Source organism: Sardina pilchardus, chromosome 3, assembly GCF_963854185.1.
Source record: "Sardina pilchardus chromosome 3, fSarPil1.1, whole genome shotgun sequence".
Lineage (NCBI taxonomy): Eukaryota > Metazoa > Chordata > Actinopteri > Clupeiformes > Clupeidae > Sardina > Sardina pilchardus.
The window spans coordinates 34,045,175-34,117,263 of NC_084996.1; the positions used below are offsets into that span (position 1 = coordinate 34,045,175).

The window sequence follows — 72,089 nt, forward strand, 5'->3', positions numbered from 1 at the left end:
TGAAGCTGTGCCATCTGCAAGCATCTTGACTAGAGATGGCCTTGTTCCTAATGGCAGTGATGGCTGATATTGTTATTGTATGATACTTATCACTCAGTCATTAAACAATGGCATTCTCATGACTGCACGTTACGTCAGAATGAGCCAATCTGACTTCCAAGGCATTTGAAGATCAAAGTCAAGCTCCCCCCACCCCCACCCCCACACACAGCCCAAAATCATCATTTGATTTGGAGAAGTGAGAGCTAAAGACTTACGTAAGACCAGCCCAGCTGTGTCTCTGCAGTCTAAAAGGCACAAGTCACCACTAAGTCAGTCCAAAGGAGCCGACCTGGATCCCAAAGCCTGATGGGTTTGTCCTGGCAGGTGGGGCCGGGTGGCTTAAGGGGCTGCCTCTCCCTCTCAGTAGCACTGCTGGGTTTCTTCTTTATCCCTGTCACTGAGGATCAAAGGATAACATCACCTACAAAGTCAGAGCATGAGGGAAGAGATTTGAACAGAGGAGAAGGAGACAGTCAGAAAAAAGTCGGAGAGTCAGAAAAAAGTCACAGAGAAACTCTTTTGCATATGTGTTGTTTATTATTTTTTTAAAGGGGTGGGGGGTATTATTGATTGAGAACTTATTGACGTTATAATTTATACGTTATAGTTATAATTTCCCTTGTCAGGGTATAAGGAGTGGCGTTATTCATTTTGTTGTGTGCTGTCAGTGTGTGTGTGTTCCAAATCTATCTATCTATCTAAATAGAATGTCCAATGCACAGTAAGAGACAGGAGCGGTGTCGCCCAGTGTCACAGGATGTACGTAAAACCAGTAGAATCAATAACTCGATTGCTGAGACTCACAGTGTGTGTTCATAACCTTGAGGTCTGAGATTGCTGTTTGCTTTGAGTCGTAACCTTGGGGATTGGGAAATGGGTCTTTGCTGGACATTCATTTTTCAAAGAAAAAAACACCAGGACAGGTTTGCATGCTTTTGTCATCTGATATCTTTCAGAGGGCTTTGTGATGGGGAAGCACATCAGTTCTCCCCCACCCTCTCTCTTTCTTCCTTTCTTCCTCTCTCTCTCTCTCTCTCTCGCTCTCTCTCTCTCTCTCTCACACACACACACACACACACACTCCCTCCTGTATCTATCTTTTTTATCTCCTTCCCTCTGTCCTCCATGTATGTCTGTGGCCCTAAAAGCTCCCTGTATAAATCATCCGTTCTCACACATTTCTGTCTGTGAGAGAGGACTTGTCCTAGGAACGCATCAAAGAAACTGTGATCAGAAAAGAGGTATTCATGGCAAGCGAGCTTTTCAAAGAAAATTGTTGCCATGTTCCTTTTCTTTGCGGAGGCATTTTTTTCCTTTGCCTATCAATATTTTCATATGGTCCTCACGAATTAGAACACTGACGTCAATAAGTTCTAAATCACTGCTGGATGACTAAAAGTGAAAAATTGACTCAATCATGCAGTCATTTAGGAATCTATTTTTATCAGTAGCATACAGTACGGTAGACTCACAATTGCGTCTCTATTTTTTATTGTCACTGACTTGATTTTTGCATCCTGAGGTTATTTTTCAGCTAGTGATCTAAATATAGATGTTGAAATAGGGAAACAATACACTGAGAATATTGTGTCATTTCAGATTAATTGCTTTAGAACAAAGACAGGATACCCAAGACTCCATCACTTTGGAAAAGGTATGGCGTTTCTATGTTCTTAATTGGGTCTGTGTTTTCTTTCATACCATTTTTTAACATCTTTATTATCACCCTGTTATGAAATTCTATTGGGATACTCTGTAATAGTCTTTCCAAAACCACGTTGCCTTGGATAAAATAGTGTATTATTATGCAAAGTCCCTTCAAACACCTGTTACAGCAGATACTGTATGATATGCTACTGTAAGTGTCATTGAATTGTAGATTCAATTAGTTCAGCCCAATTAAGCAACAAGAGATGTTTTACCCCCCCCCCCCCCCCCCCCCCATCCCATACTCATCCATCTCCCTTCGCTCACTTCAGACATGATAACCCACTGTGAGTCATAAATAAACCAATTAGTGCTGTCCGCTTTTTGATGCAACCATCAATTAAGTCTTTTGATATTTTAGCACACCCATGTTTAGCCAACATATCTTTTTTTGCCCAAGCTTATCGTTGATTTTTTTTTTTTCAAGGATTCAAGGATAAAAGCAAAAATGTTCCTGCGAGTTGTCTTGCACTTCAGAGGGCTTATTTACTGAAGTGTTCTTCCCTGACCGTAGTTTTCAATCAATTGTAAGAGGACCTCTTCCAGGAAATGATTTCCCTGTTACTCACGCAGGAGCCTAGCCTAGGTACATCACAATGGCTGATCCCGAGGACTTTGGCAAGACGGCGGGCTACTGGAACTCGTCCGACAGCTACCAGCTCAACCCGGCGAGCGTGATCGTGTCGGTGGTGTTCTCGCTCATCTTCCTGCTGGGCATCGTGGGCAACAGCCTGGTGCTGGCCGTGCTGCTGCGGAGCGGCCAGGTGGGCTACAACACCACCAACCTCTTCATCCTCAACCTGAGCGTGGCCGACTTCTTCTTCATCATCTTCTGCGTGCCCTTCCAGGCCACCATCTACTCGCTGGAGGGCTGGGTGTTCGGCTCCTTCATGTGCAAGGTGGTGCACTTCATCATCAACCTCACCATGTACGCCAGCAGCTTCACCCTGGCTGCCGTCTCTGTGGACAGGTGAGTAACCACGAGGCTACTGTACACAACACAGCACATGTATCTATACTGTAGGTCCTACCCACAGATATACAGTATATGTATACAGTATATTTCACATTTCAAACTGCTAACTACATAGGAGGATTAAAGCGCACTGGTTTACCTTAAGTAGCTCTACATCAGTGATGGTTGAAAATAACTGAAAGGATTAATGATCTAGCAGAGGGTGGGATTGTGGCTTAAGGAATAAAAAAGTCACATCTCACATTAGATCTGTATTATGGGGAGACATGTGATACAGCACAGTCTGAAATAACTCTGAAATGGTAGAATATGCTGAGAGCATGAGCAAGAAAAAATAGGGGAGAAGGTTTATTTGGCCTGCTGCCACTAATGACTAAGGTTTACTATGGAGAGAAATCACAATAATAGCAATAGCAATTATTTCTGTGCTGCTTCAAATAAACACAACTATTTTCATTAATACAGAAAGCAAAACTAATCTTTGGTTACCCCAATCCCTCAAGGAATTTTTATACAATCCAAAATATAATTCTTGTATTATTCCACCCTAGAGATAATGGGGCATGTTCTTGAATAACTATAGAAGTAAAATGACATCAATATCCTATGCTGTTTGCAGGTACCTTGCCATCCGTTACCCGCTGCGCTCTAGGGAACTGCGCACGCCATGTAATGCAGGCCTGGCCATGGTGGTCATCTGGGGACTGTCTCTGGTCTTCGCTGGCCCATACCTGAGCTACTACGACCTGGTCAACTACGAGAACGGCAACATGTGCATTCCGGGCTGGGAGGAGTGCAATCGGAAGGTGCTGGACACCTGCACCTTTGTGTTCGGCTTCGTGATCCCTGTTCTCATCGTCACCCTGTCGTACACCCGCACCATCAAGTACCTGTGGACGGCCGTGGACCCGCTGGACGGCATGTCCGAGTCCAAGCGGGCCAAGCGCAAGGTCACCAAGATGATCATCATCGTCACGGTGCTCTTCTGCATCTGCTGGCTGCCGCACCACGTGGTCATCCTGTGCTACCTGTACGGCGACTTCCCCTTCACCAAGACCACGTACGCCTTCCGGCTGCTCTCGCACTGCATGGCGTACGCCAACTCCTGCCTCAACCCCATCGTCTACGCGCTGGTCTCCAAGCACTTCCGCAAGGGCTTCAAGAAGGTGTTCAGCTGCATCCTGAGCAAGAGCGGCCGCAACAAGGTGCACGTGGTGCACGTGGCCAACACCGTGCCGGGCTTCGAGGCCGCCTCCACCGAGGTGTCGCAGATGCACGAGGAGAACGCTCGACCGGCCAACGAGCGCGAGATGGAGAGCAGGCCACTGGCATCAGGATCAGCAGCACCTCCGGACGGAGCCGTGGCGGCCATTTCGCTACCTTTTCAGAGTCAGCCTTGAGCACCCAGACGGAAGTGTGATTTCCACTCTGATGGAACGCCGTCACAGAAAAAGGGCATGCACTGGAGCTGTAGGAGATAAGTGGATTCTGAGCTGTTCCAAGGACTTTGATGCTCGACTGCCAGTGAAAGCATCCATAACTAAGGCAGTCACTGGGGTGTTGTTTCAAGCCTCTTGCCAGCCTACTTCACTTAAAAAAGATACTGAAGGTTCAGTATGGCTAAACCTGTTGGGTTCCATTTGGACCTGGAGATAAATGGACCTTGTTTCACTGGTAAATACATGTGCCAAAATTAACTTAAAAATGATTTTAGTATCAGCTTTATATAAATATACTGTATATATCTGTAAATGTATAAATATATATACATATATGTTTCACTTCAAAGCTATTTCTACGAGTTTTGTTGTAACCGATGTAAGCTTTCTAAATGTGGCTTTGTGATGTTTCTTGTTTCAAACTCATTGACATGAAAAGTCTGCGGCGCTCCTAACACTGACTGCACTTTAACTCTTGGTCTTGTAGCCTTTCATCAGTATTTTCAACTTGAAGCTGTGATTTCTTATACTCTCAATCCTGTTGCCTTCAGTGACTGCATTCTCACTGGATATATAAAAAACAGTGTTTATCATATCTTGTATGTACATGCTCTTTACTGCCTCTTTTCTCTCAGAGATTAAAGGTTGATTGCTTCTGCTTTATGAGACGATTGTAATGAAATGTAATGAACAGAATGTGCGGAGCAGTAAAAGCTGTTTGTAAATTTTGCACTTTTCAAAGTATTTATGTTTACTCATTTGGATGAAACTGTCGACTTTATTATACACCTTCTGGTTATTTAATACTTATCTAAATTGTTTTCATGTCAACATGAAAATGACTGAATTTCTGTTGTCAAATGTTACACATTGTGAAATGTTAATATGAACATTGTTGTAAATTAGACTTAAATAAATTATCTCAAAGAGATGGAATTAACACTTGCAACTTAATCAATACCAGATGACAAATCAGTAAAACTCACACTACATATTCCTAATATGCAAAAGAAACATTTAGACTTTTTTGTTTGGAGATATCAAATCAAACAGATGCTTATCTACTCCCTTAATAAGGCTGCAGCATCATCATGACTGGGATGCATTTTTAATGCCCTTTTCCTTCCCTTTTCTATGCTCCGGAGAAAGTGCAGCTCGATGATGCCAGAATGAGAGTGGATGCACTTAATGTGAAGCAAACCCTCGTGGAGCGAGTGGCCATAAACAGATGAGGACAGTCACACAGGCCATTCTCTCGGATGATTAGTGGCCGGCCGCCTGCCTGGCATTTCATATCATTCCCCTGCTGCCTCTCTCCGTATTGTTCCCAATCACAATCACCTCCAGATGGAATTAACACTCATGGGTTGATTAGTGAGAAAAAGGAGGCCGCTTCTGCAACCACCTTTAGCACTACTTGGAAAACGAAATACCTCAAACAGCGTGGGGGTGGGGGGAAGGTTCAGAAACATTTTCATAGAGCATTTTGAGCCATTGTAGTTTTTAACTTCCTCCTATCCGCATTGCATCAGCAATCCACTGGCCCCAGATAAAAGCAAGAATAAAATTACCCTCACCAAAGAAAGAAAAAAAAACATTCTCGTCTGTAGTTCAGAGAGCAATCATTCTGATGCAAATGGAAAACACAAGTACTTCTGTGATGAAAAAAAGCGTGGGATTCAATTAACTCATTTCTGCCATTCTCCGTTAATGAGTAGTGACAGATCTAAAAGCACAAATTACACAAACATCCACGCTGTTCATGGTCTCTCCTGGTTGCTCTCATGAGGGTAAATATGATGCTTTCTGTATAAAAAGTATGCAATTCTAAAAAGCATCTACAGTCCAGTATCAACCATGTAGTATAACATGCTCTTTACATCCACAGATAAATAGAAAGAACCCTAAAGCATTTGTAGTATAGTATAGTATGGATCACAACAGATAGTAGTTGCATGTTTTGGCAGAATAGTATGGTGTGTTAATGGTGGAGGTGTCTGAGGAACAGTACCATTGACCACATCAATCTTCTACAATATTGATCACTTGTGAAGATGGCAAGATTGATGTGTATTTTCCCTATATGCAATTGGGTCATTTAAATTGTTATGAGGCTTTCTAAGGAGCATTCCTCTCACTGGATTGTTTCCCTCCCTTGATGCACTTCTCCCCACACTTTTATGGTTTCATTCATTGCATGTGTTGAGTGAAGTTGATGTTTGCAGATGTCTGTAGATGCTCTGTGTGGATCATGGCCAGGGCTACACCACATCATTAGAGTGCACTCATAACAGCACAGAAAAACACACAGACTCTGGCTCTCTGGCGCATGTTACTGTTTCCATATCTGATTTTCACCAAACATTACAGTAATATGCAATACTTTGTTGCATACAAGAGCACAGAAACAGCAGAAGCAGCAAACACTGTGATTGATGATACTGCTCTCTCTTTATTCATCTACTCTCTATCCCTCTTTCTCTTACTTTCTCCCCCTCTTTCTCTTCCTCCCATCTCTCTCTCCCTGTGATTGCCTTGAGAACTCTGTGCAGGGGAATGGAAATGAGCATGGCATGTGGTGATGGCCTCCTGAGACCCTGCTCCTCTGGTTTGCTTCCGAAATTTGCATACAGCCTGTCTCTCTCTCTCTCTCTCTCTCTCTCTCTCTCTCTCTCTCTGGGTAAATATGTGCTGTTCAATTAAAGAACCGGAGTTGGATATTTCGCATCTTGGCTAAAAAAGTAATTATCCCACCAAGATGTTGATGGTACGAACCTGCTGACGTACACGGTGTCCAGTAAATAAATGTGACAGCCAGTGTAAACAACACAATCATGAGTCATAATTGTGCGTGATTATCTGTGTTGGTGAGAATATGAGCCGACAGGGAGACCTCCAACAGTGCACTAAAGCAAATCACTAGAATGCCAAGTAGATATACCTACAGAGCCCCTACTGTAAATAACCTGTGTGTTAGTGTGTGTGTGTTTGTGTGTGTGTGTGTGTGTGTGTGTGTGTGTGTGTGTGTGTGTGTGTGTGTGTGTGTGTGTGTGTGTGTGTGTGTGTGTGTGTTTGACCCAACAAGACTACCAATTGATCTGATTCAGTCAATAAGTCAATAATAAATAACTTGAATGCTGAACAATAGACTAAATAGAAGAAAAACTAATTAAACAAATGAATAATCATTACTATGCCTATTCCAGAATATATATACACATTGTGATATACTGTATATAGATAGATAGATGGATAGATAGATAGATATGAGAGTCACCAATCAAGCAAAAAATGAAATACAATGAACATACTGTATACATGCAGAAATGAAGTCATGGTTAATCAATTGAATTATTCACTCACAGCAGCTTTTTGCAGTGTTTGTCTGAAAAGTAATTACATTTCCCTTCATAGCAGGGTGGTGTAAGGCAAGGCAACATTTCTAGCTCAGGTTTTGCAGACTCGATTAGTTTGATAACTGCCTTTAATTGTGTCCTTTGATACAGTGATACATTAAGTGAATACATCCATTCATAATAGTGAATTTCATTGAGTGTAACAACATCTGATTTTGCACGTTTAGAGGTAATGCAGGTATATTTGTAGATTTAATGATCGTTTTGCAAATTGGTGGAAGACAAAGAGACTGACCAGAACTGTCCATGTGTTTTAACTGGCGTGCTTTGTAGTGTCTTTGCCAGGGCATTTAAATCCATTCATTACTGAACAAAAAGTCATTTGGTCGCTCTTCACTGGGTCGATACTTCTCCTCATTTTCTTTTTAATTGAAAAATGCATCACTGCTTGCGAATGGGTGACAATTGAATAGCCTGTCCTATCAATGCGGTGTAACAACAGTGAGACATTTTTCACTCTGAATTAAAGTGACTATTCAGATTACTTTTGTCTCTTGGCCACAGGAATTGTGGTCTTTAATGAAGAACTTGTCCCAAATTGAAAGCAGCTTCTATAATGAAGGATAGAGTAAAACAGCATGGACTGATCTCTTAAATGAACCATTGAAAACAGAAAAAAGACCTTCAGACAGGTTTTCTAATAAAAGACCCTAATAATCACCATGAAGCGAAACTTTGAGTTAGTTCAAGATCTGTCAGCATAATCACTGAGAGACTATGAGCCCAGAATGGAAGTACCAACTAAAGTATTAGAGTGACCAACTAAAGAGCTAAAATGTTGTTCATGTGGGGATGAAAGGTCTACGGATGTATACAGGTCTCATTATCAGCACCCACTGTACATAATCAGTACTACTGACATCTACCTACATTTTGGTTTTACTATTTCATGTATAGAATATTCTCATCACATACAGTATATCACATAAGAGTATAGCGGTCATTTTCAACCTGCATTAGGATTGTTTGATATCCAAAGTTGATTTCACCCAATTATTCCAGTGGCTCTCTGAATAAAATGATGTCATCTCCTTCAAAAGCCAGATTGTATGGAGGAGTGATTTCAACTGGTCCTCCATTTTATCTCAGCAGGGCGGCCACTGACTTGAATACACTAACTAAAGAACCTTTCCACAAGGCTTTGCCACAAGGATGAGCTCTGAAGTAAGTTAACGTGACATGGCTTGAGGATCTGCTTGGATGCTATTGTGCTGGCTTCCAGCAAAATTGCATACTTGATTTTGCAGCTCAGTTGCCTGCGGCAGTCCCCTCATGGTGCTTTAAACAGACGGTTTGGGATGCAGCTTCCTACAAAAGGGGTTGTAAGTAGCTTCTGGTGTCAAAAACTAAAGCTGACTTCAAATAGTTTATTCAAGATGAAATAAAATCCCAGTATTGCTCTCAGGCCTTATTTTGTTTGATATATTAGGCTAACATTACTGTTAAAAACAAACAAACAACAAATCAGAATACATGACATTCTAAAAAATGTTCCTTCATAAATTTGTTATTGTGTTGTGTTTTAACAGTGTATTTCTTGATGTTTGAAAAAGCCATTTATTGTGCAGCCTTGTTTAATGTGATGATTTTGCAGAGTATTTAATAAAGACTGATTAATGAGGACGCAAACACATGAAATGAACAACCCCTTGGGACAAAATGAATTACATTTCCTAACACAGCTTGATCAGTATGTTACTTTACATACTTTTTCCCTTCCTCTAGAAAAACCTTTGGTAGTGGCTATTAAGTAGGCTTTTAGGCCAATAAAAAAATTACATTAATCCCTCTAATGAATGAGTGCTATGCTCACAGCTGTTCTGTTGACAGCTCTTCAGGCATGTATGATTTAAGCAAGAGGCTCAATCCATCCAGAGCTCAAGAGCATTGTTCTGTGTGCTTCAAAATGACAGCTGTGCCACTTCTGAAGTATTCAGGAAAGCAATGGGCCTCAAGTATTGACGTTTAACATTCAACAAATCAGACCAACAATCCGGGTGCGCCTGGTGGATACAGGGTGAAATCTAAACGCCGGCAGATTGGGCTGGGTTTACCCAGTCTAGCTTTTGGCATCAGGACTGCTAGTGCATAGGGTCAAATATGTTGTGCTATGCCCCTGGTTATAACATACTGTAAATATAATGGATATTTATACAAAGCATAATTATAATTGTTTATAATTATAGTGGGCCTATATATTTGTTTTGAGACTTCAAAGCTTAACTGACATGACATATCCCATAAAACCATAAATCCATAAAATCATAACTGACATGACATGTTCCATGAAATGGGCTGCCACATGGGGATGCATGAATACCCCATAAAGCATCTACATGTGAAACATGTAAATAAACATGGTAATTATTGAAACCCAACACATTTTATTGTGCTGCTCTAATCCATGAATGTAACCATTAGCGGTCGCCTCTACACCCATACTAACCCGAGGTCGCTCACAGCCACATCATCTGCAAATGATCTAATGGTCTGATGGTGGAGCAGGACGTGGGGTCACCAACCCTCCACCCAATCCTACAGTTGCGCTGAATATACTGGAGCATGCTTTGATAACTCATCCATGTAGAAGTAAGAAGTGAGTGTCCTGTAGAGAAATATTGAGACTTTATCTGTATTTTTCCTGGCTACAAACGCATGGTTAGGAACATAACGTTGGTTCTCTGAAGGGGAATACGAGACATTGACCAATGGGAAGTCATTCTCAGATGATGCCATCGATCTGATTTTCAAATACCTGGCCACTGTCTATATAAAGGTGCACCGCAGAAAACTCTGAGCGTCCCCAGAACTTCCTCACTTTTAAAGATTATTTTTTTGGGCTTTTTATGCCTTTAATTGGATAGGACAGTAGAGAGTATGACAGGAAGCGAGAGGGAGAGAGAACTGGGGTGGGATCCGGAAAGGACCACGGGGCGGGAATCGAACCCGGGTCGCCGGTGTGCGGTGCAGGTGCCCCAGCCAGTTGCGCCACGGCTGGGGCCTAGAACTTCCTCACTTGATCTGGGTATGACGTTAACTTGGAGGTGGCCTTGTGGGCAAGATTTAGGACAACACAAAGGGGCTATCAGTCAGATAATATTTTGTATCATTATTATTCAGGCAGCATGAAGCCCTGGCCATTATCACATCTTATCCCAGCTTAGCCTATGCAGCAGTGAGAAGACCTAGCAGCCTCTGGTAGTAGTGCGTAAGAGTCCACCTCCCACCTCTCTCCTCCCTCCTCGGTCTTGCCTCCTCTGATTGCAATCAGATGAATGGGATGTCCTCGATGGTGTTTGACTCTGAATGATTTCCGGGGCACGAGCTGGAGGACCGAGGAGAGGGGCCGTATGCAAATAGAGGGTTGAGAAGAGCCCAGTGTGTTCCAGGTGCACAGCACTACATAAGCATGGACAGGTCTGCTTGGCTATCAGTGAATGCTATAGCCTCTGAGGTGGCTGAGGGTTGCTGTTAGGTGATGCTGCAGGATCACTAGAGAGCTGGCCATCACCATTCATATCCAAAACATTTAGAGTGTGAATGCCGTCAAGGCCAGTGCTGCGTGAGCCCTGACAAAGCAGGTCTCAGCCACAGCTGGTGCTACCAGCCAGGGGATGTGTAGCATTTCAGTGGAGCAGTCCAGCACATGCGAGTCAGCCTGGGGCCTGTCACCAGCACTGGGGCCGGCCACAGCTTCCTCCTCTTGTGCAAGGGGGGAAATGTGAACTAGTGCACCAGCGCTTCCAGAGGGCAGAACTCCAGACAAGTGTACAGTATGGGTGAAGAACGACGCCCCACTACACGTCACATGGCGCACTAGTGAGTAAAACCACCTCAAGGAGGACGTAGCTTTCCGATGTGGTCTCACACAATGTGGTGCGAAGTGCAGAGTTTGGGCTCCATCTTGGCACAGTGGGGGCATAAGGTGGGTGAGCATGGAGCCACCTGGGCACACGCCTGAGGCATGCTGGTCTGATGCAGGGATAGCCAGGCTGTCTGGAGCTAAGCAGTCACAGCAATCTGACTGCTGCCATACTTACTTCTGATATTTCAAACATGTTGTGCCTTTAGAAAGGCTTGATGTGTTAACCTTGACGGAGGCTCTTTGTTGGTTTTGCTTTGGACCAAGATGGGGAGAAGCTGGAGAGGCTCGGGCAGGGAAGGGTGGAGTTTGGTTTGTTTGGTGCGCTGGAACTCACTGGCAGGTTGGCGTCTTCAAGTGTAGGTCCAAGATTTCATGATCGCTGAGTAACAGCAAGACTGAAAGAGAACAGCACTTTATCACTGAGGCACCTCCATGTGTTCTGTTCGCTGTCGTTCACTTGCATTCAATATAAGACAGTTGAGGGACTATTGGAAATGAGGTGATAATTGCATGCTATCACACGTACCCTGTTTCTTTGCCATGCTTATACTGTCTGGTTGCCTTACTGGCGACTGAAACAACAATGGCCTCCATCAGATCACTGATATGGATAATTGAATGGCAGCCATTCAGGCATAACAGTTCTATTGAAGGGCATTAGACAGGGAGCACATCAATTAATTGACAGCCCTTACCTTGGATCACCCTACCTGACTCTGAGCACCTCTGAGTCACTGCATTTTTCCTCTTATGCCTTCCCCTCGGCTGCAAATGCTTTGCTAGAAAAAAGCAATATAACCACTTTATAATTTTATAAGAACTATTAAGCAACCTTGTTCTTATTTACTATAAACAGTTAGGCCTATCAATCACTACAAACAGTAAGTATTTCTAGTCTTAATTTGAACCACATATCTGAAAAATTATGTTTTTTCTAAAAATATATATATATACATTTTATAATTGTGTGTTGTTGTGCAAGTTCCTCTTTCAAACAAGCACACTTGTTCTCGATGTTGTCTTCCTCTGGTTGAAAACAAGGAGAGTCCGTAACGATTCTGCAGCCACCGAGTTCATTTCTCGGCCCCTTGGATTGATTAGCTCTCTGCGTGCACCTCCAACAACTATTGGAGGGCTGCTAATTCATCATCCAGGCCAATAATGAAGGCAAACCCCAGAGGAAGGAGCCAGTGCTGTTCATTTTGCCCATACTGATGGAGTCCTCTTTTAAACTTGATAATAAGAGCACAGGAGCAACAATAATGTGAATAAACACATGCATGGTAATTAAGACCACTTAAACACTGATCAGCGTAATGCATAACAGTGCTGTTGTCATGGCAACATAGAGACTTTTGACATCTAGGGCATAAAATGTGCTGAAATTACCTCATAAATGTACGCAAAATATACTCATCAAGCACAGTTAAACAAGGTGTGTTCATAACATTAAAGAGCTTAAGTGGGGTTATAGCTTTGCTTGTGTTGTAACCTAAAGCAAAAAATTCAATTCACAATGCATTGGAAATCCAGGAATGGCGGCTGATCCTGCGACTAGTTCATATTCTGTTCAGGCATGTTCAAGCCTGCCCGGCAACCACACACACAGAGTCGGATGGACTCAACTCAAGCAGCACATGCAGCAGGTGCTGAGTCTCATTTGTTCTCGTCACATTGATACTAAGCCTCCAGGCAGAGGGGGGAAACTGTTTGTTTATGAGTGTGTGTGTGTGTGTGTGTGTGTGTGTGTGTGTGTGTGTGTGTGTGTGTGTGTGTGTGTGTGTGTGTGTGTGTGTGTGTGTGTGTGTGTGTGTGTGTGTGTGTGTGTGTGTGTGTGTGTGTGTGTGGTGTGTGTGTGTTGGTGTGTGTGTGTTGGTGTGGGTGGGTGGGTGTGGGGGGTGTGTGAAGCATGATGTGGTCTTGTGTTTTACCTTTGCCTCTTGAGAAACAATGCTGTGGCATCAATATTTCAGAGAGAAGGAATTGTGATGTTAGAAGATGTTTTCATGGGTCCATATCAGACTTGGGGGTATGTGAGTATCGTTGCATTTCTGTGTGTGTGTGCGTGTGCGTACGTGTGTGCGTGTGTGTGTGTGTGTGTGCGTGTGCGTGTGCGTGTGCGTGTGCGTGTGTGTGTGTGTGTGTGCGTGTGTGTATGCTGGGTTTCCAGGAGAAGCAAGGGAAATGGCTCAAGAAAACAATAATAGCACAACACAGATGTACAGCAGGAGCTACAACTTGTTTGCTTCTATGCCATCCTGAGTATCGGACAAGGAGAAAACTGTGTGTGTGTGTGTGTGTGTGTGTGTGTGTGTGTGTGTGTGTGTGTGTGTGTGTTGAAGTGTGAAGCATGATCAAATATTGACATGGTGATTGCTAACAACAGCAGCAACAGTGGCGGCGCGGCTATCTCGCACACGATTATTCTAACAGCATTGATTCCTTCCAGGCCAGAGATGTGGCCCCCTGACCTCCCTGCTGGAGCAGCAGCACCGGGGCATCAATATTGCATGGGCTGTGGAGAGAGGCCCTGATGAAGGCCCAGTTAAGGCCACACGTGATTGACAGGACGTGGATGTTTTCATGCCATGGGGGTGTATATGTTTGTGTACAGTATGTGTCAGTTTGTTGTGTGTGAGTATTTGTGTTTGTGTTTTTGTGTGTGTGTGTGTGTGTGTGTGTGTGTGTGTGTGTGTGTGTGTGTGTGTGTGTGTGTGTGTGTGTGTGTGTGTGTGTGTGTGTGTGTGTTGTGGGGTGGGGGGTGGGGGGTCGATTGGGGTGCATCACTAAGAAACAAGGGAAGGAAGGAAACGGCTCAAGAAAACAACCATGATTCACACTCGGTAATTATTTTCCGTATTAGAATGTCTGTTGTTTTTAAGTAACAAGATGTTAATTAGCAAGATGCCAATGGCTGATTTATCTTAGAGGAGTTGAACGTTATTGAATTATTCATGTTGGAGTGCAATGAAAACATGTCACGAATGGAGGCAGTGTGTGTGTGTGTGTGTGTGTGTGTGTGTGTGTGTGTGTGTGTGTGCTATGTGTGTAGAGCTGCTGCTGTGTTGCCAGTGGGAGATCAAGATGCTACGAACCTTCGAGCGAGATCGACCCCAACAAGACGGAGCAGGGCAGTGCTTTGAGGTCTGTGTGGTCACATTACTCAGTGTCAGTGAGGTCACTCTTTGATTTTGGTGAAAGGCTATTGGTATGCGTGCGTCATATTCAAACCCCTCCAATCCATGCTTCTGAGGCAGTGTGTTAATTGTTTATGCCTTGATCTGAGCCAACATGTTGGTTTCAGTTTTACAGAGCCATGACTGGGTATGAAGTCCAGAGGGGTTTTTGGAGTGGACTCACAGTACAAACAGTAAAGAGCACGGAATATGACCAAAAAGTGTTGGAAAGGAACTGCAGACCAGAACTACCAACACATCCCAATGCTGTACACTTGCTGAACTAACTCAACTGTAACATTTGACAATGTGAAGCTGAGTTCAGGGAGGCAAGAGGGGCTGTTGTTCTAACCTTATTGCAGTTCCAGGCCCTCTATGGGTGGGGAAGAGAGCCAAACACAACACAGCACTCCAGGCCAGAAAAAGAGATGATCTGTCACTTCACAGGCCCAAATGAAGAGGCATGGGGGTTCTGTGAGGAGGGCCAGACCCAAGATAGAGTAAAGCCATGACGCGCGTGTCACTGCGCAGTATTGTCTGTGCTGTATAGAGCAGGGCGGTGAGACTGAGCCAGGCGGAGAGCGGCCCACAGATGAGAATGGAGGAAGGGGACAGAAGGGCATCCTCATTGGCTGTGGAACAAAGCCATGCTTCCTCATCAGACAGCCAGACTCTTCATGAGTGCACTCCCAGAGACGGATGGGGAGAGATGGAAATTCAAATGAGCTGTGCTCCTCAAATAGGAAACTCTCAGGTGGGGGAAATGGAATTCAATTGTTACGTGACGTGATTATAGACACTAGGGCCAGCTGAGATATCCGGACAGAATTGCACGCTACAAGCTCAAAGCTGACTTGAGCTCAGCAGGAATGGAACTAGGCAAGGCCGTCAAAGAGCACTCGTACACCTGCGACTTCAGAATGTGATAATGCAAAGATAGCAATGAGCCTTGACTGCAGATGACTAACACTCAGAGACCTGGGCTATTTTAAGGCAGGTACATACAGTACACGCTTTGTGTTACTTTCTATCCAGGAGTTTTATATTAGTCTGGGTATTAAGGAAAACATTAATTAAATAGCTACACTCAAGGAAAACCTTGACTCTAGTTTATGACATAGAAATGAGTATGTGAATGGCCTTTTCAAACTAAAACCTTCAGTGCTCAAATGAAAAAAGAAATCCTTTTCAAAACAACATGTACATTACTGATGCAGTCAATTTTCAATTTTCAAAGGAATAAAAGAGCGCCATTAAAATGGGGGAAAACATTTGGGGACTGCATTTATGTTGTCTTTACTTGTACTCTGCACAATGACAAAAAGTTTAATCTAAACAGTCGGTAATTGCACAGCCTTGAATTTTAGCAACGCTACTTAATTAGATATGACAAAATAGATTTTTTAAATGGCTATAGGCAGGTTTTCAAATGGTTTGTAGGGGACCATCTTTGGGTCATTTGGATCTTGGTTGAAAACAATACTAAAACAATGTAGTTGGAACAGGACAGTGCCTATAAAAAGTATTCACCCCTCTTAGATATTTCCCCTTTATTGGTTTTTAGAGTCTTGGTCAATTTAATTTGGCCTTTTCACAATCATTTACAAAAATACATTCTTTAATGTGAAAGTGAAAGTAGATGTCAACAGAGTACTGTAATGTTGATTAATTAAAAATATATAACGCAAAATAAGCACTTTTGACCCGCAATTAAAGCGAGGCCGCATGGATCTCAGTTAGGCTTGCATATCTGCTGCCATTTTTCTCAATTTTGATTTGCAAAATTGCTCAAACTCTGTCAGGGGGATCAGGTGTGAACAGCTCTTTTCAAGTCCAGCCACAGATGTTCAGAATCACAGGATTGAGGTCTGGGTTTGGACTTGGCCACCTTAACCATATCTATAGTTTTCGCTGTATGCTTTGGCTCATTGTCTTGCTGGAATGTAAATCTTCTCCCAAATCATAGTTCTCTTCCAGACTAAATCCGATTGTTCCCTATTCTATATATTTTGCTCAAATCATTTTTGCTTTACCTTTACAACCCTTTAGGACCTATTATCGCCACGGCATGATGTTACCACCACCATGCTTGAAATTAGGGATGATGTGTTTGCCTTTGTGTGATGTGCAGTGCCTGGTGTCCAATACCAGGAAACAGATACCTTTGTTTAACAAGATAGGCCAAAACTAATCTGAATCCAATTGTAAAAATATAATTCCCACATCATAACAGCCTGATCATTTTTTTAAAATATTCATTAGGTCATTCATTCAGTAGTTTCAAAGTGATCATTTTCAGTGAAGGGTGTTTTTTGGCTGAAGCATTTCCAATGGGTTTTAATCAAGCTTCACCACTGAACTGAACTGAGCTTTTGATCAACAGATGCTCATCTGGACCATTCAGTCTCTTCATCCGCGTTTGTTAAGCTCATCTCATTATTCATTATTGATACATGCCAGCGTCTAGCACAGCAGGAGATGCACTTGTGGGACTTGTGTGCTACATTTTCTGACAATTTGTTTTGCTGTAAGGGCCAACAAACAGAGATCCCAAATGTCATCATTTAAGAGACAGTAAATCAGTGTGGCTGATTGCTTGTTCTTGTCTGGCTGAGTACTGTGGGAACACATGCAAATACTGTGGCGGCTACCCTGGCATCGTCTTCTCATGGGCATCGTCTGGCAGATGGCAGTGGGATTTCATTGGTTTTAATTTGTACATTCCTAGTTGGAGTTGCGTTTGACAGGGGTGCTTACATTGTCGGTTAAAGGAACAATAAAGGAATATGACTCCCCTATACAGAATGGCCAATTTGATCTAACACAAAAAGAAGCACTTTGGCATCCTTTTTTGTCTCCCTAGTGAAATGATGTATTGTGCATGTTACATGTAAGCAGTTCAATTTAGCATTTTCTGTTAGACTAGTACCTGGATATAAGTTCATATGTAGATTTGGCTAGCATGCCTGTCTATTATATTAATCCCTGGATTCATCTGAAAATAAATCCCTACAGCTTCTGGCAGGCAGCATCACATGGACTTGTTCCTCCAGTTGGTTTTGTCTCACAGAAAGACCCCCCTGAAGCAACCTTGAAAATGGAACAGCCTGACTGAGAGGAGTATTTTCTTAACAGGAGGTTACAATACTCTTCACACCTCCTCCAGTAGGCCTACCAAAAGTGATGATGGGAGATGTTTTTTTCTCGAACTAAAAGCCCCGCTGGCCTTTTTCCGACAGACAGCACTTGTGTAGTGTGGAGGTGAGTCATGGCCTCACCTTTGACACTCTCCCCATGTGTGTGTACATACTGTACTGCACTGTGCCGCTGAGTGGGCTCCCAGGCTGTGGCGTGGACAATAGGTCACATAAGTGCTGTAGGCTCATGGATTAAAGTTTTCCGTCATATGACGGATTTCCGTCAACCGGAGGCGCTAGAGGTCAATCATGAGATTGATGCAGATCCGGGGAGAACTGCGTTGATGAACATTAGGCTACTACTAGGCTACTACCACTATTAGGCTGCTACTACTAATAATCATCATCATCATCATAATGATACAATAATAAACGAGAGAAAGGCCAATTGAAACAGATGAAAGAACAGTCTTGATTTATAGCCTAGGCTACTTTGGAGCCGCATGCTTAACAGCCTATTAGGCTTTTGTAGGTTAAACAAGCTTTGCAGAAGTTCAGGAAAGCTGTCGTTTTTTCGGTTTAATTAGTCTATGATTTGGGCTAATTATTCTTCATAAAAATAAAATGAAAATAAACAGTAGTTTCGCCAGTTGTAATAGTAGGCTAAGCTATAGAATAGCTTCAGGACAGACATCCACGCACTAGCTGCGCAAAGTTCTGCGTTGTTTGCGATGACTTCTTGTCCGCACTTGCTAGTTCCCCGATCTCATCAAATTAGACTACTTAGAGGTCGGCAGTGTTGGGGAGCTTAAAGATGAATAGTCAAAAAGAACATGGATATAGCCTACTTTCGGTCATTATTAATAGAGTCGGGTGCGCCCGAAACGCAGAGACAGACAACGGAAAAGTGTGTGTCTGCGCCGCGCCACGCCACTATTAGGCTATCCTACTGTTTAGTTTAACTGCTAATTTCTCTAAAAATAATTATAATAAGCCAACAAGGTTAATTTATACAATTCAAAAGGATCCAGTAGCTTAGGCTATGTCTATACTGTTATGCCTATACTATGCCTAATTTGTTTTCTTCAAAGGGAAAGTCGTAGGTCCGCTTCCAATAAACGAAACTTATATAATAGGAGTCCTATGACTGACGCGTGTTCTTATAAAAACGTCTTGTCTTCCAGTTAATATTCTTGAATGTTTATTGTAACAAACAGCACAGTTCTCATACAATTGACACGACCAACACGGTCAGAAATACCGTGGAATTCCTAACATTTCTGCCGTGCATCACGTTCTCACCCAACAACTAAAACGTCTTAAAGTGACATGCACCTTTAATTAAACAACATGTCACCTAATCACACTAAGTAAAGTTACACCAAATTATATCCTGACATCAGAAAACATCAGAATTCTTTAGCATATTACATTTCAAATCAATTATTCCAAATCTTCAATAACAGAGGCCTATCTGACGGTTAACCTATGGCTGTGAGTTTTAATTGTTTTCATGCATGTCTGATAACAGATGAGGAATGTTTTGGAGACATACATGCATTTTAGGCATAATGCTGGCCCTAATCTCTGACTGAAAGTGCACAGAATTTATGCATTTACATAACAGTATTTAATAAATATTCTCGGGGGTGACAGTGACACCCCCCAACCCCCTATTTTTTTTGGGGGGGGGGGGGGGGGGGGCGGCCAACAGGCTATGGCCGGCCCTCGGAGCACTCTTAATAAGCAACAGTATTGAATAGCTAGGCCTACTTTAAAATGTGTTACTTGTAAACAGAGGGTACAATTAGTCTGTATGGCCCTATTTTATGTAGGTCTACGCTAAGGCCCTTTGATTTGCCTCACTTGCGTGTGTCAAATTTTTTTTGGACAAAAATTTTTCAGTCAGATGAGTTTTTTTCACTTTAATCCATGGCTGTAGGACGTTTCACACACAGCATGCGCGTTGTGGACCTCAGAGCTGTGAGATTCGGCCCTTGGTGCTGGTCTCAAATGATCTGATCTGCTCTCTGTCGTGTGTAATTGAACTGTCAGACAGACAACAGGTATTTGATGGATTCCCACCTAAAAGAAGAAGAAGAAAAATCAACACATATAAACAGTGGACATGGATAAACAGTATGTCTGTCACCCAAGATGACCATACATGCTATCTGCTATTGACATGCCAGTGGCAGCTTAAATGTGTCATTTGCCTTCTCTGGTTATTTACAGTGGGTAAATGTAACTATGTCAGAAGTTTGTTTCTGGCTTTTATCCAGACTAAGCTGAGATTATTTCTGACATTTATCTACATCAAACGCCAGAACCAGTGGGGAAAAAAACTGACTGGTTACCATAGCAATTGACTTCATAAACATTGAATCTGTTGCCAGAGTACAATGCAGTGGCCTACCTCCTGATTGTGGATTGCTATAGCTTTCAAGGTAACACATTGCGTGCAGAGAATGCAGTTGGAGGCATCAGAATAAACGGGCAGACGTGTGGCAAAGAACATGGCAGCGTCTTATGTGTGTGAACAGGAAGAGCTGAAACGAGCCGCATGAGAGATCACAGAGCATGGACCAAAATCACTGGCAAATGATGCTGTAGAAAAGAAGCAAAACCTATAAAGACATCTTGCTAAGACGCTTTAAGACTAGCCTAAGAGGCGGGTGTGATAAGTGGCGAGAGTCAGTCTGCACTATCTGCAGTGACGACGACCAATTTGGCTATGCAAATAAATCACGAATGAACCGATCGTCATGGTTGTTCAATTATTATTTTGTCTGTAATTCATTCAGATGACAATTTTATCCAAAAGAAGCCACAAGCGAGAGATAACATATAAATGTGTCAGCACTGATAGAAGATAGAAGATAGAGCATATTTTATGGATTCACCATCTCTGATCTGGCTGGCTCTTAAATGCCCAATGGTGAGCTGCTGCAAGACAAGACTACAAATCATCACCTGGATCTGGGCTAGGCCTACTCACCCACTGGGCTACTCATGTATGTTATGTTAAGGACAGGTGTGTGTGTGTGTGTGTGTGTGTGTGTGTGTGTGTGTGTGTGTGTGTGTCTGCGTGTGTCACTGGGTGTGAGAGTGATACAGAGAGAGAGAGAGAGAGTGGGGAGTATGTGTGCCATTCCTTCTGGAACCTTTTGGAACAAGCTGACATTTTGCAAGGTTTTCTGGGAATAACAAAACTTGTACACCTTGTCACCTATTATTCTGTTTTCGTGCCTTCACAAAAGAATTTCAACAAAAAAGGTGATGCTATTTGTTACAGAACACTGCAAAAACAAGACCAATGAGAGGAGAATACAATATGACCACCATGATGATTGTAGATTTGGGCACCTAAAGAGCATAATGTACAGCTATACATCTAGGTTCAGTCAACACTGGAAGGACTTGAGACTTTCATTACTCTACCTCAAACTGAAGTCCAAACATCTGGAGAAAGAGTAGTGTTCCAGAGACATGAAGCTTGTGAAGCAATTCTAAATAGTGGCTTGAGGATGTATAGTATGAAAGGTCAAAGTAACAAAAAAATAAATAAAAAGTAAAATCATATATATGTCATATCACCAAGTATCAAATTTAGATCTATCAACGATCATAAAATGTAATCTAATTTGAAGTTTAAATCAATGTCATTTATTTTTGTTACTTTGACCTTGTATAGTGGTGATTGAGTTTATTCTGTCCACTAAGACTTTAAACTAAAGGATAATTGCTGTTGAGATATTTCCCTCTGTTGAAGATAATGAAGTTGTTGGAAGATCTACACAAAATATAATTTATGCTGATTTCACAGGATCTATTCAGGAGAAGCCATAGATTTTAAATGGATAATATATTATGTAATTGGATATTAGTCATCACCATAGTTTAACATGTAGATTTCCCTCTTCTCTTCCTGGAAATAAAGTGATTCTTGGGATGAATAAAGTATTATTTTTTCATTTGGTCTCGTCTTAGTTTGGTGCTTTGGAATAATTTTGTCAAAACGTTTTGTTTTAGTGGTTATACAAACAGATTTTCACAGGAGTGAATTTCACAGGAAATGAAGGAAGGGTATTCATGAGGACCGTAAACACTAGCGGGAGATTTATTTAAGAGCCTTGCTTCAGTAAGTAATTTTTAATGACTTGCAGAGAGCTTGCTAAAGTGGTTCATCCTAAATACCCATGCCAAGAGAATCTTTACTACCAATATCTCATACGGACGAAGGATTACTGCAGCAATGCAGAATATAATACTTCAAAAGTATGATACTGGAAAAAATCCCAGTTAGTGCTTATAAGGTAAAAGCCCAAATTATAATAAATGACCAGATTTGATAAGACAGAATATCTGCATCGAATTTCCTTGACTTAAGGAGGCTTCTTTCTCCTCATTATTTCCCCCCTCTCTTCTTGATACTCATGTACTGAGTTTGATCCTTCAATAGATCCTTCAATAGAAAACTCTAATGCTCTTCGCTTTTCAATTAAGCTGCAGTGAGCCCAACATTGTGTTCAGAAATTAATTGCCTAGTGCAAGCGAGGCCCTTTGGGTGCCCACAGCAAAGATCCTTCAGGCTTCATCATTGGACTGCACACCAAAAGAGTGCACCATGGACAAAACACGCAGACAGCTAGCTATAGAAAACACCTGTCTGGGAATAGGACTCGCCTCAAACAGCATCCACTATGCAGTCTGTACACATAGTCTGCAATGTCTGGGCCAAAAGCACAAAAGAAAAAAGGAGGAGAAGAGAGAGAAGTTAGCTCTTCAGCTGGAGGCGGCATCAAGGCATTAGTAAAGAGGCTCTTTGAGGCAATGTTGAGAACCATCAGGGGTGTGCATGCCACCTGCCTATGGGAGCCCTCAGCTTTTCATCAGCACTCTTCAGATCCAGCCCCTTAGCGCTGTCTCCAAACCCCACTCGCACACCTGAGCTCTCCCCACTCGGAGCACTATACCTGATGAGAGAGAGCGGTTGAAAGCAGAATGCAAATCACAGACATCTGAATGACGCAGACATTACAATTCAGTTCAAAATGCACATAATGTGTAGATAGTTTGTACTCCCCATCACCCCAAATGGCAAATGAATTTACTGCTATTATACATTAAAATACAGTAACATTGTCCTCTCACCGCTGCTTTTTATCCTGGACACAGATGATTGTAGAAGCCGCCATACTGATCATGATCTAGTGAAGTTTGCCGACGACACTGTTCTCCTATCCCTGTTATCTGGTTCTGTCCAAGATCACGGCCCTGTCCTCAGTGAGTTTGTGGAATGGTGTGATGCTCCTTTTTGGAGCTGAATGTCACAAAGACCAAGGAGGTGTTCATCAACTTCAACTGGCATGGAGGATGCAGGACCGCCACCAGTGGAAGCTGTACAGGAGTACAAATACTGGGCACTGTCATTGATGACAAACTGCGTTTTGACTCCAATACAGAGGTGATCCTTAAAAAATGTCAACAGCGCCAGTATTTTTTGAGGAAGCTATACTCCTTTGGAGTGAACAGGATGATCCTCAACATTTTTTACACCTCCTTCATTGAAAGTGTTCTGACTTGTTCATCCATATGCTGGTTTCACTCCCTCTCTGTCAAAAATAAGAAACACCTCCAGAGCATTGTGCACACATGTTCTAAGATCATTGGCCACCCTCTTCAGTCACTGACATCACTGCAGGATAAGGCTACACTAAGGAAAGCCAACTCTATCTTGGAAGACTCTACTCATGTTCTACATGGAGTTTTTGAATGGCTGCCCTCTGGCAGGCGGCTGCGCTGTCCTCTTGCAAGGACTAACAGGAGGAAGGCAACCTTTACCTTAGAGGCTATTCGCCTTTTGAACTTAAACATGTCCCCAGCCCCCCTCCTCCCTCTCCTGGGACTAACCACCCCCTACACACACACCTGTCTGTCCTGTTTTCCTAAGTCCTGTCTTGTATGTCTTATATGTTGTGTTATGTCTTATATGTCACTATGCCTGCATGGAGAAATTGCCCCTCGGGGATAAATAACGTTTTTTTAATTGAATAATCAATGATAAATGCTTACATGCTTTTCAGTGGAAGGTCTGTATTTACAGTGTCTATTAATAACTATAGACTGCATGAGATATGGATTGGAAATGGCCAGTCTATGCCAAGTTAATTGTTTTCACAGGTCAGAGCTGCAACAGCCTCCACCTCCCTCATAATGCTATCAGAAGTCTGTGGAAATCCTCACAGGACTAAGAGGAAAACAATTCTGTCCGCTTGCTTACAAGAGCTGTGAAGTATCTCATCAACAGACTGAGTGGAAGTGTGAGTGGATATATGACTACTAAGGCCCAAGACTGCCACCATCAGGTGACAGCAGGCAAGTGAAGTTGAGGCACAGCACAAGAGGCTTCGTCGGCTGGTTACAAAAAGGTCAACTCTGACGTTTTTAGACATATTAAGGTAGGTAAACACTGATGCAATTTTCATTATTGCTAAAGATGAACATTGAAAATATCATATATTGTGTGTTCTGTCATATTCACTGGACTGGAGGATCTCCTGAGAGAACATGTCATTTAGTAATGAGAAGACAGCATGGGTTACCGGTTTATTACATGTCTTTATTGTTCAAGTACCTGTAAATAATAATAGCTGTACAACCCAGCACACTGGTAATCAGAGCACCAGGAGGAGAACCACGGTACTACATATTCCAACGGTGTTGCTGGTAGCCACTTTTAAAAATGTACATATTTACATAGAAAAAGAGTTTATCCAAAGAGTGAGGATGCATGTCTGACAGACGCTTACACAGACACTAATGTAGCCACTAAGGAAAACAAAACCAACCAACCCAAAAACAAAAAAACAACAAAAAAAAACATGATTCTTGTCCCTGGAAACAGACAACTAAGCGAGATGAAATGATGTAGTGGAGGCAAGGGAAGGGGACAGGAAGGCACTCGGTGATGTCTATGTACAACAAAGGCCGGCAGCGGCGACGCAAGCTCGTCAGTGCCGGCCGTCACAGTAATGGTGGTTTTGTTTTGTTTCTGAGGTCACCTCTACCCGTGCCAACAGCGCCAGGGGGCACAACGACAATGGAATCAAGACAACACATTCCAGTACCGATACTGTTCAAGTTTGAGGAAAAGCCTTTCGGATCTAGGTTTGATTTAGTTAGTTAGTTTATCTGGATAACACAAATAAGAGAAATAGGTCTGTGTCCTTCCACTCAATACTTGTATTCAGCACATGGAGACTTGCAAGGAAATCCTTATCAAAAGATTTTTGATAGTGTGGAGCTCAGTGATGAATTTAAGCTACCTCTTTTCAGAAAAGCAAAACTTCCCTATGTGCCTTCAGTGTGTCGAAGCCCATTACAACCTTATGTTATTCTTCCTAGCTGTTTTACCCCACTGTAAACACTACCATCACAGTGGCTACCTCACTCAGCCTTGCACCATCTTGTATTATCTTTCTACGAAATATTACCAAATAATAATGTGCAAGATTGTAAAAATATAACTGGGTTTGGATCACTCAAATTATTTAAGTAAAGCAAAACAAAAAATAACAAAATGTCAAAATGGGTGAAAAGTATTAAACCCCTGTTCTCTTTGGTGTTTGTGATCTGTAGAAAATCTTTTTTTATGCTAAAATTACTTTTTTGTATAACAACGCATTCCAACCAGGCACCAAATTTAGCCATATTAAGCTAAAAGGCTACAATTCATCATTTAGTTCTTTTTTTTTCTTAATACATTAAGGTAAGTGTAAACATGATAACTGAATCATCCAATGGCACTCTGTCACTGGACCCTAGGATCTGGCACACAGCCTCTAAAGTGTGTGCACGCAACAACACAACGATATAAGCCTCCCGCACACAACACACATACAAAAAAAAGCGCCATCTCTTCACAAGATACTTCAACAAGCCGCTCATCTCCACACACTTAAGTATGAAAATACACAAGCACTTAAGATGGCCCACAGGAGCCCTGGAGTTAAGTAAATGCTGATAGCTCTGTTTAAGTTCCTACAAGTGGGTGCGCTCACTGGCTGACATTTACCACCTGCTGCTGGATGAGGCCATTCTTCCAGTCTACCTCTGTGTTTGCATTTCACTTGGGGAGCAGAACATGGGGTTCAAAGTAGTTTGGAGAATTAATAAGGCCGGAACTGGCCTTTTTCAAAGGACACGGGTGTCTATCACCACACTACTGCTGGAGCATAATATACAGACCACTACTACAATTTGGGACAGCGCTCGAGTACACAACACACTGTGTAGGTCGCTGCTCAAAAATGTTGATTCAGTAATCAGTATTGGTTCCAATAGCTACAGAAGGCATAATCATGGGGTTGGGGCGTCTCAAGACTTTCCTTTTCCTCTTTTTAATGCAATGACAAGTGCAGATAGGACTAATGCCAGCGGACTATGGGCGATTAAATAGCAGGATCATGGGGGGGGGGGGGTTTAAAAGCACTTGGTAATACATGGGGGCTATGGTGTCTAGGTTCCCACACAGGCTCCAGAGATATAGGCCCTGAGAACAACCTCAGATACTGCGCCACAGCTTCAATAAGATCTCAACCAAATAGCTTTGTCTTTTAAATATTTAAATAGATATAAAACTTTTTAACTCTCTTGTTTAAAACAAACAATCTGTACACATCTGGTACCAGGTACATATAAAAAAAATTACAAGTTGTTACATTAGAAAGGATACCTTCCGTCTGATAACATCATATCAAAAATATGCAGCTTTAGTAAACAGATTCATAGTAATTTTGTTTTTGTCCTAGTCAAACTTTTGTCTTTCGCAATGCTACATTACATTTCAGTTAGAAATATACCAAAACAAGGTAAGAGTATGATTCCTCTTTCTTCTTCTGCTTCATTCTCTATCAGTTCATTCTTCTTTAGTCTCTTGTTTGTCGCTTTCCATCCCATGCACAGAGAGCTATCAGCTGGACTGAGTCCACTAGCAGCTGGGGGAGTAATCCAACAGTCCGTGTGCAAAGGTGGAGGCCCCTGGTGCCATTAGCGTGCGGGTCCAGCGTGACCCTCGGGGAGAATCCTTCAGCCTAATGCGTGCAACCTCAGCCTCTAGCCCTCGCCGAAAACACATTCCCATACCATTCACACTGCACCTGCTTGCGGCCCATTTTTCCCTTTCTCTCTCTCTCTCTCGCTCTCTCACTCTCTCTCTCACTCTCTCTCTCACTCTCTCTCTCACTCTCTCTCTCACTCTCTCTCTCACTCTCTCTCTCACTCTCTCTCTCACTCTCTCTCTCTCACTCTCTCTCTCACTCTCTCTCTCACTCTCTCTCTCACTCTCTCTCTCACTCTCTCTCTCACTCTTTCTCTTTCATTCTGACAATCTCTGAGACCATTTCAGCACTCCAACCACCATCATGCGTCAGGTTTTCCTCATCACGGTCTCTCTCTCTCTCTTTCTTTCCCTCTCGTGTTCTTTTGCCGTCTTCACACAATCGACGCCGCCTCAATCGATCTTCTCCACTTTCCCGATGATCTTTTCCTCGAAGATGGGCAAGATTGCATCATCTTCTCGCACCTCCTCAAACACCACCCCGCAGTCGAACTCGTCGCTCACTTTCTTGAAGTAATACCTGAGGAAGTGGGTATGGGGGAGAGAGGGTGGAACATGGCAACCATTTACACAGAGGTCTTGAAAAAAGACACCGATTCCAACACATTTTCCACTGGGTTTCGAGTATGTTGCATCAGTGTTCATGGATGTGTGTCACATTGGTGTGTGTTTAAGCAGAACATACAATTCAGTGCAATCTCTGACTTCACATGTATTTTACAACAGTGTGAAGGAAACACATGGAGAAAACAACATCCAGACGTTTTTATATTAAAAACAGAGTGGTCTAAAAACACAATATACACAAATCTATCATAAAACGTATCTTTTCTGCCTGAACTCACAAATCTGTTTTAAGCTTTAGCTTTAACAATCGGTGTTGCATTGAATGTCTGTGCAGGTGTGTGTGTGTGTGTGTGTGTGTGTGTGTGTGTGTGTGTCTGTCCTTACCTGTAACTCCCTTTCTTGGTCAGCAGCTCCTTGAACTGTCCCAGTGTGACGATCCTCCCCTTCACTGAGGTCCTGTAGGGGATGGGCTCGCCGCAGAAGTAATAGGCCACCGTGATGTTGTCGCACGGCTGCTTCTTCACCGGTTTGTGTCTGCAGGCAGAGGGGAAAGAGAGGCGTTTTACACAAATCACTATGAGTCACACAACAGCACGTCAGAACCATTTCAGGACCACAGAGGGTCCTTATGTTCCGTACTCAAAAGGACACATTTGCTATTTACAGCCCCACACTGCATCATCGTTACAGATGGACAGCAGAGGACAGCAGTTTGTGTTCAAAAGGTCCAAAAAGGTCCAAATGGTCCATGGTCATGGTTGTTTTCATCAATGGAGGTAAGAGCCAGCATTGGGGGTCATTAAAAAGAGAAAGGACCCTCCAATTTTATTGTCCATATTTACCATCAACGTTTTCCACATCAATGATGGATACATGACTCATATTTGAAACTGCGTTTCAAGCATGCTAAAAGGAGTGGTACTGTAAGTGCCACTCTGCTACCATTTCAACTAAACTATGTAAGACACAAACAGCCTACTGGCCTACCACTGCTACGTGCTGCTAGCTACGGATAAGGAGCAGGGGAATGGCGGGGGGAATGGTCGGAGGACTACGAGGACAAGGGTCTGGAGCCTGGGATGGGCGTGGCCTATGAGAGGGAGAGCACTGCACAGGTGGTGATGGGGTGAGGGGTGGGACGAGGGGGGTGGATGGAGCTTCTAAGAAGGGCAGCGGGACGTACTCGGGCTCGGAGAGCTCCGTGTCGGAGACGGCCGGGACCACGCTGAGCGGGGGGAAGAGAGCGGGCCGGACGGCGGCGCGCCCCCTCTGGATCACCTCCAGCACATACCTGAGGAACAACCCCAGCAGCGGCAGTTAGAGAAGAGCACAGCACAGCACGGCACAGCACACGGGCACAGCACACGGGCACAGCACACGGGCACAGCACACGGGCACAGCACACGGGCACAGGCACAGCACACGGGCACAGGCGCACACACAAGCCACGCGACACAACACAGCGCACACCCACAGGCGGAAAACTCTGGCTTCAAAAAGGTACACGTCTTCCCACATTGTATCTGTTCTCACCATTCACAAGGCCAGCTCATTCTAATGAGCACAGCTCTTGTGAAGGGTTAAGGGGGAGGACTCTCACTTCTGGAGATCCAGAGCTTTCCACCTCTGTGCACAACACGACACAACTCAAACATACCGGTCAGGGGCCCATAGGTACCTCAGCAGAAACTACACAAACACTCAAGTCTCACACGCACACAAACACACACGCATACACACACACAAGTGTCAGAGCCACACATGCACAGCGGAGATGGCCATGCAGGCTCATGTGACACGCAGACACTGCCTTGGTAAAACACATCTAAATCTCCTTTACGGGAGGGACACACCAGAAGACAAACACGAACATAGAAACAATCTGGGGGGGAACAGAAGCCTCAGCAGGGGATGGTCAGGAAGAGAGCATCAAGGCCAGATCATTTCCATTCCCCATTACCGTGCCTCGCAATTCTCTTTCTCCTCTGTGTAGTTCAGGCTCCCTGCCACCCCATGACACTAATAACACTCTGGAGATGCGCCGTGTGCCAAGATCAAAGGCGCAGCACTTGCAATCAGAGCTCCTCATCCTTGCGCACGCACACAACACTGGGCTGATGCATCGCTCCTGTCCTGCCCCCCCCCCCCCCCCCCCGTAATCAAAGAGAGATCGGGTCACTCACTGCCAAGTCACTGACGAGTGTTAAGCCTGATTAGCATGCGTTTGGTCTCAGACCTATTCTCCAGATCCCCAAACCCACCATCCCCGTCCCCATTCCACTCGCTTTGTCCTCACACACCAAGGATATTCACTTCACAATCATTAAAGGAGTGAATATATCAGGATATTCAAGTTTAAGAATCGGAAATGAGATTGTTTTTTGTTTATAAAAATGTCTCGAACCGATTACTCAACCAAATAGTTGGTGTGTGATTTAATAGCCCAGTTGACAACTTAACTTTAACGATAAATAACAATGCTTGATCAACTTGTGATTCGGATAGCTATAACGCGTGTATATTTTGCATTTCTTCCAAAATGCTTTTCTTCCCTTGATTATGAGAATTTTGAATTGGCATGACCGTGGGTGCAAACGAATGCTGAACAAAAAAAACAGGATGCTGGACTAGCTAGCAGGAAGTGTGTTCACAGCACTCTGCTTCAGAGTTAGGGGATTGCACATCAATCTTTCCTTCATTTCCAATTAAATGTAACTAGACTCGGACACACTGCATTTGAGGAAGTGACAGTTATGGCATTTGACTGCAGCATGGATTCCATTTTGTCAAATGTACATGCAACAAATTGGCAATCAATTGTCAAGGCTGACAAATGGCCGTGGTTACTGAACCAGATGATGGCATTTTACATCACCATCCACCACAGACGAGACGCTCAAACAAACAGTTTTCCCCAGCCTGAGCCGACAGCAATTCGTTTTGCTATGATTTGGTTCAATAATCATTCCATTATCCAACTGACAGGAGCAAATCTGAAGGAAAAGTCCCGTCTGCAGAGCCGAGCAGAAAGTAAAAACCTGGCCGTGACTGGACCATCTCACAAGCGCACAGCCCGCTTCCTAGCCAATGAGGACGATGCAGAGAACTCCCAGAGTGCGCTAGGTTGCGTTACGTGCCGCTGCGTGCCAAGGCGGGCGGGCATCAGTGCGGCGCTCACCTCTGCTTGCTCTGCAGCGTGGTGCTCTTCTTCTTCTCCTCCTCCAGGCGGCGCCGCGCCTCCTCCAGCTGGGTGAGGGGGTTGGGCGCCGGGTTGGGCGGCATGGTGGGGTCCTGGATGAAGGGGTGCGACGGCTGCACCGTGTTGCTGCGGAGCTGCGCGCTCACCCACGGGTGCACGGCGCCCGGGCGCTCCACCGAGCTCGGCCGCGACGTCTCGTGGCTCTTCTTGGACCCAGAGACACTCCTGAGGAAGAGACAGAGCAGAGGCTCAGAGCAGAGACAAAACACTCTTCACACTGTATAGCAGCACTTCACCCCCTACTACATGAGCCTTCACCACATGTACCTCAGTACTTTACTACATGTCTCTCACTATGGCCTAGAGACAGGATCTTGTGTCTTTAATTTAGGTGCATAAGACGTTGTGGAATTACTAGGATGCTGCTGCGGAGGGTGTGAAGCTTGGCATGACCCACACTCCACACACGACTGGGCAGGTGCTGCTCCCCATACTAATCCATACCAGTCTAGTGTATGGCCTCAACTTACTTCACCTCTACCAAGTTCTGTGGTTTAGCAGTTTCATGTTTTAGATGTGGTTGTAAACCTGAAAAACTCACTGCATCACTGTGAAACTACTACTGGCTGCTCCCATACACAACTAACACAAGGCAACTAGCACAGACAAGTAACTAACAGAACTAACTACCAGTAGTCAGAGTTTTGTGCACGATCATGAGTGCGGGCTGATTGTTAGGCTTTATCTGCACCACAGACTGAAACCCACAGAGCTGCCACTGCTAAGTGCTACATTTCCACTTTTGTCAGGCCTGCTGTTGACAGCCACCTCCCCACTGGTCCACACACAAGTCAATCACCGTAAGTCCTGCCTTGACAGCTCCTCATACACACTCACTCTACACAATACAAATCTCCACAAGCAGCCCTCCAGTCACAAAAGTGATATTACTACCGGTATGCCAGTCATTATTCAAGATGCCATTTATGTTTTAAACGGTTATTATTATTGCTAATACGCACTGTTAGTTGTAAGATTTTCTCTAAGTGTATTTAGCAGTGTTGGTGCTCATCTGGAGGGCTCATGAGCAGTTCAGTGGCTAAAGCTGCACATACAGTACAGTACACATGGTGTTCTCCTGCCAGTCCACAGCACTCCCTATTCGGTCACCACAAAGCTAAAATAATGAGCTGAAGAGCGCAGTGCTCTGTGAGCACAATGGAAGTCACAGCATTCAGTTCTCCTGTGTTGTCCTTCACCTGATGGACACAGGTGTGGAGGTGCTGCGCTTTGTTGTTGTTGTTGTTGTAGTTGTTGATCATCAACTGCTCTCTGCTTGTAATAACTTTCTGTTCCTAGAGTGGCCTATCGTCAATGCTTCTGCCATACCCTTCTTCCACACCTTATAAACAACTTACATTGGGTATTGATCTGAGCCCAACTAGGCATGAAGAATTCAAGACACAAACATCTCCCAACAGCAAATTCTGTTCTTAGCACTGCGATACAATGCCTCGTAGCCTTCAATAGTTTAGTCTTGCTCAGAGGAAGAATAGGAACTTTGATCACGAAAGCCACTCACATTACAGAACAAAACCACGACAAACGAAAACACTGAAGCTCTCTATGGAGAACTGGACCAGTGATGGCATTGGCTCTTGCTCAGTGGAAAGAAAGAGCTTTGAGTCATATAAACTGAGGCTCTCCGTGGGCAACAGATCCAGGAACAGTGTCGGTGTCATCAGCAGCATCAGCACCAGCGTGGGCTACTCACCCATAGGGGCTCTTCTTGTAGCGGCCAGCCTCCTTCTCGCCCTCCATCATCCACTGCAGGATCTTGCGGGTCCGGTCCAGCTCCTCGGAACCGAGGGCCGTGTCGGTGTTCCACGAGTCCTCACCCTTCTTGGAGGGACGCTTGGCTAGCGTGCTGCCTTTGCTGCTGTGAGATGCAGACAGAGAGAATGGTGCAGATTTGAGACTAAAGCAGGAGAAGGCAGAGGAGGGGTTAGGGTTACACTTGTGACCCCTAGCTATGAAAGTAAAGGCTTTCACACTGCTTTGTTTTAGCATCATGCTATGCAGACAGGTATTGCTTGATGCTAAGGATGCTTGCAGAGCTTGGACTCAAGGTAGCAGTGAGCATGGAAGTATCCTTGTCAAAATGCATAAGCAGAAATAAAGCAATTCATTTCAGTGGTAAGTGGGAGGAGAATGTGTGCCATTTCTCATAGTCTGACAAAATGAAGTGTAAACATTGTTATCAACGCATTGTGGCAGCACAAGGTGTCATGAGTGCCATGCGGTGCGTGTGGTGTCTCACCTGTGTGCGCTGAGCTCCATGCCCGCGGGCCCTGCCATCATGCCGTCTGCGTAGTTCCTGCTCTTGCTGCTGTAGTGGTGCGGCTCAGCCGGCCAGGGGAAGCCTGCGTGCGCGTCCAGCTGCTCTTTGGGCTTGCCGCCCGCCCCTGCCCCCTGCCCCGGCCCGTGCTTGTGGTACAGGTGCATGGGCGGCCCACCTGCCTCCACGCCCTTGGGCCCGAAGCGGGCCGGGTGCTGGTGCTTGCCCGCCGGCAGGCCCATGGGCACGGGGGCCGCTCCGGGGCCCTTGGCGAAGCAGGCGGCGGCGGTGGCGGGCAGGCCGTCGGGCGAGCGGGACTTGGGCGAGTGGCGGCCGGTGCCCGGCGACTGGCAGCCGGGCGTCTTCATGACGCGCTGCACGTGCTCGTCCAGGATGCTCTCGGGGTTCTCCTCGTGGGAGTCGCGCGCCAGCGGCAGCCCGTTGTAGGCACACTCGGCGTAGCGCGCGCCGTAGTGGGCGTGCGGCGCCATGTGGTGGAGCGAGGACGAGGCCGGCGGGAGGCGGTGGCCCGACAGGGACGGGGCGGCCGACACGTCTGCGTCGTCTCCTTCCTCCTCCTGAGGAAGAGGAGGGACACAGAGAAAGAGACAGAGGAGAAGAGAGACAAGAGAATGAGAAGGCCATACAGATCTGATTCTGCTCCTTCACTTCATCTGCTCAGCCCTGAGTTTAAGAGCTAGAATCTCCACTCTGCCAGACCTGTCTCCGTTTTTAGAGCTGCAATTATGCACCACACACCATTTTCCTCTAAATTCCACACCTGCTGGTCCTCTCCATGAGTCCATAATTACAGAGTACGCTACATCTGCAAACCACAAATGGAGTGGATTTTTTGCATAAGGCATCACTGCGATGTTTTTCTTTGAGACCTGCTCCTAATCTTGTATGTAAACTTAGCTGCTCATTCAAAGGCATGCTGGTACTTCCATTAGTCATAATGTTAAAATCTCCATGGGGACAGATGGTCCAATACATGAGATATTCTTGCATACATCTCTACAGCAGGTTGTTTCCTTGGAGACAGTCATTTGAGATTGGCATCTCCATCAGTGTTTTTTTCTACATATTTGTTTCTTGTGACAACTAAACAAATAGGACTAGGGAGACAATCATGACATGCTGTTGCAATCATTCTACCAGCAGGGGGCACTGTTCTCCACAGCATGCTGCACAAACTGAGACACACAACAAAGCACACGTACACATTCACACAATGCACTTTGTATTCCCACTCAGATACAGCTGTAGGCAACAATAAACCTTGTGCAATGATAAACCCAGAACAGAAAAGATGGTCAGATTACCATCCACAATTACAGCCTCTCATCACCAGCATGAGCGGACAGGCGTGTGAGTGTGTGTGTATGTGTGTGTGTGTGTGTGTGTGTGTGTGTGGGAGGGGGGGGGTCGATTTGATTTGGTCCGGCACTGATTTGCGCCTCATGCATCTTAAGCGCCCCTGCTCCAAGCCTCAGGGCTCAGTCCTCCTCCTGGCTTATCCCTCAACCCTCTTCAGCATCCTCCGACGCACCCCCACCCCCAGACATGAGGAGAGGAGAGACTGCAGCTAATTTATGCATGGACGGCCTTTGATGTTCCCTCCAGGTAGTGGGCTGTGAGGAGGGGAGGAGGACGGGGCTTTCTGATGAGGCTCTGCGCCCCACGCTGCTACATGCTAATCCAGCCAAGGGCCGCGTGATTAGAGGGACGCACAAAAGCCAGGGCGAGGAATTACAGGTGGACATCGTCCAGAGTCATTTTACACATCGCCTCAGAGGAGATGAGAAGGAACATGATGGATCCAACTAGGACAGAATTCTTCAAACGCCACTTCAGAACTACACGAGGAGCCATCAAGGACATAGTCTTGGTTTCACTTGGCTGAGGAGAGCCTGCAAGGTAGTCCACGCCAAAAATACTAACATGTTATCTTGGCTTTATACCTTTTTTGGGGAAATGGGGCAGTTCAAACTGTGAAATTACACTCACGTGTTCTTGTCCCATTATCTCAGTGCGCCTGCATATGGTAGCTAGTTAGCTCTGATTTGGGGAGATATGTGGGAGGGAACAAAGAGCAGCTACCGCACCATGGGGGATTTCAGTGCTTCACTCACTGAACAAATGCAAACTACTAGAACAAACATCTGAAAACAAAGAAACCCACCAGAGTGCCATTATTGTTGAATGAGTTATTTGGATTTCCACCAAAGGTAACAGAGGCAAAGGGAAAGTTCATCAGTCAGTTCATAACTCACGAGCACTGAGTAGGAGTTAGAGAACACAGAATAATTGACAACGGTGGTTCATTCAAGACCAAGTTCTGAAGGAATACTGGATTTAAGTGAACGTAATGATCCCTTGCAAAAAAAAGGGAGGTTAGATTTTACCTTGGGCGAATTTCGACGTGATACCCTTTTCCTGATTCTTTTCAGAATGTTGAAAATGGATTTTTTTTTCACTTTCCACTTCAATCTTCCCGGCAACAGGCTTGTCGGGTCTGACAGCGGTCTCTAATGGTGCGTACTACACCTCCAACCACATTCTGTGTGACGAGAGGAAAAGCCCAAGACTGACATTGACGCCTTTCAAGCGTAATCACATGTGAATGGCACAAGGCCTCCTCTCAGATGCCCAGCTAGATCAATTAAATACAGAATGACATTCCTGCCCTTCCAGCTTTAAATAATCCAAGCCTCCTGTTCCAATGAGAGAATGGGGAGGGGGGGCAAGTACCTTACAAGGCGAGGCCAAACTACCTCAATCATACGCCTTGAGACCTAACGCCTGGCTCCCAGTTCTGAGCGAGCCCTCGTTTGCGGAAAGCTCAGGCATTCCTTCACGCGCCACTGGACTTCAAGCGGAGTCATTACGCCGGTGCGTGGAGGCAGAGCCCTGGTTACCGTTACCACCGGCGGCGGTGGCAGCAGCGTGGAGTGGAGAGCAGGTGCGCCACCTGATGCTGCCAGTGACGGCGCGGAGAGAGCAGCTCCGTGAGCCAACGCTGGCCTCCAACGCAACAGTGATGATATGAGCTGTGATGCCCCGAGTGTCTGAAGAAGAACGCTCTTCAAGCAGTCAGGCGACAAATGAAAAACATTGAGCCCACTGATATTTATCTCCCTGCAATAATACCAGCACCATCATTTGGTTAACTGGGACGCGAGGTTGATGCTCTGCAGGAAGTGGGAAACTGGCTTTCAGTTTAGTTACAGTGAATGAATCACGCTTGTAATATCATGTTTTCGATTAAAGTCTAAAACATTGAATAAACATCAACATGTTTGGTTAAAACAACACTAAAGCACTTTTCCTCTGTCGCAAGCACGGTATTTGTTTATCCAGCAAATAACGATGTCCACAGACAAGGTAGAGTACGTGCGCAGAAAGCCGCGACGCAAATGCGGACGTGCCATTCACCCTGTTACGAGTTCATGAACCACTGAAATGATTTTGGAAACATTATGTTAAGGTACAAAAAACTCTTCAGTGTTGCTTCAACATGAAAAAAAACATTTTGTTTGTGCCAACAGTGCTGATGTATTTTTCTACTTTCCTGTGCTTCAGGTTTGACATTCAAACACGCCACAGGAGATGTACACACACACAGACCGTGGACAGGTGTCTACTGAGAGGCCCTTCCATCTCCACAGCATAATGGACCATAATGATGCACAATCTGTGCAGGTTGGGTGTAGACAGACCTTACATAGCCAGTCGTGGCCGGTTGTTTTGTACGTCTCTCTACAGCAGAGGCTACTCACGTACAATGACTGCTGATGGTCAGGTGTGTGGCTGTGGGTGTCCCAACTCAAAGCGAGCCATGGCCCATCACACAACCCAGGGGGATCATTGTGTTCTTGTTCTAAGCACACAGGAGAGCGCTGCGGCTCATTCTCCTTTTGTGTACTGCTCTCATGATTAAGGTGGCCATGGTGAACTGATTTAGGACTTGACACGTGATACAAGAGTGTGAAAACTGATGTACATTGGGAGTTGGTGGGGAGTGTACAAGACAGCCTTGACCTCCATTGATCAGGTATGACCACTGCTACACCAGCCAAATGGGGAGAGGGTATGATTACATTGTCTACCAATCAAAACCTCTTTGACTAATTCTTCTTTCTTTGGATCTTGTAGATGAGAATTGGCAGGCAATACTTCATGTGCTGTGCAAGCTCACACTCTAGGGTACAGGTGCTGCTACTCACTGACCTGGTTTTACCCAGCAGCTCTGTGTATGTGTAGAGAGAGAGAGAGAGAGAGAGAGAGAGAGAGAGAGAGAGAGAGAGAGAGAGAGAGAGAGAGAGATAGAGAGAGAGATAGACAGAGATAGACAGAGATAGAGAGATAGAGAGAGAGAGAGATAGACAGAGATAGAGAGATAGAGAGAGAGAGCGCAAAGGTGTGTCTGGGCTGCGTACCTGCCGGACCCGCTTGAGGCGTTCCTCCAGCTTCTCCTGGGCCTCGCGCTCCCTCAGAACGCCCTCCAGCCGGCTGATGAGCTCAGCGGCGAACTTCTCTGGGTCCACGTGGATATCCTTTGGCATCCGGTTTGTGCGCTGACAAGGAAAGATCCAGAACCCTCACATTAGAACTGAAATACCTGTAGCGTTCCCAAACATGAGCCAGAGACAAAAAAAAATAACACCCTGATTTGAGAAGAATAAAAGAAACAAACAAAAGAAAATCTATATTTTCCTTCCAGTTCCTTCCGAACAACTCTCCCAAAACAGACCATGTGCTGCACCGACACGAAACGGAATGATTAGCGAAAATAAATCAATAAATCTTTACAAAGCGTAGCTCGACACACAGTGAACTAACTAGGGGCAGAAAGGCTTGAAAGACGAGAGTGCGCGTGTGTGTGTGTGTGTGGTCGGTCCACCAAAGCAACGTGGCACAGGAGCGAGGAGGGTGGTAGAGGAGGGGAGATTATCAGAGCAATTCACTCCTCCGTATCAGCGCAGGCAAACAAAGGCCAGGCTGGACAGAGCCGCGGCCACTGGTGATAACGCTCCCAACCAAGGGTGGGCTGACTGCTGGCGACAAGGTCAGTCCGGTCCACCCCGACAAATGTTTGCAATTAAAAACATAAGACCAAAAAGAAAAAAAAGAGTAATAACATTAGTCTATCTCTGCGATCTTGCACAGCGCACAAAGGGGGTGGAAGGACTAATTACCCCCGTCGTTCGGAGCGAACGAAAAAACTTGGTTCCACAGAGCTGGCTGGCTCACGACTGTAAATCACTCCTGATCGCAGCCGATTAGAGCGCGGCAGCCAGCTGTACATTTAGATCAAAGGGCCGCATTGTACACGTTTCTCCACACTCCCATGCCTCTGCGCTAGGCTGCGGCTCCAACTAGAACAGAGGGCCCCACAAAATACATTATTCAAGACATCTGCGGAGGAATAGCAGGGTGCAGCCAAATCTATACTGTGAGGAAAAGCACGGATTAAAAAAAAGAAAAGAGAAGAGAAGAGAGAAAAGAACACGCCAAGCTTTCTGGAGACTTTAACGGACAGTCAGAATATATTCATCTGCTTCCATCTTTGTGCTCCTGGTCTCAGCAGAGCTCAGATTTTTTGCTGTCCTTGTGTTTTGCTTTGTTTTTTTTCCCCTCCTCTCAATCTCTGGCCCTTTTCCTTATTTCTTCTCCGTTCCCATCCGCACACATAACTAGCCTATATGCTCAGTGAAGCTGCAACTGCCATCTGGCCTTGACAGCATGTCAAGACTCTGGAGACAGGAGCTGTGGGCTTCACACAGCACCCCTTTGGGGAGAGGGAAATGTCCTACCTGGGAGGCAGAGAGAGAGAGAGACAGAGTGAGAGTGAGAGAGTGTGAGAGAGAGAGAGAGTGAGAGAGAGAGAGAGAGACCCCAGAGCAGCTAAGAACAGCACACGGCTGACATGCGACTCAAATGTCAACCACATTACCAAGCGGGCATAAATCTATTTGCCCATTAAAATATTCATCGCCCATTTGGAATGTCTGATATTTTAGATAAGCATTGTTGCTTGGCAGAAAAAAAAATATTAACTACGCCAACCCCACAAGAGAGGAATAATACTCCTGATCCTTCACTAATGCCAGCCTCAAGAGAGATAGTGTGTGTGAGAGAGAGAGAGATGATGGAGGGAGAGAGATAGGGAGAAAAAGAGGGAGAAGAGAAGAGAGGGGAGGGAGAGAGCGCATAGCTTGACGCACTGCTCTGTTTTGGAGAGGCTTTAAATTGGACCCCCTCACTCAGAGGCTTCAATTAGGCAGGAGGAGCCGGGGAGGCAGGGAGCGGAGCGGAGCGGAGCGGAGCGGAGCGGAGCGAAGCTGCCGGCCATCACAGCAGCGCTGGGTCTGCTGGGGCTCCAGCCGACAGCTCACACTGGAGCAGCAACGGCAGAGGCTACACACACACACACACACACACACACACACACACACACTCTAAAACAACCGAACACCCTCTCTTTTTCACACATTTACACAAATACACACACATACACACACACACACCATCAGCTAGCGTCTGATCAAAGGCATTCTGCTGCAACCGCCACCGCACATCTTAAGAATGCAGGGAAGGAACGAGAGAGGTGGGGGTGGGGGGAGAGAGAGAGAAAGGAGGAGAGAGCAAGAGAGAAGTACAGAGAGAAAAACAGAAATAGCAGGAGAAATAGATAGATAGAGAGATAGAGAGGAAGAGAAAGAGAGAGAGAGAGAGAGAGAGAGAGAGAGAGGAAGAGAGGGAGCGAGTGAGAGCGGGGAGAGCTGAAAGCTGTGATTCATGCGGCTGCCTCACTACACTGAGTCTGTGGCGAGGACAGGAGTAACTTTACCTGCAGAACAGACAACAAGGAGGAGTGCAAGAGAGTGAAAAAAGGTAGAGAAGGAGAGAACAGGAGAGAGAGAGAGAGAGAGAGGAGCCACAGGCGAGGTGCGGGGTGGTGCGGGACTTACAGGAATATGAGGTAGTGGCACACGTCCATTAGCTTTGGCACTCTCGTGCATCTCCCGGCGATGCTGTTTACGGTATCTGTAGGGTGGGACTCCATCTCTGAGAGGAAACAGAGAAAAAAAGAGGAAAACAACATTAAAAACAACACTGCAGTGCGCACTTCTGAAGCCAGAAATAACAACATTCAGTGTAATGTTGGTTTGGCACTCTACGTAAGGTTGAGAGAGCAACCCTTTCAGTGGAGTTAGATGAGAGAAGCATTGTTCAGGTGCTGATCAGGCAGAGAAATCAGGGCTTTTTATTCCAGGCAAGTCTGCTTTTAAAAAGGCACCAGAATTTTCGGTGGTCAATTTATTCAGACCGAAAACAAAACGGAGTGCTGAAAATACTGGTGTCCATAAAGCCCTCGTCCTAGCACAACAGATGTTGGTATTCATCGCTTAAATGCTACACTGACTTTGTCCGCACAGCACAGTAGGTATAGCCGACAATAGCACACTGACACAGCGTCCGAGGCATTATAAACCCTGGAGGGTTTATTCGCTGAATAAACTTAGCCGTACGAGTCCCCAAGGAGACACGGTGACCCTGACAGGCCTGTGATGTGGACGATGGGGGCCGGGGGGGGGGACGTTATGGTTTCCTGCTGACAGGAAGCTCTGATGCCGCGGCCACCTCCCACACACCAACACCCCCCTCCCCAAACACACACACACACACACACACACACACACACACACACACACACACAGACACAGTAAAAACACAGCGATCCCGCTGGGTGTGAAGCAGCGAGGGCCGTTGGCAGGGGGGGAGAGAGGGAGGGGGCACGAGGCAAACAGCTGATAATGGCCTCTAATCTATCCCGCTTCAGACATGGTTTTGTCCCGCTGCGCCGCCTTTGATGTTTCCTCAACGCCATTCCCCCGGTGCCATCTCTGAACTTCCGCAAACGACCGCCTCCTCTACCCCTCCCTCCCTCCCTCCCTCCCTCCCACCCTTCTTCCTTCCTCTTTTCCCTTGCTCCCTCCCTTTCTTTCTCTCTCCTCTTGTCTGCCTCTCCCTCTGTCCATCTCCCTTGTTCTCTCTCTCCCTCTGTTGCATGTTCGGGCCCCTCGGACACGTTCTCTTTCCGAGTGTCTCCGTCAATCCCCGTCTGCATCCTTCACAGCCTCCCTTTCTTCTCTCCTCCAGCGGCTCCGTCTCCCCCACCCTTCTCTCAGAGTCTCTTCCTACCTCGGAGTCTACCTTCCTCCCCTTCTGCATCCCTCCCTCTGTACGTGTTTGAGGAGCTGCACCCCCCCCCTCTCTCTCTTCTCTCTCTGTCTGTCTGTGCATCTCTTTCTCTCTGAGCTTTCTTCCTGTCAAGTCTCTTCAGCTCTTCTTTCCCTCTCTCCCCTCTTTTCTCCCTGCCTTCCACCCCCTCTGTGTGTGTGTGTGTGTGTGTGTGTGTGTGTGTGTGTGCATAGACATCTCCCCCCTCTCTCCTGCCAGCACATCCTTGCTCAGATCATTCAGAGGAAGCTCATTTCCTGCCGGGGCAAGAGAAAAACCCGTTCCGTGTGTGTGTGTGTGTGTGTGTGTGTGTGTGTACACCACACCACAGCTCTTCCAGCCTGGTGCGGACTCCCGCTGCAAGTCTCTAAGTATGGGCTGATCTCTCTCGGAGACGTGCCTCACCTCGGAGCCCGCCGACACGCGGGTCAGAACTTTCTTCCGGAAGAAAGGGGGGGTGGACGGGGGTGGCACGAGAGAGGCGCCATGGCATTTTCACTCCAGCTCAAAAATAGCAGGACTCATTTTCCTTACGTGACGTGGGCGCCTCAGCCCTCCATTTCCACACTCATCAAAGCAAGGCTGGATTAGCGTGCGCACGCCTCACAGGATCGCTCGCCATATCGCCATCCGGCATGAAATCAAAACGATTGGACACATTTGATTACACCTCCTTCTTTAGCCCACGCATTACACGGCCCTTTCTAATGGGGGCCGCGGCTGTGTTCCTGGGGAGCGCTGTTTTTACCTCCAACCCTTCATCCACCTCTCTCTCCCATCACCGCAACTTGCCTTTTTTAACTAGAATGCGTCTCCACTGGGTGTCGGGGAGAGCTGGCGAGGGGGTGGGGGATGGGGAGGCAGCACCTTAAAAGGAAACTGGTCTCGTCAATGCCTTCAAATTACACTCAGTCCACACACAGCCCACGGCCCCCTGGAGCACCTCCCCGTCTCAGGCTCTATAATTAGCATAAGTAATGACATTTAGGAGCTTTCATTGGCATGAGTAATGAGCAGATGGTGGTCCGCCGAGGCGAGGCGAAAGGGTTGTTCCTGTTCCCGGATCAGTGTGTGTGTGCGCGTCAATCAGCACATGTGTTTATGGGGTAGAGGGAGGTGGCTGGCAGGTAGGTTTGCCTCCTCGACTCCGCTGCTTTAAAAAAGGCTTTAAAAGACCGTTTTTTTTTATGGTACCTAGATTTAGCTTGTGTTGGACTATAAGCCAACTAGCACCGGTTGGTCCAAGCTACGCCGTATGAGAACATATTATGTTCTTTCAGACCTACAAAGTATCACCTCAACAACAGTAAAGATTATAGCCACTCCTACATTTCTGGTCGTGTTATTCTGTTGTGCAATTCATGCTGATTCCATTAATGTAGATTGTTTCAGAAGAAAATTGATGCTAGTTTGATAAGTTAGCTAAGAAATGGCTGTTGGCCAGAATCATTTGTACTGACAATGACATAAGCTTACAGTATGTTAAAATGTAATCTATTTCATTTCAGTTGAATGCTGTAATTTCAAGTTGTGAAAGGCAGCAATAAATGAAATACTAATGAAACATCAGTTGAAGTGTGATTTTGTCTGCCCAGGAAAGCTTTAGGAGCAACTACATGACTAACTGAGCACAACTATCAGTCAGCGGCAACGTGTGTGTGTGTGTGTGTGTGTGTGTGTGTGTGTGTGTGTGTGTGTGTGTGTGTGTGTGGGTGGATGAGGCTAGATAAACTGGTAGTACTTACACACTGCTGTCGGTCAGTGAGAGCGTGTCGGCGTCGCTGGACATGCTCTGCTGCTCGCTGTCATTGGCACTGGTGGCAGGGGCCAGAGCGTAGCCCGTGTTGACGTAGTAGGGGTTAACGGGCTCCCTCCACTGACTGTGCCTGCACACGGGGCAAACACAAAAGGGCAATTAGGCATCAACAATATCGACTTAAAACTAGAATGGTTTCATAGTATGTAATGTACAGTATGTTATAATGACAAACTCTATGAAGGATGCTATTCAAAACACCCTTTTTGCCAGTCACATGTCTTGAGAACCCATTTATTTCCCAAATTACTAAAATCACAGAGAACATGCAAGCACACATTGCTACATAATACCAATAACCTCATCATGGACATGAGCCGTAGATGGCATATTACTGATGATACTATATGGCACAACCCCAAATTCAAATTCAGTTCAGTAAAATAATTGCTGTGCAATTTGGATCTAGACCCATTAACTATACAGCTGAACTGAAATCAGATGTACTAATGGTATTTCGAGGGGCAGGCTGAGTCTGCTTACTAATGTCTACCACAGTCACTGAGTCATCTCCTCCGATTTGCATTGTGTTTTCTGTTTCTATCGCTCTACCATCACTTCAGATAAATGCCAGTCCATGTAAAATAACATCTGAAAAAGATGTCACTGCAATGTGCAGTAGCCCATTTAACAAAAACAAAAATGTGACTGAGTATGAGAGAGTGAACATAGGGGGTGGGGTGGACACATCTCCACATCCAGCTCAGAGGGCAGGAATAGGCCACATGTCACAAAACTGGACAAGCACAGGCCAACTAAATTGCCTTCAGCCTTTCCCAGCTGAATGTAAACCTGGCTCTGGTGTCAGAGAGGGCCTCATTTGGTCTCATTAGCGCCAACCGGAGGGCTCTCACCTGACTCTGGCTCCTCCACTCTGAGCACTTGGCCGAGCGTGCTCCCCCTTAAATAATGGATCTGGGTGGGAATTAAGTTCTCTCGGCGTAAAAAAAAGAGAAGCCTCCCTGATGCAAGTTTTCGTCCGTGCCTTGCCTGGCAACTGCATATTTCGGAGTCTACTTCAAGCGGGGGGAGCCTGTTCCTAGAAGAACTTTTTCATCAATCATGGCCACGATGGATGGCCATTAAAATTGCATTGAGTTCATCGAGATTAAAAATGTAAATCAGAGCAGTGTGTGTGCGTGTGTGCGGGGCAGAGCTTTCTGGGGGACTGCAGGAAGATAATATAATAGGAGGGAGTCTCTATACAGACAAACAACAGCTCTGTCCTCAAAGCTCTGTCCTTGTCCTAGAGTATCGATCTCACATAGAGTTTTCATAATAACTTCAAATGATTTCAACCTGTACATATAAAAGTGTGGTGTGAGGTCACCCTGTCTGCTAGTGGGGGGTTCACATTTGAGGGGGTTCTATTGTTCTGTGTAGAACAAGGGTTGGGAACATATGTCTGATAAGTCAGGGATGGCTCTTTAGTTAACTCGCAGGGAAATTTTACATTTTTCCTCATGGTAAATAGGTGGCTATTGGGTGAATATTACACTATTGTGTCAATCCAACATAAAACGTCACTGACTGCTACTATGTTTCTAAATGACAAGACCTAGCTTAACCTCAGTCAGCACCAAAACTCAATTTTTAACCATCATCATGTGATGGTAATAATTTATGAGTATTATTTGGAGTTCTATACTATCTGAGCCCCAAATATAGCATTACCAACACATTTCAATTTCAATTTCAACTCTTCAACTCAACATCCATCCCTACTTTCTCAGCTTATTCATAGGCTACCATTCGAGCTCATAAGGCCATACAAGATCAGAGCCACCGATCGTCCAGGCCAAGTGGACAGACAAGTTTGCCTTTGTGGAGACAGCTGGGTCAGTTAACGTTAGGAATTGAATATCAATGCATTGAAATCAGTTCAGCATAGTAAGAAAAGAGTATGCCCAGAGCTCCAGTGGAAAGTAACATTAATCTATGATGGCACTAAAACCGCAACCTTGTGTATGTGACAGTGCAGGTAAGCCTACCTTCCCCTCCTACTACATTACCTTAGCCATTTTTCAAATCAGTGTAATTCTGTACACAGGAGAGGTCTGCTGCAGGTGACACAGTTGTGCAAGGATCATAAGAGTAATTAAGAATTCAGTTTCATAGCTTAGCATAGAATAGCAGTTAAAGTGTAAGCCTAACACTCAAAAGTAGACACATCCAATGACCACATGGTTACTATCAACAACAAAATCCACAAATATTTGTATATGGCTCTAAAGCTAAAAAGGCTGCCGAGCAGCGCTGTAGAGCAGGTCCATCACTGTAGGACAGAAAGCAGAGTCTCATTCAGGACTGAAATCAAAGCCTTCTACTGCAGATAAATAAGCTTCATGAGCAGTGGCACATCAAGTGTGTTCAGAATGTTTCTAAAAAAGTCTTCATGCTTTTGAGACATTAGCTGCAACCAATCCCAGCTTTGATAGCTGAATAGGTCAGCACAAGCTCTACGTACTATTCTTCTCTTTCCAGTTGCAGACGCTCCGGACCACCAACTCATACTCGTACTGTGCAGAAATCCTGAAAATCAAGGCCTCTCATCTATCTCCCTCTCATCATACAACTGTCTGTCTGTCCCTGTGTCTGGCTGTCTAGGTCTCGCTCAGGCCACCAGCAGGCTGATGAGCATCTCTCTCTGAATCCAACCTGTCTCTTAAGGTGTCTCTTAAAATGGATCTAACAGAATTAAACTCACTTAAAAAATATAGTGTTTTCTGTAATAGAACTCCCAATATGAACCAACAGCCTTCTGCTCGTAACCTACAGAGCCACTGCGCATCAAAAGAAAACAAGACAGCAGGACTTCTGTGAGTTAACTTCAGAGACAACTCCTTCACAAAATAGTAAGGGGGAGTCTGGAGAGAACAGGAAACCTTTCGAAGGGACACAACTTGTATGTGATATACACGCATCATATGCCTGAAATAGGCCAGGGCATATTCCCCCGAGACATCTAAATATTCATTTCACGTAACGATCCATGAGCCATGTTCACACTTACAAATACACCAAAGTGTATGCGGTACAGAGGCTATGGGATATTCCACACCCCCACACAACAATCTTCTCTCACCTCAGGTTTAATACCGTAAGATGATCTCTGGCCAAACCGGCTGAACATACACTTTAGCATCTCACACTATCCTCAAAAACTCCAAACTTATGGTGGAACAAAGAAGGTTTCACCTAATCCTTTAGCTAGTGTGTGTGTGTGTGTGTGTGTGTGTGTACCTTTTCACTTCTCACTTAGTTTGCGTGACCTGAATCGTACTTTCATAAAAACAACTGGGGTGATTATTGATTCAACCATTTTATGATTCTATCCTATTAAGTTGTAGAATTCTTATTCAATAGACATCTCAAGTTGTCAAATATGACTGATTATCAAGATAAAAGCAAACACCTCTGATTAATCATTTAGCGCAAATCAACACAATAAAAAGCTCAAAGACCTGCTGCATCTGACACAATCACACACACCCAGTATGCCTCCTCCAAATAGACCACACACACACGCACAAACACAGTTGCATTACGGTGAGTGAATAGAAACAGCCAGCTCCTACCTGCAACTACAGCCATTACACAACACAAGGCATGTCTGTGTGAGCAAAGCCCTTATCTCCACTGGGTGGCTCAGACAGTGGGAAGCTAAGCCCATGTTTGTGTGTGTGTGTGCATCTGCAGGACTGAAGACAAACACGGAGTATATGAGCAGCAGTGTCCAACTCAAACCCCTCTCCCCGCACAGGCCCCTCGGCCAGGACATAAGACTTGTGCTGGCCCTTTATACATCTTTACTGAAGCAGAAAAGTCACTTTTAGACCATTTATTCCACTGTAATGAGCGCCCTTTTAATTCTAGAAGCCTCAGTTACATGCTTAGCTTCAACCAGTTAGCCTGTCAGATGGGCTGAGCTGACTCATAACTGGTGACTGGCGGACAAACTGACTGGTCAACCAACTTGCTCAATGTGTTCTCTTCCATAGCCCTGGCCAGCGGGACATTCCTTATGTGGAAGCCTGATATGAGTGTCCTTATGGTGAGTGTGTCCGTGCATCTGATATCTAGTGTTGTTGTTGTTTGCTTTGACTGTGTGTGTGTGTGTGTGTGTGTGTGTGTGTGTGTGTGTGTGTGTGTGTGTGTGTGTGTGTGTGTGTGTAAAAGACTGTGTACTGACTAAAGAAGTGAGGGAAGCTCGAGCCGGGACGCCTGCACTGCCTCTGGTGATTATTCCGCGCTTTCAACCATTCCAAGCTCCACTAATGATTTAAGCAGCAGGCATGTCGATATTCCACGGATCACAGGGAAGCGCGGCAGCCGGAGGAGGGAGGGAGGCTTTCAAACCTGCACCGGAGCGCTGGCGCTCTCACACATCTTTTCCATTTATCTCCAAAACAAAGTCTTCCGCAATCCACACGGGGCTTATATGCTTCTTTTTTCCAGACATCCAGACAGATTCAATCCATAGTGCCTCCACTACACAGTAGTGAGAGAAGTACATTCCCTAGTGGCTGAACAACAACAATTTATGCCATATTAACATAATGCTATGCAAAGACTAAATTAATATGCTGTCTCATAAAAAAAAGAAAGCATTTAAAATGCACAATGCAATGAACAAACCAGGAACATGTAACACACATCTCCTCTATGGAGAGAGCCAGAGCGGAGCCGTTCAGATGAAATCACTGCATCTCTTTACAGCGCCCCACGGCCATCTCCTGTGTGGAAAGGAGCGCCACGCACATTTACAGGAAGCCTTTACCCAAGACGTGAGAGGACTTCAGGGCTGTTCCAATGATTACGCCTGCCCCTTTGCACTTGGGGAATAATAACTGGCTCGTTGCGTCACCGACCTGCTTCACCACCACAGCTGCCTCGTGCTGCGGCCATCGAGATTGTGGGTGATCGATTGATCATAGTCGGTCAAGTGCTGAGGACCTTAGAGGAGATGGAGGAGGCCCACTATCTGCCCACTTAAGAGCTTTAGCTTCAGGAGTTTCAGGGGGATCTTCCCACAATGTGGCAATTAGTGGTGAAAGGAGAAGGTGGTAGGAGTCATTAGAAGGCCCTGTTCACTTTGACAGACTGCTGATAGCATCAGAGGGCAGAGCTTTTCTCTCTCCCCGGTCACTTCCCACAGTATGACCCCCTGTGAACGATAGTGACAGAATGACCAGAGCAGAGGTAGGCCTGCTGCAGTCACAATGTAAATGTTAAAGTCTGAAGACAGCTGAAGATAGCACTTGCTCAATAGAGGAAAAAAATGACTCACAATCCATCTCTCATCCAACTCCATAGATCCTGGGAAGACATATTACTTATGAAAAATTTAGACCTTCAAAAAGCCCGAAGGCGAGTCCTAAAAGCCTATTTAAAAATGAAGTGTCTTTTTTGTAATTCGAGCCAAATACTTCATCTACTGAAAAAATCATTACAAAACATCTAAAAAATACAAGTCTCTACCCAATTAGACCACGTCATAACCATACAAAATGGGGTGGAGTTGCCATGGTTTCAGAACATTAAAATCACAAGTTATAGCCTGTTAGCAAATGCCCTGCAACATGTTTCAATACTTTAAATGTTGTGCAACAGTCCAAACCTTTTCTCTGGGCTCATTGTATGTTGGAAAACAGGCTAAATAAATCAGTACATTGTTGAACAGTGAAGACAGGAATGATTTTTTAAAAGAAGACCCAGAGTTCGCAAACATTTACCACAGACCGTACGCTGTGACATTATTCAGAATAACACCGACACAGCAGCACTAAGCCAAAGCTGAGCAGGGTGAAATACTGTACGCAACCTCTCCTTGTTAGTAAAAACAGTAACTGGCAGAGTCATAAGCTAACAATCTACTGCAGAGACAATTTGAATGCAGGACTCAACTCTATCCCTTTTTATTTTTCTTGTCAAAATAACGAGGTGCTACAACATCTCGTTTTATTGTCTTTGAAACTCAAGGAAACCTTTGCAGGTCGTCTCTGCCGGAGACATGAAAGCTCCTTCCAATTTACACATCAAAACAATTCTAAATAAGGAACAAAAGAATTTCAAACAAGTTTTTGTTGTTTTTGTTGGAGAGAGATTTCTCAGGTCTTATGGGTGTTCTCTGTTGTGTGTAAATCACTACGGCAAATCTGGATTCCTTTTGGGAAAGAGTAAAAAAACACCCCTTTCCTGAATTTCCAACAGATGTCAAGGATTGTCTTAAGACAGTCGAGGGTGTGAGGTGAAGGAGAGGAAAAAAAAGAAAAGAAAACTGGGTCAACTTCTAGGGATAGAATTCCGGAATCTTCAATCTCCACACAGCACACTGCCAACAGTGAACAGAGCTGTAAAAGCACATCTGAGGGGGGAAAACTACAATGTATTCTTCAGTAATATAGTGGGCCTTGCTGTGTGCCCATGCAAATCCCTCCTCCAACTCATCCTTACCGGCACCATCATCTAAGCCTTGCTTTGGTAAAGATAAAATGCATGAATTCCACATTTGGGAGAGCTTTTTATGTTGATATTTGCTTTCTTACACTACTGCGAAGAGAGCTTTGTAATCCACCACAGCATAGCCTGCTCAAATGCCCAGATGCACAGCTTTCTGTTCCAACAGGACATGGATTAGTGACTTAAGTAGTCACATCCCACAAAATCCCATTCCATTAATGTGTGGCAGAGGCTTGGATGCACAGTTGGGTTGTTGTACATTTTTACAGCTAGACTGACTCCATAGATGAAAGTATGCAAGATGATTAGAAAGTGCCTTCTCGACATTCTTCGAGCACAATGAGCACCAGATAAAATTGGAACAGATAAATGTCTTCAAAAGCTGCTTGGAAAACCTTTCTAGCACAAAAGCCCTTCATCAAGTAATGATTAGGGTTTGTTTGTCTTTTTTAAAGGCCTTTATACAACTGTGACCTGCAGCAAAATAACAGATGCAAAGATATGGTTTCATAATCATTCCAACCGAGCTCTTTTTAAATGTAGGGAGAGAAGGAAAGAGTGAGAGAGCGAGAGCGAGAGAGAGAAAACAGCTTTGACTTTCGGCTTCTGCTGCTGCACAACGGCTCTCCATTTCCCAGGTTCAAAAGAGGAGCCGTGTTGTGCTTTTCACTCGGATAGCTTTTGCTCTGGCATAAAAGCCTGCCATTCACAGGACACCTGCATGGAGAAAACAAAGAGCAGCCCTGCTTCCACGGCTCAAACAGCCAGCCCCGACCCAGTCATCGCCGTGCTGCAACAGTCACAGGTACTTAAGGGCCTCAGCCTACACCAAGCTGCTCTCATCTACACTGCTCGGTAGGAGCATAAACTCTGAATGCCTTTTAATTTCCACTCCACCTGATAGCTTGCCATGACAGGAGGGAAGAAATGCAACCATACTGAAATCTCTCAGAGCATGGGGCTAGCTCTCCCATACACACTGCTTTTGACTACATCAGGCAGCTCAAATGCAGCAGCACAAACACTAACAAAAACTTGACAAGCTTATTACACATTTTAATTGTGCATAATTGTTTTTTTTTATAAGCAAAAATACATCTAATCAAAACTGTCCAACATCCGTTTGATTGATGTTACTTCAACAATATATATGTATTTTTAAGAATATTCAATAAAAAGGCACTTGTCTGTTTTGTAAATAAACGCTTCAAATGCCTCAAGGTTAGAAAAGGTTGCAACTGTAGTTAATTGAAAAGAAATGACCCTTGTCTAGCCAAACTCATGCATCTCCTCCAAACTCCTGGCAACCAAACTGTAATGGACACCATGACCCTACTGAAATCACTCAGATGAAGCAGCGTATCACATCATATCTTTAGCTCAAATGCCCAGATGCTCAAGCTCTCTGTTCCAACACAACACAGACTAAAATCCTTGATATTGCATCATAGTATTTCTGAAATCATATCCCACCATATTTTTACCTGCTTAACGAGTGTAAGTGTGAGAGGATTTGTGACTGGGGAAGACCTACCTGTACTCCCGGCTGTCCTGGTATCTCTTGCCGCTGGCCACCCGCTGCGGGGCTGTGTCCAAAAGCAGCTTCTCGGTCAGCCGACTGCTGGGTGTGGGGTCGCTCTCGGGCTGCTCATCCAGCTCTTGGTCGCAGCGCCATTCCTCGTCCTCGTTCAGGGTGGGCAGGTAGCCCGGCAGCACCTTGCCATTCCCTGAGACCGAGCTCTGGTCACTGTACAACTTCGGGCTCTCGCCGCCTGTCCTTGTGTATTCCAAGTAAATGTCCGACTTGAGGAACAGAGGGTAGGTGTTCTCCTCCATCATGGTCTGGATCTCAGTCTGGGCCTGGTCAAACATGGCTGGGTCAATGTGCAGCTTCATCACACAGTCCTTGATGAAGCTCTTGGTGGCCGGCTTGATCTGCCGCGACACAATCCCGTTGTTGTCCAGGATGTACTTGCGGTAGATGGCCTTGGCCAGCTTGAGCTTCTTCTCGTCGTTGCCATCGCTGGCCTCCAGCTTGCGGAAGCCGCTGCAGGCAAACCAGAAGTCCAGCATGTCGGCGCAGTCCTCCTGCTTGAGGAACGTCCTGAACAGGTGGATGCCATCCTGGTCGTCAAGGAGCGAGTGCAGCGATTCGGCCCATTTCAGGTAAGGGGGTGTGGGTGAGGCACTGCCCTCTGGCTCGTAGCCTAGGTCAAGGTCAGGCCGTCGGGGTGTGGCCGTGGAGGCCTCACTCCTCAAGCTCTCGCTCTTGGAGGCGTAGAAGCCATGGCTGTACTGACGGCCATCACCTGACACCAGGTCGCCCTCCTCGCCTGGGACAGGGGGCCGAGGGGCATCCTCAGTGAAGCTGCCCCCAAGGTCCACCAGGTAGCCCCGCTTTTCGTTCACACTCATGCTCACAATGTCCATGCACACTGCCGCCCTGGTGCAGCCCCGGGAGAATCAAATCCAGACTTCCACTAATGCCACAGCAAAAGAATTTCTCCTGTTGAGCAAAAAAGAAAGGAAAACAGTAAGGCAGCCACTCACAAACAGTAAGAAAATCTCAATAGGTAAGCCACACTAGTGCCACCTTCATACAACAGCCCACCACGTAAATTTCAGCACCAACACATCACATTTTATAGTCATACTGTTAAGAAAAATATGCAATAAAGTGTGACTGTTTGAGGCATTTTTTCATGAGCAACTACCTTGGTATAAATACATTTTGTCAGTGGGCTACATGGCCACGTGAAGGACACATAAACAAACACCTGTCATTCATTCCCACTAGCCATCCAGGCTACGCACTGTGATGTTCTATGGTGCAGGTCAGAACATCGCATGGATATAGAAAAGCCTGCAAGGCACGACATCACCAACAAGATCACCAAAAACGCTTTTATCAGTGACAACAGTGTTGGTGAGGTAGGCCTAGCATGCTTCATGAGAAGGCGACTTGCTTGTTCTACACCAGAGCTCCATAAGGTGTAATAAATCATCCACTAATTCTTAATAACAACTGCAAAGGTTTTGGTTACTCAGAAATAATGCAAAATAATAGCCAGGGAAACAACAAAAGCAATCAACAAATTAGTTGGTTTAACAAAGTTTAACAAAGACATTTTAAAGACAATAAAAGTTGTATTGCTATGTTGATTTTTCCTTCAGATCATGGCATTAATTACAATATGAATGCATCCATGCTCAAATCATGGGGCTTAGTGATGGCATGCACTGCAGAGATCCCAAATCTGAGCGAGTGGCAGAGCATAAGCCAACAGTTTGCAGAGCAGAAGCTGAGGTACTGTAGCCTCACAAGGACAGAGCTTTTTCAAGGTTAAAAGAGAAACTGCGGGGTGCAGGCAGAGCACAGTCTGCCATGGCTGTAATGATTGCTACTGTGGTGGTGTGCAGTGCAAGCCTGTTTGATCATATCAGAGGACGACCTTGGGCAGACTGTGCTCACAAAGAACAAGAGAGGGAATACTTTGACTTTTTCACAAATTAATACATGAACAGCCCAATCTTGAATGTGTATTGTATTGATAGATGAGGATCTCTGACAACACCATAAAATCACATATTTGTCTTGGTTTCAATTACATTAAATGATCCACAGGTGAGCAAAGTGAAGTTACAGAATAGCTTTACAACATAGTATCTTTGGTAAAATGTTTAAATGTGATACAAAGTGCCTAGTTGTTACATCAAAAACACAACCCTGATAGAAGTCCAGTGTAGCCTATAAAGCAATATTGATGGGCTATCCAATAACAACATAATAACGCCAAGACTTAATGTTACCTATGATTAAGGTTAATCCGGCATGGTCCTGGGTAGACACAAAGTTAGCCAGCAAACGAGATGGCTTGTTTTTCAAGCTCACAAGGAAGCACTTCTAGGCACCATGTCAATCTTATACGGGCTAGCGAACTAAGAAGCAGACAGGCTAACGTAACCTTCCCCAACAACGATCCACTCGGAGTGTTCATCATGTTTAACAAGAAACAGCAACATACATCGACCGATTTTAGTTACATTGATCATGAAAATACATCAGCAGTTAGATATCCAGCTGACTTCCAAAGCTCAAGAGCTACACTAATCTTGGAAGCTAGCTCGCTAACTTGGCTAGCAAGCTAACGTTAGTTGTGAAATGAACGTTTGATCTGAGAACACGTTACACTGCTTGTAAGACCTTTTTAAATGCAGCTAAAGGTAAATAACGTTAGTCATTCCTTCTCGGTTTCAAACAACGCCGGTGTATGACCATGCAGATTTTAAACCAAACTGTTTACTTGTGTTTGCTATCAGCATTACAACACCCCCTTCACTACCCTCCCGATTGCTTTGAAGTGAGCCCCACATTCATTGCATTCATGTCTTGGCCTCTGAGTCTCAACAGCACAGCAGCAGAAACGGATGGGGGAGGGGAAAGTAGAAACAAACTCCACACACATAGCCAGGCCCTTTCGTTGCTAACAAATCATACAACTTCACAACAATATTAACAAACTTAGCAAAGCGTGTAGAGAAAAAGGTCATTGACATCTATGTCTACGAAAACCATTTTCTTAGCCTCGGGTAAAATGCTCGCCATTAAAAGAAACTCCTCCACGAATTTGATTCAAACACAGCGAAGCGATGGCACATTTCATCTCTGGCTACCGCAATCCCATACCCGAGTTAGGAAAAAAGTGTCTGGTACTTTACCTGTGAAACCCTACTTTCCGTTTTCGAGTGCATCGGGATTACTGGCGTATGCTACTAGGAGTGAATGGTGTCATGGATGCGAAACATACGAGTTTAAAAATAACAAAGAACACAGTCCGTTCTCCACCTCTCCATTGCTGTCTCTCTCACTCCTGACTGTGTGTGAGTAGGCTATGTGTGTAAAGCGAGAATGGAACAAGAGATGTGCAGCGCCGCGCGCGTTCAGAAAACACACTGCCGCTGATCCAAAGGGAAAACGGATAGGAGGAAAACCTGGAATTAGAAGAATTAGTTCCTCAAAATGCACGCATGGCCGCGCATCAATTTGTCCTGCTGTATCATATTTCTAATCTCGAGCAATGGTAAGTATCCAACAGCCTAATCGAATGAATGAAAACATTAAACGCTTGTCCTCAACAACCCTACCGGCAGCTCACATCATTCCAGGCAGAGAAAAATAAAAGCCGTCTTGTATTTCTAAGGAAATGTTTGGAGCCAGTGCAGATATCAATCTATTTTATAACCTACACTATTTCCTTATCAACTGGTCCCGCACTGCCAAAAAAAGAAGCGGAGAGTTTAAAGAATCCATATAGCCTAATGCCTTACAGCCTAAATCACCTGACAGCCAGTGACTACACAGGCTACATAGCCAACATTGTCTACTAATAGTGCCTAATATGATCAGCTATAATTATTGTCCAACAACGACAAACGACAATACATTGTTGTCACAAAAAAATCATTTTGTGATGATGCCACAAAAAAATATAGCCTAACCCACTTCCAATTGACCAGATTGTCAGGCCTATAGACTACACATGACTTCTTTGTGACCCACATGACATCACTTTTGACTATGTAAAATTGTCTGAGATGTCCAACAACTTCAAGGGGCATGACCCAGCCAAGGAGCATGACGTTTCTCCATTAGATTGTTTGTACCATGAAAAATCAACTAGGCCTGAACCAACTGCTTGCAATATTGACAACAAGAATGCATTAATTCTGTCATAACATTACATCTTTATCAATATTGGTATGATACATACTGACTTTGTCATTTGTGTCTGCACATATTCAATAGAATGGAATTCTAAAATGAGTCTCAGATAGCCTACTGATTCATGCAATAGTGCTTTTAAAACTGACTTGACCTTTTACGTCTGCTGGAACAAAACAGACAAATAGACAATTGTTGCTCACAGTCATGTTCTGCATGCTTTAAACACAATGAGCTTGGTGCTTAAACATAATCAGAAGGACATGGCAGTCATGCTACCACCCAATATGAGCAAACAAGTTTCCTTTTTAAAAATGTCTGTTGTGGGTCTCCTCTTGCACAGACCATGACAAGCATACAAGTTTGCTCACACCTGGAAATAATCTTGTGTTTAATCTTAGCACTTTGTATAAGAAGATCAAAGGCTGCAGGAATGCAGAAAAGCATTTCTCTGCATGATGACTGCAGGAGATTAGGCCCTGTTGAAATTGAAAGCATTTTTTGTGTGTGTTTCTAAGTAGGCCTAGTGATGCAAATACGATTAAACTGTAGTTTTACATTATTTTATATGGCCTCAGTGTTATGTAATATGTTCATTTAATTAGATATATTTGATGTATCATGACTTATTGCAATAAGTAATAACTGTTTGGGACCAAAATACTGAATTCATAAGCATTGCTGCAGAATTAATGTCCAACAGTTATTTAGACTACAACATGCTCTTTGCCATAGATGCTCACTGACGTCAAACTTTTCAGATAGCCAAATGTAGCACAGAAGTGCTGCAAAAGTGATATCCGCTTAAGAAACTAAAAGCATGCTTATTTAACAGCATAAACAACGTACCTTAAAATAACCGTCTCCTCTTTGATGCAGAGATGTAGATCCTCTATTAGTACATTTATTTGCAGAGGATTCCATAGCTAGTCCAAAGAATTCAAGTGCCGGTGAAGACAACATCTTTCTTTGTGTCAATGTACAGAATTCCAATTTCCACTGTTCTGCACATGCAGATGTCCCCCTGATATCCATTTGCATCTGAAACACAGATTGTGAGAGTTAGCTCAAGTCAAAAGAGTGAGATGCAGCTTGAACATGGTGTCAAGTGTTCTTTATTCGATGATTTGTCGATGAGACATAATTTTTAATTAATATGGACATTCTTGTTTTGCTTCATCAACAAAATACTGTCCATATCAGACCCATTTACTCATGGCCTGATATATTTAGAATTTTGTGTAAATGTTTAGAACTTTGAATTCCTTAAAGTTTGGCTGCATCTTGGAAGACCTAACATGTGATTAAAAGGCATTCCTCTGTCAATGGCTCAACGGATGCCACAAGGCCTTGTGTAGGCCAGCGCTCACATCAGATGGCATCAGCAGCTGCAAATTCAGCCCTATCCCTGCCCTTCCTGAGGCTTGACTTTGATAGCTGGGCCCCCCCACTGAGCTAACACATGGCCTTGGGTGCATACCAATTCAGCTTACAGAATCTGAGCGACGCTTGGAAATAATCATGGGGAAAGTGAGAAAAATGGAGGAGTCTGGCCACATGCCAGAGAGGGCTGAGAGAATCCGTGGATCAAGTCCTGCTGCATGTAGTATAACCAATAATGCACTTTTCATTGGTATTTAGTTCATGATCAAACCATGATCTTAAAAAAAATGTGTGTGTGTGTGTGTGTGTGACACAAAATGTTATCCTTAGAACTCTTCAGCATGCGTGAGTGTACAGTATGTGCATGCGTTTGTGCGTATGTATTTGTGCGCATGCTGACCCACTCACAGAGAGTCCTGTTTATAGGGGTGAACTGCTTTTGCTAGAGGGAAACTATTGGAATCATTTGACAGCTGTATTTGGCAGTTTCCCTGCTGTGGAATTGATGAAGGCTCTGACGGACAGTTGCTACTGCCAATCAGCTACCTGTTGAGTAGCCTTGGGGCGCTCAGACAAATGATGTGACAGGTGTAATTTGGGCTTAAGTACCTGCTCCTCAGCTCAGCAGTTGGTAAACTAAAAGAGAGGTGGTGGGGACCGTCAGTAAATGTTGACTTTGTTGTAATCTTTTTCATGGCCATGAGCAATGTCAGCCAGTGAACAAATGGTATTTTGCATGAACTAGCTATTGTGTGGCATAAGTTACACTGTTGTTTGTCTCTTGTAACAAACAGTTACACTGTTGTTTCTGTGTATAACAAACAGAAGGCAAAATCTGCCAAATCCTGTTGCAAATTGACAAAATAGATTTGGCTTTTGAGGTCATCTTGCAAACTATCTTCCTCATCTTGCAAGACTATGAAGGATCTTAAAGTTCACAACCATCTTTGATGTAGCTTAAAGTACATAGACCGCCCAATGTCATAAATCCAAAGGTTTGAGATTGATACTTGACCCAGAGCCATGGCATTACCACATGTGCATATTGGTGTCAAAGTTTTTTTATTACAAGAACCTTTGTTTCCATTAATGTAATATAAGCACTGAGAGGTACGTGACTTCGGACCATAAACACGATTGCATGCCAATGATCTCATTGCAACTGTAAACTGAAAGCACACTCCTTTGAACTTGGAACAAAACCTTTATTGTGTATTGCCACTTTTTGCCATCGCAAAGCTTTTCTGGCATTTATTCCTGCTGTGTAGAAATGCACTTTGAGACACACATAACTATATTTCAGTGATTTATGACAAATTTGAAATAATGTTTGATTGCTGTTTTAGAGAGTTAGGGTTTGAAAGAATTCATTTTAGAATAATAATAATAAAAAAACACATTCCAAAGACTTTTTTCCACATGACGTCTTTTGGAAAAGTGTTTGTGAAGTCATATAGCAGGGTTTGGTACCCTTATCTCACAATAAAACAATAAAGGCAGCGGGAACTCTCTTGATCTTAATCATCAACAAATAATTTACTAATTCATCACAGTGGTATTGTAGGTGCGGTTGTTATCACTCAGGTCAAGGAAAGTACAGTAATTAAGGCATGATATCATCCTAGCACGGTAATCCCTAACCTTTAAGACCTTTTAAGTTACAATTTAACTAAGGAGGACACCATGTAATTGAAAATGACCTGTTACTAAAACATTCTGAAGGACATGCTGATTCATTTTTCTGGGGTAATAAAATATAAACACTGCTGTAACATGTGCTGAGAATGTGCATGATTTTCTTTCTTTAAAAAAGAATGCACATCAATGCAATCTAATCCACTTTATTTATATAGCACAATTTAAACAAACAAAGGGTTTCCAAAGTGCTGTATCTAGGCCTATATGAAGTGACACCTGTGTTTCAGCACCATTTCTTTATGAACACTTCAACTGAGCTCTTATAGCCTTGGCTATTTGACTTAATGTACATTTATTGTATGCATTTTGCACATGTTAAATAGCTATTTCTGCAATCTTATCATGAATTACTTTAATCTTACATAATATTATTCTCAAATCAGGAAATTGCAACATATTCAACACTACAGCCATGAAGCAAACATAATGCTGCAACAAAAAAAAAACAGTAGACTGAATGTTAGGCCTAACAGAGAACAATAGACTGCTGCAGGCATTGATATCTCTCAATCAACTGTAACTAAAACTTAGGATACCTGTGGCGAAGTTGCTCTCTCCTGCACTACTTCGCAGCTGGTGAAGGTAGCCTGCTGCAGGCAGCCCCAACAGTTCTACATGCTTTAGGCCTACAGTGTTTGTGACCAGACCATCTGTTCCGACGCAGTGCAGCGCAGAGAGAACAAATGAAAATGTTTCCACAGGGAGTTGTTCTCTGCAGTAAATCACAGTGGAATGCCACCATGACTGAATTACAGTGATATACAGTCTTTATTAGTCTCTAGTCTACTTCAGTGTGAACATTGTCCTTTCTGATTTCAATTTCTTCCCATTTCCGTTTTAAAATAGCCTAGGCTAAATGAAAAAAGAACATATTGCAGTGATGTAATGTTTTGCAGTCTCCTGCATGCAGCCTGAAACTGCCAGATCTATAATCTCAATTGAGATTATAGTCTGGAAATTCATTGCAGATGAACTCTTATCTGACAGATTTCATAAAGCTGTGGTGGCTGATCAGGGCCTGTGCAAATCCCAGTGGATTTTTCGAATTTTTAAGCAGACTAGTCTTCTTCATTTGTTGAAACAAAGGGCAAATAAATAAACATGGCTATATTCATTTTTTTTTCTAATTTCCTAGACTCACAATCACAACATAGTATGTGTGTCACCTGGAAATAAACATAACCAATGTCATTTGAGTCATGCACATGGTCATGCGTAGAGGTCATGCACATCTGGTTGGCTAGGCTATCGCTAAACGCGCGCAGACTACCCAGCTCAGCCCTGCCCAGGGATGGAGGTAGGTAAAGTCAGTATTCTGAAATAAAATATGCAATGAAAAGTAGTTTGATAAATTAGAATTCAAAGTTATGAGAAGTGCTGAACACTCTTAATATTAGCGGAAACGTAGGGCAACCGAGCTAATAGGCCTAATTTATCCTGACTAACATCAACAAGTCAAACGACCAAACGCACGGTTACAAGACATGTAGGCCTATTGTTGAAACTTCGCGTGTTTCACATTTGCAGCCTGAATTGTGTAATAAAGGAAACACATTTTTCAATGCTAAATGAACTTCAGTTGTGGGTAATTAGCCGATCATAATTCACTGCTGTGCCAATCATTCATAGTGCTATCCAGATTGATCAAAAAGCTGAAGATAACTTTGGACAATATAGAAATAGTACATCACAATTTGCAATAATCAACACATGAGAGTTTTTTGAGCAGCATGCGTGCCCTGTCATTTACAGAATGAAAAGATGGCAGGGAAACTTTCTCATTAAAAGAGATCAGGTGGCCTAATTTTTAAGATCAACAACTTAGTATCATGCCTGTTGCTAATTTTCTACAGACATAGGCTACCATATCAGAGCATGTTTCAAGATGTGTGTGAAAATTTGAATAGTTAATATTTGTAAGGTGAGTAAAGCCTTTCTCATCTTTCCAGCCTTTCCAACTTATCAACTATAAGAACAAACATTCTGTAGGAGAAGCTTGGATTTAACAATTAATAGCCTGGTCTAGGTGGGGCCTGCGTGACAGTTTCATGGCAACCTCAAATAATCTAGACAAAGGACATTCCAAGGTTTCAACTGTGTGTCAGCAATTCATGTACCCATTGATATAGCCTAACCATTTCAGTAGCTGTGACAGCATAATCTCCAACCCAAGCCCTCAATAAACTGGCGATGACAGCTGTGACAGTTAAATGAGATTAAATGAGACTGAAGGGGAGGAAACTTGCAGGTGTTCTATTAGACTCTGATCACTGTGATTTAAAGAACTTGAATGTAGATAAGTTTATCTACATTCTTTCACCAAAATATGTGGACCTCCTGATGACCTGCTCATATAAATAACTGCATTAGCTCAATTTTATTTCATTGTAAACAGCCAGTAGAATGTCATAAAGCATTTTACAGAGGGGCGTAATACTAAAATGAAGCAGTATGATGCTCATGCCTTGCTTTTCAGTCTCATCTACTTACAATTAATGCAATGAAGTCTTATTGAGGCTAATTAAATCCGTAAAAAGTAAAAACGGTATCTTCTGGTGTTTGACATTATCTAATAATACATCAGTTAATCTTAAATGAAAAGCCTTAGAAATGTAAAGGCATTTACCTAGTATTAGCCAATTCCTCTGATATGAATATTGCTAGAAATATATTAAATACATTTTACAGTTTAATACATCAATAAAATTGGATCAGTCTTGTATATTGCGGATACTTTTGATTTATGTCTTGAAAATAACTATTTTGAATTATTGCTGAAAATGGGCCTCATATCGTTATTCACATTCAACAAGGAGGGGAAAAAATCCTTTCTGTTGGTTTTTGTTCCAGCTGCCAGTGTAGATTTACCCCCTTCTTCTTGGCCATGCTTGAAATTGGCTTATCTTTAGACATGTCCACTCACTTGACAATAGCCTATTTAGACGTTGAATATTGAATGCTATGTCTTTGCCACAAAAGGTAGTGATATATATAAGCTTCTTATACAAATGGAGCTATTTATATCTGATTGAGTTGTATGGTTGCTGTTTTATTTTGATATTAGCACAACACATACACAGCATAACAGATTCTGATGTATCTTAGAGAGATATACCCTTATTTTGTATGAAAACCCCATTCAGAGAAATAAGATAGCTTTCACTCAATAATTGTTTTATAATTATTTCAATAATCAGAACATCAAAAAAGAAAACCTGTCTTGAGTGTATTGCAGTCTGGCCTTTTAAGTGTGCGCAACTCTTGAAAGAGTTGAAGAACGAAAAGACTGGCATAATATATTCTGGAGTCCTGCTGATGTCCTTTGTCATAGTTGAATATATTGTGGCTAACAAGCCCAGGAGTGGATTAGGCACAGAGGATTAAATGATTTGGAGCATCCAGCTGATTTATTATTATATTTCTGAGTATAGTTTTCTTGATTAAAATCATCATATTCAATCATAGGTAATATGACATCATAAACATGGAATAACAGTTGTTTGTTATACTTTGTTTGTTGATTCAGAAACAGAGAAGTGACATCAAGCCATAATATTTTGAGCCTTCTGGATATGGTCGTAGATCTTGAGTTCAGCGAATTCACAGACAAAGCCGCCTGAATGCTTGCCATTATCTCTAATACTTGGGTGCACATGAAGTGATCAAGACAATTTATGTGCTTCTTTTGAGAGCAGGAGGGCCATGAAAGCACCATGACCACAGATCAAGAGGAAATTCACCGAAAACGGAAAAAAAATACAGATGCCAAAAAATTAGCGACGAACAATGCAACTTCATGTGCGTAGAAATCAACGACTATCGCTCTTAGCGGCTTCAAAGTCATACGGATGACATACCTACCATCTCCAATAGGCTTTACCTTGGTGTCGGGTACTTGTTTTTGTTGTGCTGAGCTGTTGGCTACTCCGATTGTCTTTCGACAGATTGAGTCTTGTGTTACGCAGTCTGCAGTATGCCCAGCCGCCATTTTTAATCACAACTGGGTTCAGCTGTCGGTGGATCTTCTCTCTCCCATGTCTTCCTCTCTTGTTGTGCTTTCCACCCCAGCCCCCCTCAGTGGATGATGTGGGGGGGATCTTCTTCTTCTGACTGACATCATATCGTGGTATTGACAGGCTTTCGGCCCGCCTGGTAGGGATGCAGAGGAAACATGAAGCGCTGACTGCTGTTTCACCATTACGCAGATTCACTGACCACACTCAAGTCTCCTCTCCAAACATACTGACTGCAAACAAATATTCATTCCCATTTCTTGGGCCTTTGATCTCGTCAAGGCCTGAATTTAAAGCCCTTCAATGGAGCCTTTGAAGATGTGTCTCCCTCAGATGTTCCGAATAATGAGATTTAGAGCACTATGATTAATCTAGGCCAAATTTTGTCCATACAATGTCGAGCACGCACACACAAACACAAAGGCTCGTACACATGCACAGACAGATCAAATTAACTTTGTTGTTCGTTCGCTGCGAGATTTCGGAGGAAAAATGGACCAGAAACCAAACACGAGCCAAGCTGGAGGTCTTTGATCGCGGTGTTGGGAGGGGAAAAATGTATCTGAGCCGCCTTTGATAATAATTTTTGAAAAGTATGACCAAACCTTTTCATCCCACTTTTGCTCCTGCAAATGCTCGCTATCCACACAGCCATACTTGCTCTTAATCTCCTAACGTTTCATAATTTGGCGACTGATCATTTATCTGATATTAATCTTGTTTACTAAAATATGCTAGCCTTGCTCCATGGAACAGTACAAGGGAACAATGATCAGAGTTAAGTCTCAAAATGGTTGATGCTCTCACCTGCCTCTCCTGCTGGGTGTCTCCTCCGACATGATTCTCGCCGTCCGCCATGGCTGGGCGCAGTCCCCTACTTGCCACCCTGGAGTACTTTCTTATACTCATGGATCTGTTTCTGTTTCTTACTAGCGTGTTCCTGAAAGATGTGCATCTTTACTTTATGTTGCAGCCTCAGCTCTGCGTCCTGATTGGTCGAGCCGAGGACCAGATGATAGTCCTTAGAACCCTAGTGTAACTATGGCAACAGACCTCACAGTGATGACTGAGTTTCTCCTAATTGCTAGGTAAACATTAGAAATAACCCACTTACTATTAGTTAGGATGATCACAGTGGGCGATCAGGCTCGGGTTGATGCTTAAAATTGTACAAAAAAAAAAAAAAAAAAGGCACGTGAGCTTTAAAAACAGAAATGGCGCTGAGCGAAGTTCAGTTCTCAGTCCTGCCTATTTAAGGAGAAAAGTCTACATCTAAAGAGCAGGATCTAGTAGCCACCGAGCTGTCTTGCTTTGAGAATGTCCTGGAAAATGCTCTGCTGTTAGAAATGCATAGATTGTATGCTGTGTGAAGCCTAAGAATGCAGACATTTTCTTGCTAGCGAAGACGGGTGCAACAAAACAGATGGACATACAGCATGTAGCCTATTTTTAACAAGAACACCAGATGAGTATGCTGGGGAAAATAAGAAAATGGGCAAAAGCTGATACAGCCTTTTGGAGATGATACAGCCTTTTGTAGTGCCATGTTATCAGCTGCTTACCTTTCATATTAATTTCACACTTGCATGTCTGCAGGCAGCCTGGGTCAGTCCCAGCAAAACCCTTCCCACAATGACCGATTTTCCATTCAGACCATCCCGGAGAAAACTAACGGTGTCGCCTGCCACTTGGATTTGTCTTGATGTGGCCACACTACAACCAAATTTCCACATGGACTTCATCTTGTTTTCTGTGCTCCTCGTCATGCTGTTCTTTATGGAACTGCTTTCCACGGGCAAAAGGTTGTTGGGTAGCTAGGCTTGGTCACTTATACAGCCTACTGACAATGAGGACCAATGAGGAATATCACACACACAGGCTCACACACACACACACACACACACATACAACACAGCCAGCAGCTGGTCATTATAGTCACTATAGCCCCTGAAAAGAAGGAGGGACAAATTATTAAAAGCAGATAAGTCATGGTTACAGTATTAATCGAAAGAGTTTTAAAGATAATTCTGCAGCGATTCTCAACATAATCCCATGGAATAAAAAATAATTACAATCAAATACTAATAATGACATGATATGCGACACATATATTATACGATGACATTATTGACTTGTATTAAACACAGAATTGTAGTTTTATATTGTTTATTTAAGGCTTCAAAGTGTGAAAGACTTTTACGAGTTTGATATTTGTCAGAGAGAGATTAGAGAGATTCAATTGTAATATAGACTCTAAACAAAATACAAAGTAGCAAGCATAGTGTTCGAGACAGACAGAATAACGAAACAGAATCTGATCTCATTTTTGCTGACTTAAGATATGAGCGTCAAACTCACCATGAAGTTACAATAAGAAAATAGAATAGAATAGAATATCTCTTTGGACAAAGGTGTCTGCCAAACAGCATAACCATAACCATAATAGTAAGTCAGTGATGCACACGGTGTACCTCAACTGATAAAAAAAATAGCCTTTTATTGTTGGACAGTACAATGGACAATGGGGGGAATATTATCCTCTTCTGTAGTCTTTTCTAGTGCTTTTTATTGAAGCTACAAATCTTTCCGAGGTTACCAGACTGCAAGAAAAATATAGACATTTTCATATTTCATATACCATTTCCCTGTACAAATGGTCCATCAGTTTAACATTAAACATCTCAAATCATGTTCTCAAGAACAATGTGATGATGACTAGTACACAATGAATTTTATCAATTTCAATAGGACCTTCAAGCGACCATGTGCTCTTCAAAATTCAATGTTTTGTTTAGTTCCCCTGGTGAAGGCATAGCAGGTCACCATTGTTAAAGCATTGCTTAGGCAGTAGTGTTTCTTGTATTCTTTCCCCCTGCAGTATCACTGGGACTGCATTCCTTGGCCTCAGAAAAGAGAGAGACGGCTTGGTGGAGGTCCCATTAATGCATGTATGCCTCATTGAGCTGGTTTTAAGAACCTGGGAAATGGATTTAAGATTGTGACTGGCACCAGATTGATTTTAAAGATCACCAGAGAGGAAAGCTGTTCCCAGCAGCAGTCAGCCCGTCACAGCTGTACACAGCCAGTGAATAAAAAGATCAGTCCTCTCCCAATAATAATTTAAAAAAAATCACTATCACAGAGGTTTTCACTGAGTGTGGATATGTTGTGGTTATTTCATTTAGCTGATGCTTTTGTCTTAACCGACTTATCCAAACCATTACAATACTGTAGCTGAAATTAACAGTAAACAGTTAGCAAAGTTAGTAAGTTAGGAGCAGATCCAGTAAGTGTCCTTGTAAGATATTCAGAGGTGATTTATATGGTCTTGCTGATATCTGCCGGCAAAGAGAGCAAAAATACATGTTTTTGTTTGGAACAAAAAGATGCTATGGGAGTGCTGCAGGCACCCACATCCATGAGTGACAGTTATCTAGGTGACATGAGTCACTGTCAGTGCCACGAGTGACTCAATAAAGTTTCTCTGATCATTGGAAGGGATTCATTTTTAAAATGTTATAACATGGATTCTTTTTTGACTCAAATTCAGATATTTTTATAACCATGTATGCATCTTTCTCTTGCCATCTATCTCCATAAATAAAAACCAAGAAATATTACATTTGTGGTAGCTCGCTGTTGTAGGTTCTTTGACACAATGATGTTAATAATGTTTCATAAGCACATAGAGCTATATCAATCTATCCTTATTAGAAAGAGGGGTCGTTGGCATTGGCTGTGGGTGTTAAAGCCTCAACGTCTAATGGTTTCATCCACAGCGAAAAGGGACAACACTAATGTAATGTCAAAGTATTCAGAATGCTTTACCTTTAATTCTGTCAGGTCCATACATCAAGAACAACACAGACAATAAATATCTTAGGCAATTTAAATTAATATACTACGAATTAAATTTGGCGGTATGGTTCTGTTCAGAGGAGTACCCAGACCTTTCATGAGCACCATGAAAGAGCAGAGAGTCTGGGGACAGCAGCAGTATTAGGGGGCGCTCACACAGTTTAAGACTGAGCGAGCTAAACTATTCCCCCATATGAACAGAGCGGCAACTATGACATAAAGCCTATGCCATGTTATATACGAGGGGAGGGTGGAGCAGGGGAGGAGGTGGGTTGCATAAAGCGAGCAGCAAGCAGTTAGGAACAACTAAGCAGCTTTAAATAAGGCGCCCTGTTTGGATCTAGCCATTTAGAAGCGAGGGGAGTTGACCAGCTGATGTGCTGACGCCCACAGTGGTTAGCAGCATCTTGACTACTTGCCTGCCAGAACTGACGCTGACGCTCAATTAATGTAATGTTACAAAATAATTGCATTACATTACATGGATTACATTTTCCAAACTCTGCCCATAGGTCATGGATTAAGTGCTCTTGGACAGTACGCTTAAAGAGTTTGGCAGTGATTCCACATTTATTGGAATTCACAAACTAAGAGAATACCATGATACATGCGTTAAGTTCCCGCGAACAACTATACCAAATATTACACATCACATAAACAAATCTCACAAGACCCATATCAGCTATGGCAACTCATAAAGCTAAAACAGTCTACTGTAAGCCGTGTTCCCCAAACAAGAGAAAAAAAAGAAACATCTACCTCTGAACATGAGGCTGTGTAGGCCTACTGTATAAGGTAATTTTATTTGATCGCAGTCGCTTTAAACAATAGAATTTTGTGTACTTTTCACAACTGACTGACACAGACACCTTAAACATTGCAACACTTAAAATAATAATAATAGCTCAATGAAAAAAATGCAACATTTGACTTCTATCATTCTGCATTTTGTTTAGTTGATGTACTTTCTCTTTGGATTAGGGACTCTACCAAACTTAGTGTGATATGTGGGAGTAGTGGACTTAGCTGAGCTTCTAGCCTGCGTCTCCTTGTACTTGATTTGGAGTGGAGTCTTTTCTGCTCTTGCTTGTACTGGTAGTGCATGTTCAGCATTTTCAGCCGATTGTGTTTTGTCCATCAAGTGGATCAGGTATGTGCTGTGCAGTGTCCAATTCGTTGGTGTGTGTGTGATCTTAGGTGGCAGTGGTACACTGCACATTCTCCTTATGATGCCCACTTTGTCACCTAGTTTGATAGCAGGGGTGCTAATGGCTTGTTGGTCCTGTCATACTAGCGTTTTTGTGTTTCGCATTCCGTTTGCTGCCAGTTTGATCAAGTGTTTGCAGACAGGCCAGTTATGACAATCAGGGAATAGGCTGCTGAGCTGGTCAACTTCGCACTGTCCAGAGTATGAGTCAAGAAGCACCAGATATATTTTTTTCCATTCAAATATGTCTGTGGCGACTACGGACCAAGGCAGGTTATTGGTTATTTTTGTTGGTGGGGCATTAGGCTGTTACAGATGCCACATCCCAGAATGGCAGTCTGAATGTCTTCATTCAATGATGGCCACACAACACTTTCCCTTCTCTGTGGATCCCACCCCTGGGTGTCCCATGTGTACCACCCTCACATATCCAGAGTGCAGGGAAGTGGGAACAGCGGCTCTGCTCCCTCTCATGATGATGTTTTCTTCAATAGTGACTTCATTACGGAAACTGAAAAAAAGTGTCCTTTAGCTGTTGCGTAGCGGTGTTTTTCTCTAGGTAATTTATTTATTCCTAGAAGTCGCTGCAGGGCCGGTTTATCTTCTAGAGATGGAATTTAACTGATGACGCGATCCAACACGTTTCTCAGGTTCTTCTCATGCTCCTCGGGCCCTTTACCACCCACGATAATGTTGGATATGACAATGGCACATGGATATCCTGCAAAGATGTGCTCCATGGCCCTTTGAAAGACCTCTAAAGATGTGCTAATCCCACACAGCATCCTCAGGAGCTTCGGTCTGCCATAGGGAGTTATGACTGTGGTATGGAGAGATGAAGCAGCATTAAGGACAGGAAAGATGGTGGCACCTGACATCGGAGCGGCCACCTCTTCCACTGCCCGAATGGGGTGGTAAGGGCACAGTAGGGCCTTGTTTGAGTTCCTAGAGTTTATGCAGATGCAATTATCACCAGTCTCCTTTTTATGTGTGACCCCCCAGATCTTGCATTCTTTGGAGCTCTCGTTTCACTTTTTTTCTGTATTGAGACTGAGATGCGACTAAGAGTGTCCCCATTTGGATCTATCATCATTGAGTAAGTTGCAGGTAAAGTCTGCCTTACATTGTACAATTTTGGTCTGTTTTCACAGTCGGCGACTAAATTTCCAAAGTCGTACAGAAATCATGAGAGTTGTACTTGAATCGCGGCGTGCTCCCGTCAACTAGATGGTTTAGTGTTAGTCTGCAGTTTTTGCCTGGTCTCTCAGTGTACTCACATGTGCATTGATTGTTTGGCAAGCTTTTGGTGTTTGTGTTGAAGCTGTGCTTGAGATCTTAAACCATTCACTAATGGTTTTAGAGAAATGTGTATGACATATGACTATTGTGAAATATTAAAGGACAACTGTGAAAGCATAGTATTTAGCATAGCTCTAGTACTGCACCTGGTCTTGTGAGGTAGTTCCATATTGTGTGTCACCCGTCCCTGACTCCATGTTGAGCATTGAAAGGGCTGCTCATCAGCTTTCAGGACCATACTCCTCCTCCTTTGGTATTCCTTTTTTGTGGCTGCAGTCTTATTTGCAGTCTTATTTGCAGCTGCTGTATTTTGTTGTTAGATGCTGCATTTTGTCGTATGTTTTCATAATGTTGTAATTACCTTTCCACCATTATGCCTGCAATTTGATTACCAAAGTGGCACAGCCTATTTGTCCTCTTTGGAACACTGGGAGATTCCTCATCTCCATTTAAAAACTGCATTGAATGATTACAATACAATGCAGTTATCTCCATGTAGTCCATGTAGACCTACAGTAGCAAATAGCAATGGTCTGCTTTGAGATGAAGCAGCAGGATTGCAATTTAGCAGATGGAAGAAACTGAATGAATCACATATGGCCTCGTCTTCATTTTCAACTGAAAAACGAACCAATTAATCCCACAGAGTTGGTGTGAAGGCAGACAAAAGATTTGCTTCCAGAAGTAACTGCATATTGACTAGAAAGGGATTTTGGGCACAGTGTGTTTCTGAACAGTGGTGTGGTGTGTGTTTTGTTAATGGAGCTTTGGTACAATGTTTAGCTCCTCATTACTCCTCTTGTTTCACCTGGCCAGAAATTAATGTATGGGTAGACCTGCTCCAAGTAAAACTCTGTTGGTGGTCAAGGTGGTGGGTTTGAGTACACTGAAACAGAGCAACCATGAATAGATCAAAATAATACCTAAACACAGGCAGACATACATGATGTCACAGTGCTATGCTTTTCTCTGAGGCTTAAGTTTTAGAACTTATTCTGACATCTTAAACAGGCCAGCCCAGTATATATCGTTTATAGGATACTGTAAAGCATGAGGAATACTGAAATGCTCACAGAGTATGTGGGGGTTGCATAACTAAATCTTAAATATCAGTCATTTTCATTAACTGCCCTTCTGAGCTCATGTGAGATTTACAGTCATTAAAATTCACCTGCCTCCCACACGGCCGTCAACAGTTTATTAATTAATCATAGATGGGATTAAAATGCATGGGTTTTCACACACTTCAGTGTGGAGCTCCTCATTAGAACTGGTGGAGATCAGGGTCATGGTTTAATTTATGTAGCGTCTGTAAGCTTGTTTTCTTTGACTTAAAAACTACCCTTCTCATGTGTTGTGGTAACAGAGTATGAGTGATAAGGCCACATGTTCATGTGTGCTATTGTACAGATTGTATTGTTTTGTACAGATATTACGATCATCCATTATTTTAAATATTCTCAGAAAGATGTCATAGTTTGAACATATCTGATGTGTATTTCAGGTATTATCAAAATAAATTCACATTCTCGTACAAAAAAAGTGAATAGGAATTTTCAGGAGCATGACACAGCTTGTTGACAATTATGTAAATACTTCTAATTATAACAATTTGCATTTGAACTGAAACAGATGGACAAAATTTTTTTTTTCTGACTCATGTTTATTACACAGATGATGCCTGAGTTACATGGGGTTGCTTTGGTGTTACAGTAAGACAACGACACAGACACGTTTAGAAAGCAGGAGCGAGTTGACTGCAGACAGCTAGCGAAACAGTCCCACACAAAATCGAATGGGAAGAAAATAAGTGTTAGCATAACTAAGTAGCAATGAATAGGGAAAAAAGGTCAAAGTTTCAAACACAACATCTGTGCTTTTTACCGTCGACTCGTTCCCAATGGTAATAAGCCGGATTCATTTCTCTGAAGTCCTTTGAAACAACTGCAGGATAGCTGATCAAATGAAACTCCCCTAAGGCTGGCCCTCCTCTCTGCGCTTTCAGGAAAGACGGCTAGAGCTCAGGCAGCCTCATGCATATTGTATTATAAAAACTGACTGGGGATGCAGTGCAAATGAACAAACTATAAATGTCAATACAGTAGTTCAACTTCAGTTTTTTTCTCCTGGGTGCAAACTTTCAGTCCTTCATTTACATCAAATTGGTTTCATCAAAATAGATGACACAAGGAAAGCATTTAAAAAAAAAAAAAAACATGCTCGGCGGAGCTTGGTATTTTGCAAGCTATGATTTCAAGGTACACAATGATTCAACCACATACCTTACAAGCAGCCATCTATTAAATGCAATACTTTAAGAGGATGGCTTTAGTAAAACAATATTTTGATCTCTGCTTCCAGTGTAGATATGGAGTGCTAAACAGGTTTCATCAAAAGAGCGAGAGGCTCCCATCTCCCCTAGCTTTGCCCTTCTCCTCCCCCTCTCACTGCATGCCTGTCTAGATCCTCTCCCAGAGGTGCTTGTTTATTCCTCCCTTCAGGCTGTGAGACTGAAGCCCATTCCTACCATGAAAGAACAGTGCAGAACAAGAGAAGATTAAAGGACGAAGAGTTGCAGAGAGGGGCAGCTGACCAAACCATCTGTGCCACTTTACACACACACACACACACACACACACACACACACACACACACACACACACACACACACACACACACACACACACACACACACACACAACACACACACAGAGTATACACTATCACCAAACCTTTTTTGTATGAGTTTTTTTGTCATGAATTATGTCATGAACAATAATGAAACTGAGTTTTTTTTCTGTCTAAAATAGGCCCATGCACGATCTGTCAAGAAACATATGCAGAGTAAATTGTAGATTAACCACATTTCCTTTCATACAGAGATGAGCAAAAATATATACACTGTAGCATACATAGATCACTTACCAAATAACACATTAAAATAAACTAAAAACTAAAGTAACCACAGCATGTATGAAAATAAAATACTCAAAGAGGCATGACATCCTTTGCAAACCTTTCATACAACAGCTTTTTATCCCAAACATGTAGCCAATTAAAACTCTAATAAGTCAGAAATACCACAGACATAAGAAATTCCAAAATTAGTTCAATACCTTATCAATTCAATACTTGTGACGGGATGAGCAAGCATTGAGTGAGCAGGGGATGTCAGAGAAGGAGTGTAATGAATGTTTTTGTGTGTGAGCCCTACATACAGTATATCCTACATTGCAGAGATTTCCTCAGTGTTATGTATTTGAGCACAGTCAATTTTTGCTGTTTAGACATCATCAATGACGCCAGCAGAGGAAAGGCAGTGTTGTACTGGAACAGAGCATAGGATGATTGTGTTAAATCTCACCAAAAGGTGCTTGATTAAGGAAGATACCAAGTCC

General features: G+C 43.7%; 2 protein-coding genes across 4 annotated transcripts; one reads left to right on the top strand and one right to left on the bottom strand.

Moving 5' to 3' along the window:
* Window positions 1–2,326: 2,326 nt before the first annotated feature.
* galr2b (galanin receptor 2b) lies at window positions 2,327–4,440 on the top strand. Its single transcript, XM_062532976.1, has 2 exons — window positions 2,327–2,719; window positions 3,345–4,440. Exons 1-2 carry the CDS (start codon window positions 2,346–2,348, stop codon window positions 4,123–4,125), a joined length of 1,155 nt encoding a protein of 384 aa, XP_062388960.1. The 5' UTR covers window positions 2,327–2,345; the 3' UTR covers window positions 4,126–4,440.
* Window positions 4,441–24,367: 19,927 nt separating this feature from the next.
* Window positions 24,368–54,371, bottom strand: axin1 (axin 1). Of its 3 annotated transcripts, none has more exons than XM_062532979.1 (10): window positions 54,231–54,371; window positions 51,046–52,017; window positions 42,979–43,119; window positions 39,961–40,057; window positions 37,426–37,563; window positions 32,966–33,561; window positions 32,420–32,581; window positions 30,625–30,870; window positions 27,831–27,980; window positions 24,368–27,399 (listed from the first exon to the last, which is right to left on the bottom strand). In XM_062532979.1, the coding sequence occupies exons 2-10, from the start codon at window positions 51,939–51,941 to the stop codon at window positions 27,273–27,275; spliced, it is 2,553 nt and encodes an 850-aa protein (XP_062388963.1). In that variant the 5' UTR covers window positions 51,942–52,017; window positions 54,231–54,371; the 3' UTR covers window positions 24,368–27,272. The 3 variants fall into 3 exon arrangements, with proteins under 3 accessions (XP_062388963.1, XP_062388961.1, XP_062388962.1); XM_062532977.1 differs by having other exon boundaries at window positions 32,420–32,584; XM_062532978.1 differs by lacking the exon at window positions 54,231–54,371 and adding an exon at window positions 53,322–53,866 and having other exon boundaries at window positions 32,420–32,584.
* Between the last annotated feature and the right edge of the window lie 17,718 nt (window positions 54,372–72,089).

Bases quoted from the DNA above. Each gene is read 5' to 3' on its own strand.
- galr2b (XM_062532976.1), top strand. From the start codon at position 2,346: ATGGCTGATCCCGAGGACTTTGGCAAGACGGCGGGCTACTGGAACTCG. The intron at 2,720-3,344 runs GTGAGTAACCAC...TGCTGTTTGCAG, and splicing joins GCTGCCGTCTCTGTGGACAG to GTACCTTGCCATCCGTTACC.
- axin1 (XM_062532977.1), bottom strand. From the start codon at position 51,941: ATGGACATTGTGAGCATGAGTGTGAACGAAAAGCGGGGCTACCTGGTG. The intron at 32,585-32,965 runs GTGAGACACCAC...TGCATCTCACAG, and splicing joins ATGGAGCTCAGCGCACACAG to CAGCAAAGGCAGCACGCTAG. The intron at 27,400-27,830 runs GTAAGGACAGAC...CCACTTCCTCAG, and splicing joins ACCAAGAAAGGGAGTTACAG to GTATTACTTCAAGAAAGTGA.